This window comes from Thermobia domestica, chromosome 8 (genome assembly GCF_964235325.1).
Source record: "Thermobia domestica chromosome 8, izTheDome1.hap1.1, whole genome shotgun sequence".
Lineage (NCBI taxonomy): Eukaryota > Metazoa > Arthropoda > Insecta > Zygentoma > Lepismatidae > Thermobia > Thermobia domestica.
Window position 1 is genome coordinate 50792915 of NC_137461.1, and position 72089 is coordinate 50865003.

At 36.4% G+C, this 72089-nt stretch overlaps 1 long non-coding RNA gene across 1 annotated transcript; it reads left to right on the forward strand.

Annotated features, from left to right (window-relative positions):
• Positions 1-18138: 18138 nt before the first annotated feature.
• Positions 18139-41273, forward strand: LOC145692893 (uncharacterized). The gene is made up of 3 exons (XR_014132660.1): positions 18139-18388; positions 31623-31696; positions 36083-41273. It is a non-coding gene; the product is annotated as an uncharacterized LOC145692893 (long non-coding RNA).
• The last annotated feature ends 30816 nt before the right edge of the window (positions 41274-72089 follow it).

The following is a 72089-nucleotide window of genomic DNA, read 5'->3' on the forward strand; positions in this document are numbered from 1 at the left end:
GGGACTTCTAACCACCTTCGCTCGCTGACGCTCGCTCAGCTATGTTTTGTGACGTAAGTTTTTGGAGTATCATTTTCAATCTTATTTTAATGAAAAGATATATGAAAATTTTAAAAAATGAAAAAGTTTCCTGGGGCCGGGTTTGAACCCACGCAAAAAGCGACTTTTTTTTATTTGCCAGCTAAACAGCACATTTTTTAACTTGCTTATCTATTATATTACACTACTTAATTTCACTCGCTTTTTACTTGTTTAACTCGCTTTACCAGTAACCTAGAACGACAAGGACACGAACACAGAAACATCGAGGGCAGTGAAAATTCCAAAGACTCTTCTATCGGGAATCGAACCCGGGACCCCCTACAGCAAAGGCGCACGTGCTAGCCACTAGATCAGCGGGGAGGGCTCTCACTCGACTATGAGGGATGACAGCAGCAGGAGTTTGCTTTCTGCAATATATATATAAATATAGTCATGACTCTTAATGCCCTACCTGTATCGGCCAATATGATCAAAGGATACCAATCTCCTATGCTGAAACATTTGGGATCCGCAAATATGCTAGCTGCTGGTACGGAGGAGTTCCTAACAGTTCCATGTATGCCAAGTCACAGTCTCTGTCACGCCTGATTTAGTTCTTTACCATTTCACTTAGATCACCCATCTGCAATATTCGTAGGTTTCCTTAAGAAAATTTCCCTCTACTGACTCAAACTTTTTCCCTTTCCTTATCAAATTTTCCCAACTTTGTTCAGGGTTCAGTTCCTATGACAGAGTTATGTGATATTAAGAATAATTTAGCTATATGAGGATTAGGATTTAGATTTCTGGGCTTTCGGCATTTAGCCCCTCACGTTTGAGGGATGACGTCCCTCGGTCAGCACACTATCCAGGGAAAGGAAAGAAAGAAAGAATTGAAGAAGAAAGGAAACGGCCTGGGACTTATACGGTAGGTGTCTGCATTTGCCTGGTGTGAATGTAGAAATCCCAGGAAAAGCGTTGTACACTTTTTCGACCGAGTGGCCCCACCGGGAATCGTACCTGGGACCGTTAGCACCGAAGGCGAGAGCGTTAGTGACTACGCTACACGGGGCCACAATTTAGTTGTATTGAAGGAAGTACCAACCACATTGCTTCTATTGCCTTTAGTCTTTCCTTTATTTCTTTTTTTAAAAAAATACAAATACCACCCAACCAGAAATGGGAGCAAATTGTTACTTTGAACTAGGGATGGCCACAAAGTTCCGGTTCTCGGAGATCCGGTTTTCAGAACCGGTTCTGGAACCGGTTCCGGGCCTGGATCCGAAAACCCGGTTCCAGAACCGGATCTTAGGAACCGGTTCCAGATCTGGATCCGAAAACCCGGTTCCAGAACTGGATCTTAAGAACCGGTTCCAGATCTGGATCTGAAAACCCGGTTCCAGAACCGGATCTTAAGAACCGGTTCCAGATCTGGATCTGAAAACTCGGTTCCAGAACCGGATCTTAGGGACCGGTTCCAGACCTGGATCCGAAAACCCCCAAAGACCCGTAAAGGAGGCACAAAGTTCACCTTCAAAAATAATGCAAAGAAGACCATGCGCTTGTGCCTTCCCCGCCCAGACCCGCTTGTGCCCCCAGAAAAAAAAAATTGGTCTACCAGTGGGTGTTTAGCCAAATGAGTTGGCCAGTTTGCCTGTTTAGCCAATGAGTTTGCCAGTTACCCAGTTTATTTAGCCAAATGAGACAAGCTGCCGCCGCCTGGGGGCCTGCCTGTCGCTTCCACCATTTCATCTAGCGTACTGTTCACAGCTTGCCAGCAGCTCGCGTTTAGGTAGGGATGGTAAAGTTTCGGTTCCAGCGGAACCGGTTCCGCGAGGAACCCGTTCTGTTTTCAGAACCGGTTCCAGATCTGGATCCGAAGAACCGGTTCCAGACCTGGATCCGAAGAACCGGTTCTAGACCTGGATTCGAAGAACCGGTTCCAGACTGGATCCGAAAAACCGGTTCCGGAACCGGATCCGTTCAGACCCGAAAACCGGTTCCACCAAGAACCGGTTCTGGCCATCCCTACTTTGAACGCACTCACACACACACACACACACACGTACACAGAAACTATTGATATTGTATTGGTTTCTTTCTAAAGAGCAAAGAAAAAAACTAAGCATTTATATTGGTCAATCAGTCATTGCGACAATTTCCCTGAAATTTCATACTTTATCTAAAAACTACCTTTTTCCTTTTCTTGCTAAATTTACCTAGGGACGTTTCCTAGATTAAGTAAATTTCCTTCAAACTACGAACACTGCCCATCTGCAACGCCAGGCAAAGGAAACACACACCGGAGGCCAAAACTAGTGATACCAAGTCTATTATTTTCTATTCACACCTAGGAAAAAGGTTACTAAATTATATTTTTCTTGTTTTTCGAACACACACACACACACAAAAAGAAACATTTTGTGTTTAACTAGTAAAATATCACCCTACTCTACTTTGAGATCCGTTATCTCGATCAAATTTTTCACCATAGATGAGGTTCATGTCTGGGATGTTTTTTTATAATTTCATTTTGACGGAACAACGTACGGAAGGGGGAGGAGCGGGATATATACAAAAATCAATATATAAAAATAAAAGTGACTATGTTTGTGTTAATAACTCTTGAACCAACCCACCGATCTCGATCAAACTTTCAACATAGATATTGTTCGGACCAAGCATGGCTTTTCTCATATCTCTTTGACGCTGTAATTGCGGGGAGGAGGAAGGAAGAGATATTTAAAATTGTCAAAAACGACCCATATTAGTGTCGAATCTAAAGTTTTCGGTGTCGCTGAGAACAGTGACACTATCGATGCTGTTTAAATCCAAATTCAGTCCCGCAACTTGGGGGAGGAGGAGGAGATACTTAGAAATGATCGAAAATAACCAGTATTAGTGTCGAATACATAGTTTTCGTGGTCGCTGAGATGAACAGTGACACTTCCTATGCTGTGGCCTACAGTATCGCCTGAAACATGGCGGAGAGGCGATATATATATATATATATATATATATATATATATATATATATATATATATATATATATATATATATATAGAGAGAGAGAGAGAGAGAGAGAGAGAGAGAGAGAGAGATAAAAATCATTGAAAATGGGCGATATTAGTGCGAAATCCGTAGTTTTCGGGGACGCTGTGATGAATAGTGACACTTCTGATGTCGTTTAAATCCAAATTCAGCCCCCAACTTGGGGCAGAGGGGAGATAGATATAAAAAAAATGATCGAAAATGACCGTTATCAGATAGGGCTTTAGTACCGGTAATAGTAAAATGTGACTGACTAACGGAACATGTTACTATTTTTTTTTTTTTTTTTAATTTAACCCAGCGAAGCGGGTAGCTGTTACTAATATTAAGTACTTTTTACTTTTTCCCTTACTTTCATCCTTCCAAACCGGATCAATTTTTCTTTTTCAAATTTGGTGTTATTAAATTCATTAAACGGATAGTTTACTAATATTTCCGTAATTGTACCCGTATTCAAAATGTTCTAACAAGGTAGTTCCTTTAACTATATTAAACATTTTAGTTTAACAATTACCGTTGTTTCGAGTACACCCCATCCCAGGAAGATAATTTTACATTTAAGCTTTTAATTTAGTCTGTTGATTGGTGATGATAAGATTAATAACACTAGTTGTGAGATTTTCTAATTCTTTCTATACTACACTCTCTCGTCCGTCGATAAAACTTCTAGCGAAACACATCATTAAGTGGCGTCATTTAGGAAGGGAAGCAATTGTATCTCTGAGTGTGAGAAATGCATGCTTTTTAAATAAGTTCTATTCTAATGTACTCTTTAAAAATCTTGAAACTTTGATGTCAGTGGGCAATCTTGCTTTCCCCATTAGTAAAACTTGAAATGACGCTAGTATAATTATTTTACATCCTTTATACTGGAAACAAAGGCTGTCCTTTCACCTATCACATACTACTTTCCTGAGCTCCTCCGTGGCTAAGCGGTTAGCGTACGCGCCTTTGGCGTGGGAGACCCGGGCTCGATTCCCGGCGAGAGCTCATGAGGTTCGGATTCCACGTTAATCAGTAGGTCCACGTCTCATATAGCCTGGCTGCTGAACGGGACGTTAAACCCAAAAAACTCAATCAAATTACTTTCCTAGTATCCCTGAACGATCTCGAGAAGTACACATGTCAGAAGGTTGATTGGTTGAGTGTTTTTTTTCAATAGGAACATCAATATCAATGCTGACACAAAAGGACCAAGGACGGACACCAATTTTTCACAAATAAAATGACAAAGTAGCTAAATCCAAAGATCAAAATGAGACTTATCCACATTAACGTAAGATGGGAAAATTATTGGGAAAAAATAAGACAGACAGAGCATTACAATTACAACAGAGAGCATGATAAAACATAAATACTGAATAACATATAACAATAAACGAATCAAGTTGAGAACTTTCTCTAACTCCGTTGAAAATAACTAAAATAAAAATGAAATGAAATCTTTGAGTTTAATGTCCCACGATTATGGTGTTTAGATTAAGGGAGACGATAATTAAAGCAAATGCATGATGATGAAAGAATTGGTGGAATAGGAAAGTGGGAAGAAACGGAACCACTGCAAGAAAACCAACGGACATGGTGTTATCCACCACAAACTCACTTGTCCGGGAATCGAACCAAGGACGCTATGGACTAGAGGTAAACTCTCTACTAGTGAGCCATCGTGTCCCTCAATATCTAAAATAATACTAAAAATGAATCTCTTAAAAATCTGAAAATAAGAGACTCAGAGAATGTTTTAGTGGAATGAATAAAAGCAAAAATGCGGTAATCAAAGACCTTAATATATCCTGCAACCTAAAGCCTGTGACAAACATCTTGGCTTTTCAGCTAAACGAATAAAACACAAACTCTGGCGCGACGTTGCCAAGTAGTAAAGGGATGTTGCTATGGCTAGGAGACAAACTACAGCGCGATCAGGTGACAAGGAATAGATGTGGGTGTGTACAAAATAAACGTGGCAATACCGTTCGCCTCTCATTTGCTAGCAGCATTTAAAGGGAACTTGGAGCACCGCCTACAAATGCCAAGATGTTTGTCACGCCGTTTTAACTAAGGGGGTTAGGCAGTCCTAAACGTTTTCTGAGGTCACCCCGAAGTTGGGAATTGTTGTTTATAAAGCGTTTATTCTGGGGTTACCATGTGGTGTAGGGGTTCCAATGATACCAAACACCCTCTGGATACCAATAAATCAATATTGCAGGAATTGAGAAACGCTTAGCTTGAAACTCCTACGTGGAAATATTTTTATGTAGTCCATTGACCAAAATTCCCTTATACATTTACTCTGTCTCTCCGTGTCTTCGTGTGTCCGTCCATCTGGAAGACAAAAAGTCTCTAGAAGTAGGCCTACTTGATGGATTACAGTCAATTTTGGCCAGGATATAGGTCCAACGTAAAGAATTGATTTCATTGGAGGAGGTGTGATTCAAACCGGAGGTAGTAAAAATGAACCATTTGCGATTTACACGTTGATGAGTATAGAGCAAAAACGATAATAGATAGCCAGTGGCAGTTTCCTGCTTTCAATGAAGTGTCCTAAGAACGGATTCCACTTCCATAATTGGCTCTCTACTAAAACCCGGAGTGATACAATTCTAATACAACTTCCGGTTTCAATAATGGTCTTCATACAGCAAGAGCGATAAGAGAATCCGAGAATTGTTTTTTTTTCAGTTGAGTTGATTTTGAGTTTAACATCCCTGTCAGCAGCGAGGCTATATGAGACCTGGACTTACGGCAGTGGAATTCGAACCACGTGAGTTTCCGCCAGAAATCGAACCCGGGAAACCCACAACAAAGGAGCGTACGCTAACCACTTAGCCACGAAGGAGCTCTGAGAAATGTTTTTAACCCTTCCGATCCCAAGGTGTTTTCTATAACGTAGCATACCGGGAGAAATGTTTTTAAAGTCCATTTACTGTTGTAAGAATACCATTTTCTCTGTAAACCCTTTTTATAAACCGAAGAGACGAATGATTAAGACAAGTGAATAACGATGAAAGAATTGGTGGAATGAGAATATCTACAGAATGGAAGTACCCAGAGAAGACCCATGGGCACGATTTTGTCCCCTACAAACTTACTTGTCCGGGTATCGAATCAGGGACCCCATGAACGATACGCAAGTTCCCTACCACTTAGCCACCGTACTCCCCCTATTGCTGAAACGATGCATTAACATATGAATCGCTTGAATGTCAAGTGCTCAAAATTCAATATTAAAATTTTCCTGGAGGGAAATTTGAAGTTCAACATCTTATGAACAGTTTTATTTTATGTTGATAATTGAAACCATGAATATATAGTTTTCACTTTTATAATTCACAGTTAACAAGAAACTACTTTTTAAAATGGTACCCATCTATAGATGTCAATAAAGGCATTAGTTCATTTTTTATTTTTTTTTTACTTAGACCACTTGATATCCAAGCGGTCTATAAATAAAAGCACTTTTTTTTTTTTTTTTTACGAAAAGTAAACGGAAACATTGTCGCATATAAGCTTACATGCCATTTGTTTGTCCTTAATGTTCGATTACTCAAATTATATTAAGAGGGGCCGCGGTGGCTCAGTGGTAGAGAGTTCACCTCTGGTGCATGGGGTCCCGGGTTCAAACCCTGCTCCCGCCAAGTGAATTTTGTGGTGGACAAACACCATATGCGTGGGTTTTCTCGGGGATCTCCCGTTTCCTCCCACTTTTTTCATTCCACCATTTCATTTATTTCCCATAATCACCGTCTCCTTTAGCCTAACCGGCATAACTGTGGGACGTAAAACTCAAAGATTTCATTGCATTTTTCAAATGATATTAATGTTGTGATCTAAAGATTTCTGGAAGAAAGGACAACAATCCCTTTAATAGTAACGCACCTTCCGTCAGCTTTGTACAGGGATCCTTTATCAAATTTTCATTTTCTTAAGCTTCAGAACGTAATAAGTACTTCTTAGTAATGTACGAACACCGTAACTTGTTAAAATTATCAAGCGACATACTATTACTGATATACTGTACATGACAGTTGTCATACATGTGAGATCAGTGTGTCAAGATCTAATGACCCGGTCTTGCTCGAACTGTTTCTTGAAAATAATACAAACCCATAAAACGTTCAAGTTTCTCAACTGCAACGGTCCAATTCACTGTTTCTAGCACATCTCTAAGATTTGCATTTTTAGAAAATTTCTAGTATATAGAGTTCAGATATCATGTGGCAAAGATCATGACTGCTTTAAAAATACTTTAAAATATTTCTGAGAAAGCTGCAACTATTGTTGTCATTTCTAACTACGTGTGGTAAGAACATTTTATGTATTTGTTAATAGAAAGTGTTCTGGAAAATTGTCCGTACATAGTTTGCGTATTCCTGGAACTTAATTCTCGACGTAAAGGTACTGGTGTCACAATACAGATATATATATCAAGTACAAAATGTATTCTAAAAACAAACCAGATATAAGGAAATACGAAAGCCTATATGCTGGACACATTACCTAACTGAAAACCCAGTTGGTCGGCAGTAATCTTTTGTAAATTATAGCAAAATATGATTTTAATTGTTCTTCTTTAGCAACACTATGACATTCATAGTTGTCTTTAGTTTAAAATTGAATCAAGTGTCAGTTAGTTTTGTGTCATTGTGATTGAGCCACCATTCTAAACAGTCTTGAAATTATGTACTATTATTAAGTTTATAGTATTTAGTAATTATAGCAACCAGGGCCTAGAGTTGAACGGCATTCACCAGGTTATGGCATATGCTGATGATGTAAATTTAATAGGGGATGATAGGAGAACAGTAGAAATAAATGCAGAGATATTATTAAACGCTTGCAGGGACATGGGTTTAGAAGTAAATGCAGAGAAAACTAAATACATGGAAGTGCGTCGGGACCGTAATACGGCAAATTGTGGAGGCGTAAAAATATTAAATAATACTTTTGATAAAGTGGATACTTCTAACTATTTAGGATCAATAATAACAGATGAAAATCATATTCACGAAGAAATTAAATGTCGACTAAAAGCAGGGAATTCGTGTTACTATTCGGTTCAAAATCTCTTGTCGTCGCGAATCCTGTCGAAGAATTTGAAGCTTAAAATATATAAAACGATAATCATGCCTGTTGTTCTGTATGGTTGCGAAACATGGTCGCTTACTCTGAGGGAAGAACATAGACTGAAAGTATTTGAGAACAGGATCCTGAGAAGAATATTCGGACCAAAGAGGAACGAGAATGGGGAATGGCGGAAACTTCATAACGAGGAACTACATAGTTTATACGGTTTACCCAAAATTGTTAGGGTCGTCAAGTCTAGGAGGCTTAGGTGGGCAGGTCATGTAGCTAGAATGGAAGAAAGTAGAAACGCTTTCAAAGTCTTGACTGGTAGACCCATAGGAAAACGACCATTAGGAAGACCTAGGCGCAGATGGGAGGATAATATTAAGATGGATCTCGCAGAGATAGGAATACAAAGTAGAGACTGGATCCAATTAGCTAAGGATAGAAGTCAGTGGAGAGCTTTTGTGAACGCGGCACTGAACCTCCGGGTTCCATAGGCCATAGAGTTAGTTAGTTAGTTAGTTATAATATTATATTAAACTTCTAAGTTTAAATTTCTATATTTTATTTTATATTTTTATTGTATTTTTTATATTTTGTATTTCTATATTTTATTTTATATTTTATTGACCCACCCTATATTAATTTTAGCCTGACAAAGTACAAAACACCATTTCTTTTTCAAACTGACGAAAATATTTTACCATTTCCGGATCAAAGGATCCAATATATTTGAATCAAAAATTTTGTTGTAGGCTTTATATCTGGAGAACTACATATACTGTTACCAAGCGAAAACAATCACACAGAGAAAAATCCGTTCTCCGGACAGCGGTATATTGTGCAAATATACAGAATCCTCTTGCTTACTATAGAAATCAGTACGGAGCATACGTTATCCGTATGCTACATAGACACTGGCCTTGGATGTTACATCATGCCGTTGCAGGATGTCTGACATCTAACAGTTTTCCGTATATCACATGCATGTACTTATGTTACCTCCGTCAGCTATATGTTATATACGTCCATTTGTATGTGAGATCCTGACCGCCTACATTGTTTCATACAGAAAGTACGTATAGATGGAACACTTATACAGAAAGTATTATAAAACATGCGTTTTCAGTTATAGTCTGCTGTACGTTAAGTCCAAAAACTACAGGAATTACGCATGTAACCTATCTTTTTAAGTACGCCACCTACAATGTTTTTTTTTTTTTCTCAGTGCAGTTAACTCAGTATGATGTGCTTATTCCGTAGAAAATACGAAAACTTGATTTAGAGGCCATTCAAAAATGTTGTGGCCCCTGATCCAATTGGCCCAAAAAAGCCAATATATTTCAACGCAAATTTTCTTGTAGGCCTTATATCTGGAGAAGTACATATATTATAGCTAAATCTAAACTGTTACTTAACTCAGTATGGCCTGGTTACTACGTAGAAAATACGAAAACTCGATTTAGGGGCTTCATAAAAATTTTGTGGACCTTGCTCCAAAAACTAAATAATGGCCAAGATCGCAATATTTTAATCCATTTTGAGGTTTACTAAAATCTTGGTTTCAAAGTACCTTCAAAACAAATTATGTAAGTTAGTTTTAATTCGAAGACAAATCGGGAAACTGCAAAGCATATTTACAAGTACGATAATTGTTCAAACATTTCCAACTTTTTTGTTAACATATTTTAGAATTTATCTAACGCGTAGAGACAATAAAAAATACGATTCCATTCCATCTCGCCTAATCCCACATCGCCTAACGATTTATCAGCCACTGATGTCTCAAAGATAAAAATGTCTGACATTTTGGGCGAGATGAGAATTTCCATCTTGCCTAATCCCATATCGCCTAAAATAGCGGTAAGATGCAAGGAGGGAATTTATACTCTGAAGAGGGCATCCCACTATTAGCATTTTAACCAGATATTTCAGTCAACATTGGCAATCTCTGCTACAATATAAATATTCTATATAGTAAGTACTATACAACAAGAAAGCATAAGAGGAAGACCATTTAGTGAATTTAGTTCACCTTTGATTTGTTTTGGGAATACTGGAAGCTGATTGACAGACAGGAGCTAATCAGAAACATGACAGACATATACAGGGTGTTTCAAAACAACAATGACAACATTTTTTTGGGAGTTGATTCCTGACACCAAGTTAAAACAAAAATTAATAGACCAACTTGGGTGATCAGTCAAAAATCTGTCGGAAAATAAAAAAAAAAAACAGTCATAACTCGAGAAAAAAACGTCGGATCGAAGTCAGGGAAACGGAATGTCTATTATGTTTTGCCATACCTTCCATTACTGCACAATTCGATATGTTAAAGGGGCGGCGCAAGTGTCACACCAAAGAAATTGAATAATTCATGGGATATTTTATCAAACGTTGGCCGAGACAAATTAAATACGATATTTCAACTAACAAAAGTCTTAGAACGTAGTCCAAGTTACAAGAATATCATTAAAATTTCCAAAAAGGAAAGATACACATATTTGATTGATCTACTTTGTTGCAGGACAGAATTGGCTATGGAGGGAAAACTGAAATTATGTGAAGTCCATAACGTTTAATTATTATGCCTTCTAGGCTAATGAAGACAAAGAGATTACACATGGCTATGTGGGTAGCGTACGCGAATTTGGCATAGGAGACCTGGGTCCGATTCCCGATGGGAGCGCAAGCGGTTCGGATCTCACGTTAATTCTTTGATCCATGTCTCACTTGGCTTCCGAAGGGATACTAAACTCAAATTCGATCCAATAATAGAGACAGATAATAGATGGAAAGCTAATTATTGGGAAACAATTCGTGAAATGAGAATGTAGGAGAAAACAGGATAATCCCGAGAAAACTCACACGATGGTATCAAGCATGAACTTTTATAATCTGGGATCGAACGAGGTCCATCCAACACCAGAAGTAAGCGCTGTAACACTAAGCCACCATGCCCCTACTTTGGAGGAAGCACTGACAGATATAATATGTGTGATAAGCCAATGCGGAAGAAGTACAAACGGTCAGAATGTGGATTTCGTAGAGTTTCCTTCGCTCAGAAACGATAAGTATGTTTTTCTATGTCAGTAATTCTTAACTGGTTGCCCGCGTCTCTCAGGAATTGTGGGGGGCAAGGTGACTCAGTAGTAAACAGCTTGCCACTGGTACGTGGGGTCTCTGCTTAGATTTCCAGCCAAGTAACTTTGTGGAGGACACCATCATATCCTGTCTGTGGGTTTTCTTGGAATATATACTCCAATTTCCTTCCACATTCTCATTCCACCATATCTTTCAACATCATTCACTTTCCTGAATCATTGTCTCCCTTAGCCTACAGAGCATAACCGTGGATCCTTAAACTGAAATATTTCATTTCATTTCTCAGGTGTTGCTTACAGTTTGTCGATGAGTCACCGTTGAGATATATTGTTGGATTACGTATTATTATTACTATTATTTGTAAGGAAGAAGGAGTCTATGGGGGGCTCATAATTTTTGAAAGGCTGAGAACTACAGTTGTAGATTGATTGTAAAAAATGCTGAAGGTACGAACTAAATTCGATTTCTGAGTGTTTTAGTATTATTAGTCGTATTGTAGCCAAGAAATAGTTCAGACAATTTTTTATTATACACTGACTGAGTAAAGAGGCTCATAGCCAGGTAAAGAAAAAGTAATGGCAGGATAGTGCGTCGAAAAATAGCACAGGTTACTTCAATTCATATTTGATAAGGTGAATATGTGATGATATGTATTGCGCAACCTTCATATTAGGGTATTTCACATAACGATGAAATAGGCGCTTTAAGGTCATTCCGAGGCGACCTACATAGTTAACAGTGGTAAATTGCATCAATTGCTTCATTGAATCAGTAACTATTTCTTAACTTATAAAATATTCAGTGAAAAGAATTTTAAATTCCGATGAAATTGGTACAGAAATTTGGAAGATAGTGACAACGCCAGTTTTAATTAATTTGGTAGGGGTAAGCGGAGAGACAAAAAAAAAAAATGTGAGACAGAAGATTTTTGTATACGAAAAGGGTAATTTTATATTACTTCACCTATATCATAATACAATTTGTCTGCAGGGAACAGATGTCGTCATCGGGGACGGATGCTTGTCCTCCCATTCCCCTCTGGTGTTGTCACTGATTCTTAACTTTCACTTAATTCGGGGTATCGCAAACGTATTAGGGCATGAAAAGTGGAAGGGCACCAGGAACGAAACGTGTATATGAAACTTCTAGTAGGAGAACTTATAAGAGTAAAACTGAAAAGACAGTCAGGTAACATATGTAATTAACATTAGAAGTTCGTATGATTGTAAGTGCAGTAGTGAATTACTTCATGAAAGTAAACACACTAATGATATAGTCTAAAAAATGAAAGAGAAAGAGAAAAGAAAGACAAGAGAGAGATTAAAGTAATGGATCAGATATAAAGTACAGTACATTCTTAATAATTGCACTTACAAAAGCTGTGCTCTCTCATGCAAAATACGTACATATTTAGTATTTTTTTCAAAAAGGTAAGTCATGCACAAACAGGATATGTTTATCGGAAGAGCAGTTACCCCTCGGAAAATTTATTCAGCTCTGTGTCAAACTAGATTAATTAAACATGTGTATCTCTCACTTTCATAAATTCTAACAGCGTTTTCTAACTTGGACGATGTGGCACGAATTTTGTTCGTTGACGTAATATACACTCATGTTATAAATATGTTGTAGGAATATAATTTTGATAACGAATTCGCCCGGTATTTCTTATAATGTTAAGGTCTGTATAATCGGCAGACATATATGTAGCAAATTTCATGATAAAAGATCGGTAAATAAGAACAATGAAATGAAAATAAAACTTTCTTGTCCATTTAGCAACATTTTGTTTTACTCATTCTAGTTTTCGTAATTATAATTCTTTTCCTATGAAATTTACCTCAAATATATATTTCCCGATTATACACATAGTATCAGTATTAAAAGTACCCTGCAAAATCACTTATCAAATTATATTCTTACAAGAAGACAATTATAGATATGTGACAATCATTTTGGACATGAGTGTACTTGATTTTACCCAATTTTCCTCAGTCAAGTTTTGATAAAATCTACCAACAATCCTTCAGTTTATTTGGGGATCATCCTTTTCCCGCCCCTGCACCACATCGAATTGTGCATTAATGGAATATACGACTAAAAATAATGAACTTTTCCTTTTCCTAGACTTCGATCCGACATTTTGTTCTCGAGTCATGACTGTTTTATTATTATTATTATTATTATTTATTTATTTATTTATTTATTTATTTATTTATTTTTCTGACAGATTTTCTACTGGTCACAGCGCTGAAAAGAAGCATTTGTGCATCCAGGTTGGTCTATACTTTTTATCTTGTCTTAGTGTCAGGAATCAGCTCTTAAACTGTCGGTTTTGTTTTGAAATACCCCTTACACTTTTAATGAATAGTGCTGCTGATATATGAAAGTACCAGATACTGTTTGAGACTGTTCTAAACATAACTGTGACTTACTTCCAGAGTATACGCGATTGGAAGTTTACTAGGTTATTGATTTTCTTATGTATATACAAAAGATTATTTCTTTTCTGAAATGTGCGTATGACTTCACAATTTCTTAGTATTGGTGGTTAAAATGTTAATACAGGAATTTTCTCTTTACTGCAGAAATTCCCTCTTGCATCTTAGCACCATTTTAGACGAGACGGGGTTAGGCAAGATGGGAATTCCCATCTCACCTAAAATGGCGAACATTCTTACCTTGGAGACATCAATGGCTGATAAATCGTTAGGCAAGATGAGATTAGGCGAGATGGGAGGACACTAACAATGCAGAAAAAAATATGTGTAACATATCTTAAAACTTGAATGCATCTTTCACTGTATTATTATTATTACAGAATATTATCAGAGTGAAATTCCTCGTGGAGATGTTCCAAAAGTTGATTAGTATCGAAATTTTTCGAATCCATTCTCAACAGCATTAACGTCAAGAGGGCAGCATTTAAGGAAGCGCTTCGTTTGTGACAATAGAAATGTACCCGTGCTATGTAATGACTCAAATTTGAACACTGTGGTGTAAAACGGTTCTTAAAAATTATTATTATTGAGGCATTAAATAAGGCGAAGCTCTGTTGCAATTATTCCATTTATTTTATATCTTGTTGTCTTGACAGCCTCCTATCGACAATCATATTATTTAAAAACTATGACAACCTATAAATATCTTCTTTTTATCGATATTATATCTAACTAACTTCTTCTTCTTCTTCGAATAACATAGTTTAGTACATATATAAAAATACTTTACGCCAAAATTTACAAAATTTACAACTGATAACAATATACAAACGTACCGTTGTATATTATGGCGCCCGACGGACTTTTCTTTTTATTAATTTACCTAATAAAAAGAAAAAGAGCTCTGGATCGTTTACTTTTACATATTAATCATTTGTGTTTTCGGATGCACCTCGTATACTTGAAAATTACAATTCATATAATTATACATATAAATTATATTTAATTTCATAACAATATTATTACCATATTAAATATCATATTTATTTTAAACTTTAACATCATCTTCATTTATTTATACATTTCAACTACGATAAGGCACATTCGAAAATTTGATTTGCTAGTAGTTTGATTTTAAGTCCTTTTTCGGGTCCATTAAATCCTTGTTACAAATTATTAATTATTTATTTAGGCAACATGAAGAAGGTTTTGAAAAAGATGTATGCGACATTCATATAGTTATTCATTTTACGAAAAATGATCGGATATATTTATATTATTAGCATATAATTCGAATGTAACAAGAACACAAAAGTAAGAATTGTTTAAAATACAAATTCCTTATAAGAAAACATAAATTATTAACTTCAATATATCCTAGCATTACAAAGATGCTTTTAAATATACTTCAATAACATGGAACACGAATAATGTGATTGATAATATGTTCTGGTATCATAGGAAAACGCATGAATATTATGAAATACAAATATCAAAGAAAACACATAACATTAAAACATATGTGGCCATATTAAGAATCAATTTGATATATCCTTGCGGATGTCCCTACATTAGGTTAAATTACATGACCAATGAATTTGTTTAGGTTGCATGGAAAGTCATAAACCGGAATACAGCCTTGCGCGTTATTTACATCTACAGTTTGTGTTTCTTACTTTGAGAATTTTCGTCATCTATGGGATTTGTACGAAGTCCCCATCGAACGTGATTAGATCTAATGCTTACATGCTTCTTAGGTGAACGTAATCGTATTACACTAGGATTAGGTTGATTCACACAATCACATTTACTGTTACTACTAATGTTAGGTTCGGTTATCTTACCGGTAACACTAGGTTCAGTTCACATTCGTTTCAATGGTAGCGAGATGTGTATATACCTATTCTTTCTACAATATTCATGGTAATCTGTCCCGCCATGGTTTCTGTTTCTTCTGTAGTTAGGCTCGGTTACATTACCGGTACATATGGATTTAACATCACCTTTTACATTGGGATCACACTTTAGTCTCACATGGACACTTCGAACTTGGTTTCGAAGGTTAGTTTGATTCATGCTAGCACTGTATTGCACCATTGATGGATTTTCAAAACTTTGCAATATCATGCTTAGATTATTAAAGTCAATTCACTGCATCACGTTCTGTGAAAACATCATCGGATTGTTTACTAACATCATTCTAGTCTTTTCGTTGAATGAACAATTCAACAGACTCAATTCAATCGACCAATCAACACAAGCACTAATAGGAACACACGTTTTCTTTCTGCATTTTATTAATATTGCATACCGACATCACCATTACACGCAGCATCCATAAGACAATCAAAAGTATGCGACTAAAAGGAAAAGTTAGAATAGTCTGATTCAACCAATACGGCAGTATGCTTTTGTGGAAACTCCGTAAATTTCACTATTGTAGATTCAAAGATGGCTTGCTCCGTGGTTTCTATAATGTCTACAGAGTCCTGGACCTCAGGGAATCTCTGCACTATTTTTTCCATATCTTCATCATAATGTCCAAATTTGGCAGCAATTTGTTGGTTCATCTGATTTAATTGTTCCTGTATTTGGCCCCACTTGCCATCATTGCGTTGCTGCAATTGCTCTAGCTTTTCATCAAAATGTTGAGCTTGATCTCGAGCTTGATCTTTGATTTGTTGCGATATTTGTCTTAATAAGTCCATCATGTTGTCTGAAGAATTTGTTACTTGAGGACCAATCGTTTCACTATCTGAAGCACTCATAACGTTTCTATAGATAATCCGGCTACTTCTTAGAATGGTACAATTAATAATTGGCTCAATGTTGTTCGCTTCTACTTTACTTCAAAACGAAAGATACAACTACTTCACTCCCGGGTTTCGGCACCATATATAAAACGGTTCTTAAAAATTATTATTATTGAGCCATTAAATAAGGCGAAGCTCTGTTGCAATTATTCCTTTTATTTTATATCTTGTTGTCTTGACAACCTCCTATCGACAATCATATTATTTAAAAACTATGACAACCTATAAATATCTTCTTTTTATCGATATTATATCTAACTAACTTCTTCTTCTTCTTCTTCTTCTTCAAATAACATAGTTTAGTACATATTTAAAAATACTTTACGCTCAAATTTACAACTGATAACAATATACAAACGTACCGTTGTAGGTGCTCTTATATTGCATGTGGTAAAACCTATAGTTCGTTCTAATTTAAAATGTACATAAAATGGCGGACATTGATACAGTTCTTCCCATTGGATATTGATTCCACTACGGGAATAGCCCGTCGGTCATCTTGAGAGTGTTAAGGGTAAACTCTTTACCTCTCACAGCAGATTCATTTATTTCTCCTGGTCTTAAAAAATTGCTTGGAGTTGTTATTTGATTTCTGCTTTACTGTACGTACTCTACAACCTGGAATCCGAATCACATGGGTGGAGTCACACATATGGTTCGATTTGTTTCCTTATTGGTTCCAGCAACGACGTTAGACTATGAATCTTAGCTCCAAGCCTAAGGTTTAAAAGTTTTCAAACCAAAATTTTAAAATAGTAATCGAAAATATTTTAAGAAAAATTATAACACTTTCAAAAAGTTTAAACAAAGATTTGCAAGTGATCAACCAATCAGGTTGCATCAAGAATAACTTCCATTAATTCTCCGTAACTACAATGCTAAGTTAAAACTTTTCAAACTAATGAAAACTTACACAAAACTTTTTAAACCACTTCAGAAAATTTAAATAAAAATTTTCAAATAATCAGCTAATTAGATTATATCAAGAATAACTTTCCACTAATGGCTTTATACTATGAATTGTAACTACAACACTGTGGCGTAGTTCTATGCTCCTCATCTAAAAAATGGGGAGGGGGCGCGGTGGCTCAGTGGTAGAGCGTTCACCTCTGGTGCTTGGGGTCCCGGGTTCGATCCCAGCCCCCGCCAAGTGAACTTTGTGGTGGACAAACACCGTGCTCGTGGGTTTTCTCGAGGTTCTCCCGTTTCCTCCCACATTCTTCATTCCACCATTTCACTCATCTCTCTCATTATCACCGTCTCCTTTAGCCTAACCGGCATAACCGTGGGACGTAAAACTCAAAGATTTCATTTCATCTAAAATGTTTGGTGAGTATGAAGGGACCCTTGCCAAAATTTAGAAGGGGTTATCTTGTGTGCTTGGGCCAGAGATCATGTCCCCTGTACCTGAGGACTCAGAAGCCCCAAAATTAGCGCAACAGACTATCATCCTTGTTATAGAATTTATTATGCACATGCAACATTCTAGAAATATTTTCAAACGTTCACTGTACTTTTGCCAAAGTTCATCGCACTGATAGCAATAACAAAAAAAACTGGTTTCCGTTATTTAACCGATAACAGAAAGTGGAACACACATTAAAGAACCGTTTCATTCTAAGAAGCAAAACCATTTGAGTTCATGGACAGTCCAACGTTATAGAATACTATAGAGTCAAGAACATATTAAAGTGTAGTTCACAAGTAAACAGCATGAATATTTTTTGCAATATTAGTGAACATCCTTGACCGAACATCTTAGTTTCAATCCGTGTGTTGAACGTAATATATATCTAGCTCCTCAAGTGCATTTATAGGTATAAAAGTAAAATGTTCTTTTAAATGGTTTCTCAGCTTACGATCCATGATTTCATATCTTTGTAAAGCAGGTAAGTAGATCGTTCGGTTTCCATCAGCGATATTTTTAAATTTAAGGACCTACTTTTGTTTGCGCTGGTGGATGGGTGTAGTTGATAAATTGATTTAGTTTCCACGCTTTTTCGTTATTCAATTAAAAATATTTTCAGCTTTGTTTTATGTAGATTATATTGATCTAGCAAATACTGTTTCGTTATTAGTACATAAATAAGGATACATTAAAATGAAGGTTTACTCAAAGAAAATTCCAGAATAAAATTTTATACTTTCTTCAGATTTAGTCTTTCTATGTAGACTAATATATGTTAACAAATACCTTATTTTACAAAAGATTGTTTTATTTCATTTCGTATTTTATATCGTGAAACTTCTCAATTATATGAGCATTAATCAAATCATGGTTGCGTAATCAATAAGCCGATTATTACAAACCAAGGATCCCGGGTTCAATCCCGGATTCAGCAGAATTTAATTGCCTGCTGTACTCTGTTCGAAAGCTGCTCCGACATTTATCCCATCTTGTACAGGGTGTTCGAGAAGTTCCTTAACCCTAGGTTTAAGTGTCATAGAGAACACCGTAGTGTAATTTTAATTGTGTGTTGGTAATATAGCTTTCATGGTTATAAACAACACCATCTGGTATCCCTGGTTTCAAGCATAGGTATATCCCTGCATTAAATGTCACATGGTCCATTTCAGTTGTGAACCCATGATTGGTGTAAGTGGTTGCAGTTACTGAACGGTATACATTTGTAGTGGCGTGTTTTTGGTTACACGGAGGACTACACCCATGGCAAAGAAAGACACAGTTAGTGAATGAGTTTAGAGATCGCTTAGTCAATGACCCCTCGTAAGGAATCCTTTTGATTCGAGAAAACGTGAGTTTGTTTCAGAATTAAGTTTGTTTTTCACCGGCCTGGCTGGAAATATTGCTGTTATTTTGATCAAAGCCGGTGACCGGTACAGCCCTTTTACCAGGCTCTTTAAGACCGTTTTTTCTTTTTTTCAAATTTGTATCTAGTTCGCAGCAATTTCATCTAGTTCGAAATATAGATTTAAAAAGTAACTTTCATTCTGTACTTCCAAAACTGTCACATTTCACAATCTACCAACGATTAATATATTTTGTTCATCTGCTTACATAATTTTAAAGACACGACAGGGTCTGTTTCAGGGAAAATTCGAAATTTACTTGTAGATTTTTTTTACATTTATTGAGAGTGAAAAAGGACTTCGTAAAACGATTTCCTGTAGTTGAAATATAAGTTACAAGAATAAATTTCATTTTCCAAATCCAAAATTATCACGTAAAGTTTAATATACTTTTGTCCAATAGTGTCGATATTTTTAAAGAAGTGTCAGTTACTGGTAAATACAATAAAATGATCAATGCCGATTTCAGTTTCTCATTTATAGCACAATGTACAGTCACCCACATAAGTACCTGGACCCCAAGTAATGGAATTATAACAGTCAGGGGTCTAGGTACTTACGTGGGTGATTGTACAGTATCTATTAAGCTTATTAGTGAATGTACTAAGGATATGCAGAATGCAGGTGCTAACGCACTTCGTTCATAATAGTACATTTCCTTCCTTTGGGTTGGTCCGATCACAAATACTTCACACTTAGACCTATTTCATACGGAATTTTGAGGGGGTGCTGTTTTTTATTTATTTTCCACAGTTGGCAACTCTATTCAGAATGTGTCCAACAGGCCGCGTAATGTATCTGAGAAGAAGCGTCGGGAAACATATTCTGTTGTTTCTCGATCAATTGAGATGTTTCCAAATAAAGACTCGCTTCATAAATACCAGCCGAATTAAATCTACTACGTTCAACAAAGTTGTTTCCAACACTCGAACCTTAATGGAACAAGGACTTCTCTAATATACAGTGTAATGGGTAAATGAGGAAATCTGAGGATAAAGGTGGCCATAGTGTGATACTGATTGCACATCACTTTCACTATGTACCAAAATATTTTAAAAGAAAGTGTGGTTTTATACTGTAGCACGCACGCACGAGGCGCTACCGGCACAGATTACTAAAAAGGAAAATATCACAAGTACAGTGATGTTTTGGAATGCGAATTTAATCTGTTCCTAAACTCTGTACAAGTTCCAATATATATATATATATATATATATATATATATATATATATATATATATATATATATATATATATATATATATATATATATATATCTTTAAAACTGAATTAATCCGTTCCTCGGTACCACGATTTCGCATTTTAAACAAATTAACAGTCAATGCCTCGATTTTAGTTTAAAATATTAACAAATAATAATAATAATAATAATAATAATAATAATAATAATAATAATAATAATAATAATAATAATAATAATAATAATAATAATAATACTGACTGAAAAATCAACTTTTTAGTACCCACGGCGAACACATTAATATTTACAGGGTGGACCATTTTTCTTGATATACCCATGTAAATTTTAAACTAACATAAAAAATACTTAAATGTTGTACAATGTAAATATCGGAAGAGTCATATTTTCTGACATAGTCTGAGATATCACCAGGTTCCAAGTGTTGCCAACCTAACATATTATATATATATATATATATATATATATATATATATATGTGTGTGTGTGTGTGTGTGTGTGTGTGTGTGAGTGTCTAATGGCACTACCTCAGGTTATTGCATAATTCCAGTCAACAATATGAAATTTGTTATTTTGTCTTGCAAACCAAATACACTACAGTATCACAAACAATGAAATTTTGGTTGTCTCTATTCCAGTATCAACACAAGTGAGACAGACAGAAAATTCAATTCATAATTATTTTGGTGCCTAATACTACCATGATATGAAATATTTCGAATGATTGGTATTTTGAAAAACTGCGTAGATAAGCATATCATTCAACTATAACGGTAACCAAGAAAGTTCTCCCGTTTTTTCTTGACGTCTGTGTTAAAATGCCCCTCACACCGTGAGTTGAATGCGAAGGTCAGTTGTTGGTGTAGGTATATCCAACATACTGCTTGGTTGTAGCAGTTCAGTTTCACCGTGAACTTCCGTAAGAACAGAGTTAACATGGGACCTCCACAGAGCATCACAAGGGTGAGGATTCATGATTACGCGGACAGTGCAACAATGGTTTAAAAAGTTTAAGGACAGTGACGAAACATTCAAAGATGCATCACGTGTCGAAAGGCCAACACATGTGCTAAATGAAGATCTTCAGGCAGCAATTGAGGCGAACAATGGCCTGACATGTGACGAACTGGGACTACAATTCAGTGTGAGCGGAGAAACCATTCGGCAGCATCTCCATCAACTTGGGAAGCACTGCAAGTCGGGTCGATCAGTCCCACATGATTTGATTCCAGGCCAGAAGGCAACACGAGCAGGCGTCTGTGTTTCTTTGCTGCCTCATCTGAGGAAGGATCCATTTCTGGATAGGGTGTTGACATGTGATGAGAAGTGTATACGAAGTTCCACGGCGCCGTCATCATTGGTTAGCATCTCATGAACCGGTTTCAAAATAGCCGAAACCAGCACTGCACCAGAAGAAAGTCCTCCTATATGTTTGGTGGACTGCTCGCGGCATCGTGCATCGGGAACTGCTACCGGCACGTCATAGCATCAATGCAACAGTTTACTGTCAACAGTTGAGCGGTGTTAAAAGAAAACTAGGGTTCAATCGCAAAAGGGTCCTTTTGTTACAAAGCAACGTAAGCACCACGTGGCTAGGATGACCAGGGACACCATTCTACGCCTTGGATGGGAAACACTATTGCATCCGCCATACTCCATGAACATTGTACCATCCGATTATCACCTGTTCCATTCCTTGGACAATCACCTTAGAGGGCACCAGTTTGAATCCCTAGTAGAGGTGCAAAATCCACCTGATACCTTCTTCGCTTCAAGGCCCACCAAGTTCTACCGCAATGGAATCCATGGCCTTCCAGAACGTTGGTAGAGGGACATCGATGCTGACGGGGAGCATCTTTGATCTTCCAGGTACGTGTTTGGAGAAGGTGGATGAAAAAGCGACTGAACTTTCTTGGATAAATTTATACATAGGTATGGCTTTCAATAGATATGAAAATATTATTGCGATTACACTAATTCAATATTTCAGAAGATTCTGGAGATATCACAAATACTAGTAAAGTTTGCAACACTGTTGAGAATTATATAATTTGACGAACCTTTTGTAATTACACCTATCAAAAAGTGTAACGTTGTTTCTACTTGTTCAAAATATCACATAATAACTGTGGTATCCAACACTAGGGTACGTTGGACGTACGTTAGTTTGGTGTGTACAGTATAGAGGTTAAGTTTCACCCCCACGAGCGCTCTAGGTATGTGTGCAACAGCACCTCTTAAAGGATGGCCCCGATCGACGTGTGGAATTTGTGGAATGAGCAACAGGGGAAATACACCAAAAATTCCTGTTTCGCCTACGACGTTTTTCACAGATGTGATAAACTTATACGTTCGTATTGAGGTGAACAAACAGAATGTTCGCCACTGGTCGGACACCAATCCCCATTGACGTGAAGCATCTCCTGGAATTCGTAGAAAAATAATGATGTGAAGTGCTATGTGGGACATTTATGTCTTGGGTCCATTTCTTATCAATGGCTCCTTGACATCAATCGAGTATCGTAGAATGTTGGAAGAAAATATCTTGCCTTTTCTCTTATCTGAAGATTGGACATGCCCTGTCTAATATCAGCACGTTGGTGCCCCTCCTCATTATGAAAGTTGCGTTCGTGAATATTTGAATATGCAGTTTTCCAACTCGTGGATCAGTAGACGTGATGCTCTGAAGCTGCCACCACGTTCCTCTGACTTCTCGCTCCCTCTCTTTCACACACACACACATACACACACACACACACGCGGTAAGTTTGGCCCTCCATTGTACAACACGTGTTGCGGTTGCCGATCGTTTCTTTTTTTTTTTCAATGTGTCACGTGTACCTTCCTCTTCCGTCAGCAGTAACCAGTTCGTCTGTGAGTGTCGTGGTGTGAAAGTCGTGCGGTAAAATGGGCGACCTGACAGACTTCCAAAGAGGCATGATCGTTGGTGCCCGTCTGGTTGGAGCTTCAGTGGAACAGTGGCGTATATTGTGGGGGTATCGAAAGGTACTGTGTCCAATGTCACGAGGGCATACACAATTCATGATTTTCACACTTTTGCAAACATTTAATTTTTTTGTCAAACACCTATATATATTATAATATAACATCTGGGGACAATGTTCTCTACCCTTCCCCCAAATGACCCCGTTAATATTAATGCTTGACAATATTGCTACGTTCACAGATCTTTAAATAAAAACAAAACGATGATGAAATTTTTCACATAAGGTCTTAAAGAAACATAACATGTCATTTACTTATGTCAGTTTCCTGAAATCATGGTGTTTGAACAGAATTGTTATTTAAAAGAGTTAAACAATTACTATACGTACATTTAAGTTTTCTAAAGCTATTAGATTTTCGTCAGTTTTGTGCAGACATTTCGCTTGACCCTTTGGCAGTAATATTGTGAATTTGGCCATTATCTAGTTGCTCTAAACTAAGTGATTTTGCATGAACATGACATATAGATAGAAAAAAATAGAGATCATAGGAATATTATTACTGACTGAAATCCAAAGTGGTATCAATGTTCGCAATTTGAGGGAAATTTCTCAAATCTAGGGAAATTTCGTAGGTAAGTTTAGCAAAAAGGGAAAAAGGGAATTTTTCGATAAAACGATAACAATTCAGGGAAGTTCTGGTGGAGACTGATTAACCAATATAAATGCTTAAATTTTGCTTTGTTCTTCAGCAATAAACCAATACAATAGCATTTGTTTGTTTAAGTTTGTTTGTGTTGAAAGAAGCATAATATGTACACATTGTTGGCTGTATGTATTTGTGTGTATTTTTTGTTAAAAATAAAAATGTTTCAGGTTTTACCTTCAAGAAATGAGAGAGAATACCATGAAAACCCACGAACAGTGTGTTTATGCACAACAAAGTAGACTTGGTGCAAGTTGGGAAGGAACCAGGGACCTCACGCCCCAGAGGAGAACGCTTTATCACTCAACCACCGCGGCCCCTTGTTAAAAATAAGAGAAGGAAAAAGCAAAACATAAATAAGTAAAATAAATGGTGTTTCCTTTAATGTAGCTAAATTAATCTTATCACATAACTTGTCGCATAGGAATTCAACACACAACAAACTAGGGAAAATTTGGTAAGAAAAGGGAAACTTTGGGGTCAGTCGAGGGAAATTTTCTTAGGGAAACCTACCGGCAGTGATTATTATGAATATCTACACGTTACGTAAACAGATGGCAACAATGTAACAACTGATAAAATAACGCAAAATCATCAATTATACTTATTGAGAAGTAGATACCATACGACAATAAATAAAAGTCAAATTGGATTAATTAGTAATTTTTAAATGTTTTCAATAAAAATTGTTCTACACTTTTACTTTATTTTCGTAATCTTTCTAGATGAGAATAAATCTAAAAATTGATTCGTACAAATATCATAATATCATTAAGTGATCAAAATTGGTTGGATTTTGGTGTATGTATTAATGCTCTATTTTCTAAGTGTCGAAGTCAATTGTAGTAGCTCAAGATATCTGACAGTGTTAGACCAGTGGTTCCAAACTGAAACGTTATAAAATCCCATCTCGAGTGGCTAGAATTCCAATTTGCACTTGAATTTCCCACTCCATATTAATAACAACATTTTACAAACTTAGAAAATATAAACAATTAGCGCATATCAGCCATTTTCTTCCATGTATGAGTGAATTACTCAAACATTCGAATTTTCAGTTTATCAAACAGTTTATGAACAAGCATTTTCCTTAATTGAAACAGACAGTTGAAAATGCTGATGAAAATAAGTAAATTTTGTAGTGAGTTTAGAATTTTCCATCATGCTTTTGTTTTAACAAGAGAGACAATGACCAAAGCTTAAAACCCACTTTATTTTAAATTATAATTTGTAACTGTTTCGGATATCTAGCATATCCTTCTTCAGACACTATCGAAATAAAATCTAAAAATAAAAATAAAAATATGGAAAAGTTTATGCCATAAGCTTCTACTAAACGTAGTAAGACTAGTTAAACTTCATTCTTCAGTCACTTCGTATTGAGTTGGACGTTTCATATGTCTCGTTTTATTTTCTCCTGTTAATTCTGTTCTTTAATTTCATATCTCCTTTTTCTTTAAATATCAGACCACAATTAACGTTTCTTGGCATTGTTTCTTTGAAATTCACAAGTGACTGTGTAAATCACTTTAACACTAAGATGAATTTTATAGTAACGAAATTTGACAATTAGCATTAATTTCAAATTTATTGAAGACCGATTTGTCTACTCCTCGCTACACAATTTTGTTAGCATCATTAGAGTAGATGCATAAAAAATCCCACAAATCCTGCCAATTTTTACTAAAATTCCCTTTATTTCATTTCGAAAAACGTTTCTCGAACAATCCCACTATATGGGATTTTTCCCACGGGTTGGCATCACTGGTCGCGACACATTAGTGTCACACAGTCTCATAAGGTGTATCGCAGGATTTTAAAATTTAAAAAATCATTACACGTTAATTAATTAGTTAAAATCGATTTTGAGATAGACTGTGCCAGTCAGCGCCTCCAGCAACAACAACAATACCTACTAATACATGGAGTCACCACTTCATAGAAATTTAGACTTTTACACTACTATAATTTATGTTATTATTAATAAGAAATCAAATATGTGTGTCTCAGTCTCATGGGAGTCAGTCAAGTGTGTTATCAGTCGGAAAATAATGAGACCTACTGTCTTAGATGAAAGGCCTTACCTGATTAATTGTAATCGTAAATTATTAATAGATTAAGTTATACATAAGGCGTAAGCCTCACTACCATGTACAGCGTACAAAATTAAGGAATAAAACCACATCTCCGCCATGTGCAGATGCCCCTTGTTAGTTTGAAAGTTTAGATAACGTACTAGTTAATTGTGTAATTAGGGATGTTAGAAATGATTGCGTTTAGGATTTTGTAAATATTGAACTTGGTAGAGCATACAGTATAGGATTTGACTTGGGTTGCATATAAATCAAATTGCGTATATATAAAAGAAACATTGTGATGTTGAAGGGGGTGAGAAGGGAATACCTTTTATGATTGGTTAATTTATTTGCACTTACTTGTAATTTTTTTTTTACAATTTTTATTGGGTTGATGTTTATTTATTTATTTATTTATTTATTTTTGGTATATTGGACGTTCAAGTAGTTGTGAATTAAGTGTTAGTGAAACCTGGACAGGAAAACTAGCGTTGTGAAGATAGTGAATTTAATTAAAATTGAAATTGCTCTTTAGGGAACTATTTATTGTAGTTTATAGCTATGATGTTAGCTAAAGCAAAGTGCTCTCTAGGCTAGAACAAGGTAAACCTTTTGTAAACTTGAAATTTTAGCTTGCGTTTTTACATGTTAACTTGTCTCCAATTTGATTTGGACTACCCATTTTAAAAGTTTTTAAATTGTTTTTGTTTGATTTTTTTTAGTTAACATTTTGGGTTTTGACTATTATTTTTTAGTTTTGATGGAAAGTGTGTGCTTATAGATCAACTAAAGGTGAGGTAATAATAGGAGTGCTGACAGGACAGCAAGAAAACTACCTTGTAAAAAAAAAAAAAAAAAAAAAAAAAAATGAACTTCAGAAAAAAAAACGAAAAGTGGTTTAACATTATTAATAAATTATAATGCTTTATACTTCATTAAATTTTAAAATAAAATGTCCCAAAGTCCAAAATATAATGTTTCATTATGTGTCCAAATACACATATCTTTACAATAGTACAAACTAAACGCATCAAATCATTCAGTACGTTGGCTATGTTAGAGGTATGTGTGTGTCACAGTTAGGGGATACGTTTTCTATTTAACAGTGCTTTTCAGCAAAATGAGGGTTTCTTCGTATTGGCAACGAATGATACCATAAAAAATGTATTTTTTTAGGAATTTCTCGAAAGCTACGCATATTATTTGTTCAGGTTGATGTGTTCAATTGATTGATAGAAAACAGTGCTTAATTCGTAATCGATACTGGAGTTGAAGAGAAAGGAGAGTGAACATAGGGAGTTCCTTGCCTTGGATCATTGAAAGTACGACCCTCCTGCTGCCATACATCATTCTCCCTGCCGTTAGTGCATAAAAGGATTGCTGGTAGTCATTTTGTGCAATACTGTTCAAAAGATTTGTCTTATTCCTCTTGACGGCCATCACGTCATCAAAGTACACAACTTTTGTGTGCAGACTTCAGTTTAGGAAATAGAGAATAATCGCACGGAACCTGATCTGATGAATATGGAGGGTGGAAAAACACAGAGATCCCGTTTTGGGACCAAACGTCTTGCACGATCACTGGTTTGTGACTTGGGGCATTGTCATGGGGCAGACGTCACCGAAAATCACCCACATATTCGGGCCTCACACGTTTAACACATTGTAGTAACCGCTTGAATACCTTAAGATAATATGAGTCATTAACTTTCTGTACTATAGACACAAATTCTTTATGCAGAATGCCTATACTATCGTTGAAAACAATGAGGAAGAGCTTGATTTTGGATTTCGACTGGCGCGATGATTTTTTGGCTTGTTACGAGTTAGGAGAATTCCACTCTGCACTTTGAAGTTTTATTGACAGGTCATATTGAAAACCCCAGTCTCATCCCGAGTAACTATATTCAGGAAAACATCGAGTTCTTATTGAAGGTTGCAATCAATACCACCGATTGATATGATCGTTAACTGTCCCTGTCATTTTCTTGGTCACTTGATACCAAATGAGGCACGAAACGGCACGCACCTCCCCCGTGTTGAATGATATTCAAGAGCAAGATGGGATCCCTTTTGACGGTAGCAATCAGTTCTTCGCAGTGATCAACCCTGTCTCTTCGTTGGTCATTGTTATCAACTGAGGCTCGAAACGGGTACAGACTATTGAGATCTTGGGTTATTATTTGCCGCACATTTTCTTTAATCATGTGCAACTCCTCAGCAAGGATTGGCAGTGTCGCAATTTCAGTCCTCACTTTCTCCGACAATTCTTGTGTTCTCACTGTCCTTGCTGCACACGGATGTTCGTCGTCTTCAATTGACTCCTATCTCTTCCTGAAACGACTATGCCATTTAAATATATGCACATGGGTTAAAAAACAGACTCCATGTAGACCTACTTGTTGCAACATCTGATAGCTTTCTGTGGAAGTCTTACTCAGACGCGGGTAATAGCAGTCTAGTAGTAGTCTTTGCTGTTGATTCCATGTTCAACTCACCAGGTAGCTTAGCAACACCTATCTACACTCACAACACCAAGACATATAAACTCTCAGTCAAGATCAATGCACTTGATATCGGTTACGCACGGAACATTTCTCTTTTTTTGCACCATATTTTGCTTGCACAGCTGCGCCACCTGTTGAGAAAAAAAGCAATGAGTCTCGATTTCAAACTGGCACACTGTGTATCTTTTTTTTAATAATATTATAGTAATGTTTAAGATACTATCATAATTGGACTACAGTTCATTCAAGGATAGTATACTGCCATCTTGGGAGTGGTATAATGTCAAATTTGATTAGCGTATATTTCAGTATATGTTTTAACTTAAAAGGCGACCCAGGTATCGCATAGTTCTAATTTTTAAAGTGCACAAAATATTTTTCTCTTGACTTTATGGGAAAAGTTCGCGTGTGCACGGTGTCTATCGGTCAAGAAAGTCACGAATGTCACGAAAAAGTCACGGAATCTGAAAACAGTCATGAAAGTCAAAGAAAAAGTCACGAAATTTAGTTTTTGGGTCATGATTAATTTTTAACTGTGGAAATGTAAGTACAGATTGGAAAATTGTGTTCTATGAAACGTAAAAAATCACCACCAAAAATGTCTATGTTTGGCTTTAGACGCTACCAAATCGCAATCAATGTACGTTTCTATCGCATGGATGAATATTCGGTCTAATTTGCACCCAAATTCGCGCTTGAATATGTTAGGAAATTTTATGATTTGGTAAAGAAAAGGTCACGAAAAAGTCACGAAATTTCATTGTGGAATTTTAATAGACAGCCCGGTGTGGATTTATACTCACCAATATGATTTTGTTCAGCTTAATGTGAGTTATTGATTGGTGTATACGCCGTCTGTGGACTTTTTCCATTCTTTTTTGTTGATCACTAACACTGCAGAATTTTAATATTTAAAAAGCGTGATTTTCATGTATGTATCTAATGATATTAATCCAGTAAAATTAGCTCCAAATTTAGTAAATAGTAAAACTACAGTACAAATTAGCTCCAAATTTGTACAGTCACAAAGCACTAACTATAGAATCTTGTCACAACTAAAGATATTATAGAATCTATCCAGAATAGCCTATTGGTACACATTCCTCGATTTTTTAAAATTATTGAATCTGATTCTAATGTCACGGACGTATTATATCTTCCGTTATATAAAATCTAGTTACGATAGTTTCAAAGATACATTAATGATACATATTTCATTCGAAAGCTCTTAAAGTACCCAATAATGATTGCTTCAAGTTGTTTTTCGGTATTTGTAGCCTTACGAAAATATTTTAACTTAAACATGAAAATGGAATTAAGAATATTCCAATTTTTCACTTCATGGCGCCGTATTTCAAGATGGTGGCAACAGATAAAAGCTCTTTTATTTTAGAAAACACTTTCGAATGTGTTCTCTCATAAATGGCGGAAGAAAATAGTTTTTATCTTAAAATGACCTACAGTTATAATAGTTTGTAATTTGAGAGACACGTTCGGTTTGCAGCACTGTTGATGACGATATCTCCGTTCCTTCAAACGGGATTCTGATCATGTATCACCGAGAAGCAGACATTTCAAATAATGACTCGTCAGGAAAATTGGTCAACAGTAGGAATGCAGTCAGTGGTGTGGTTCTTGTGGGTCAAAAACATTACACCTGCCGTCATTCATAAGCAGATTGTAGAGGTGTATATAGAGAGATAAATTTGAAAGCAATATGTAGGGAAATGGTGTCGAGCTCTTAAAGAAAGGCGGATCAATATTGTTAATGACAACCCTGGACACAGCGGTAGACTCGGCACTTCAACTACTGACGTTACGCTTGGAACAACTAGAGCACGCCTTCTACAGCTCTGACCTAGCCCCAATGACTTTCACCTTTTCCCTGTTCTAAAGCAAAAATGGCTGGCTTTCATTATCTGGCATATTGATTATGTTAAAACTGCTGCATCACAGTGGCTACGAGAACTTGACTCTGATTTCTATGCAAATGACATAGAAAGCTTTATATGCCGTTGCGATAAGCCAATGAACAAAATCTGTGATTACATCGAAGGCTATTGTCTGGTGCCCTCTATCATCAGTTGTGTTGACCTTCCAGCTATGACTCACAGATAAGCATAATAGATTTTGTAGCTTTTCTCGGTCATCACTTGATCATATACGAGTATTGTGCTCATTTTGATCGTTTTGACACAGAGTACATAATATTTTACTGTAATTTATTGTGCTAATTTTAATCGTTTTGACATATAGTATATTTTATTTCTGTACTCTATGGTGCTGATTTTAACCGTTTGACACTGAGCACATAATATTTTCTTGTAATTTATTGTGCTAATTTTAATCGTTTTGAGATAGAGCACATCATATTTTGTTGTAGTCTATTGTGTTAATTTTAATCGTTTAGAGATAGAGCACATAATATTTTACTGTAATTTATTGTGCTGATTTTATTCGTGTTGACACAAAGCACATAATATTTTATTGTAACTTATTGTGCTCATTGTAATCGTTTTGACACAGATTACTTAATATTTTACTGTAATTTATCGCAACACTCTATATAAGGCTTCCATATTTCTCAGTAAAAAAATTCACGAAATTTCTTAGTTAGCTCTTGCTCCTTGCTAAAATATATATATATAAAAAATAAGTTAATTCTGGATTGTTCAATCTAAACCAGAACTTCCGGGATCCCTAAGTTGATAGGTCTTAATTTCGAAGTTGTGTTATTTATTTCCTTTCTCAAAATGGCAGATTGTTTCATATATTGAATATGTAGTACTCAGTACCTACAATCATACATATATATAATATAATGCTTTTCTAAACAACGTTATTTCTTATTCTATTTCAGGTAACTAATCAAGCTTACTAGAAATGTCAACTTTACGGTTCCTGGCCTTGGCTGCAGTATTTTGTGTTTCTGTTGTAAGTACTCTTCCTGCTTGATATATATTAGTGTTTACCTTTGTCCTACCGCCAACTGTAAGACGCACGATAGCTGAAAACTATTTAGATATATTTGTTTCAGAGACCATCCCATTAGATTAGTTATTTATTCAATTAGAATTCCCGAAAGTGCTGGCATCTTTAAATGTAAACACATCCGGTTAGGTGTTTCCAAAACTCTGTATACCCATGCTCTTGAAATTTGCTATCACATCATAGTGCCGCTATTTGGAAATGGAGAGTTTTACAAAGAAGAATGGATATGCATGCTGTGGGAGAGTGCGTGTTTCTTGTGAAAGAGTATTGGATAAGTGGTTCCTTAAAGATATGTCAGAATACGTGAATTTACAAAACACACATTTATAGAGTAGTGACAACAAGCATACAGTCGTTGAAGAAACCCTTCATTTACAGAAGGTAGGCGTGTTCCGTGCATTATCACAGAAGTCCATCATCGGGTCTACTACACCCGTGAAGTGTACCAGGTATTGTTTCACGAATTTGCGAACCAGTTGACGACGAGAAACTGACACGTAGCTGGTATCAGCAAGATGGAGCAACATGCTACACGTTTAAGGCGAATATGGCTGCGGTGGAATTATTTCCCTAACAGAGTGATTTGCAAAGGATTATGGCCCCCAGGTCACCTGACTTAACCCCTGACTTTTCTCTATGGGGTCACCTTAAAGGTAATGTGTACAAGAACAAACCACGCACCATCGACGAGTTAATTTCTCAACAATAAAGATTCATGTACAAATTTGGTTTCATATCCTCTTTTATTAAAATTTTTATAACACTTTTCCGAGGCCTCTTACGAGTCGGACACCCTGTAGAAAAGAAAAGAACAATGTTAGGTTTAATTTCAAAGAAAAAGAAACCGGTTGGAACTTTGGCCGAAAAGTTTCTAAATTCTGAGAACGCGTCAAGTTGCAGATCTTTGCTACGGCCCGAGACGAGGAACATTTTTGTTTGCAGCAAGTTATCTGCCAGTAATAATAGGATACGTATGTTCATGATAATTATTATATATAAAAGAATATTTTAATAAAATGCTACACTAGAGAACAAACTGATACTATAAAACGAAATATAATAACTGCAGCAAGGTGTTAATTCTTCAGTTTTCTACGTAGTCATATATTCTCTAGGTTCTCAACTTTGCTCGTTGGTATAAAGACTACGAACTGTTGGCCAATCGTTTCTTTGGATGCCGTTCAGTTACCTCTTCATGGTCATCTTTATGCCTTTGTTGCCTTCGAGGTGGAATGTCAACTCTAATGACAGGAAATAGTAATCTAGAGCCAAACTTGGCGAAGATGGTATGTAACAGTTACCTGTTTCTGTGCCAACTAAATTTCGAGAGAAGCATTGTCATAGAGAAGACTCCATTTGTCAAACCTGATAAATTGTGCGTAACACGTTTAATGGAGGAGTTGATTCACGACATCTAGATATAAACTTTCCATGATCATCTGGCATCCTGGAACAAGCTCATGAAACCCTTTACATGAAAAAATACAATCAATGTAGGCTTGGTGTCCACTTGCATCTCTCGGTATCTTCGAAAAGTCCCTGCCCTTTGCCCCGAAAATATGTAATGCTTAAAGCCAATAAGTATTCCATTGCAAGGATTTCCACTGACAATTTCCCTAATTTTACTCAAAATTTAATTGCAGAGGTCTGCAGTAGCTGAAAATACGACGAAATTACTGTAAAGCGTATATCATTATTAAACTCTTCCATTGCTCGTCTTCTGCCTTGGGTCTTGAAACTTCTGCTACTCACGTCGACAGACACGTGCGCTCGCGTCGCTGTTATCTTCCTACAATAAGTCGTTTCTTCTAATTGCTGAATATCAATCCGGGCTATTGTCCACTGTGTATATAATAATGGCTATAATATGATAAAATAATTGTAATTTTGTACATTAATTTTAACAGATTCTGGAAAGAAAGATTGAAATACTATAATAGGCCCATACTCACAACTCTTCTAACTTTTGAAATATTGATATGAAATACATTATATAAAAATCTTACTGTGCGATTTTGAATGTGAAATCGGGATTTAATTTGTAAAAGAAAATTCTTCATTCTTGAGAATGAGTAGACATTCTCTCTAACCACTGATATGAGGACATCATTGTACGTGTTTATATAGAATAGACAGTGTTTCCCACAACCAACCATGCTGTCTCTTCAGTTCCAAATTCTTTCATTAGTGTGGGGCCGCGGTGGCTCAGTGGTAGAGCGTTCACCTCTGGTGCATGGGGTCCCGGGTTCAAACCCTGCTCCCGCCAAGTGAACTTTGTGGTGGACATACACCGTGTGCGTGGGTTTTCTCGGGGTTCTCCCGTTTCCTCCCACTTTCTTCATTCCACCATTTCATTCATTTCTCATAATCACCGTCTCCTTTAGCCTAACCGGCATAAGCGTGGGACGTAAAACTCAAAGATTTCATTTAATTTTTCTTTCATTAGTGTGTACTTCTATTATATTTCAGATAGTCTGCAAATAGCATGTTAACATTACTGAGAAGAGACGAACCTTGATAAAAGTGATATTGAACGGTTACGTAGCTATACTTTGTTAAATGGATTGCAGTTCAGAAGTAAAAGTTGAGAAATATCATAAAAGTGATTGCTTAGTGGCTATAAAGGTTTCTTTATATCCTATTTCAAAGTGATTTAGCTTGAAAACGGTTGAATTAAACTCCCTTTAGTTCAAAAGAAAAGAGTACAATGTTTGATAAGTTGGCAGGAAGTATCACTGTGCACTACTGACGTACAAAAGTGACACCTTCCGCCGACCATCAGTCAACTAGCCAATTGCCAATCTTTATTGAATGTATGAGAAGAGTTCAACTGTAGACTTGATCCGCCTTATGCAGAGTCGTTTTCACATATGGTTAGTGTCATACTAAAAGCCTCACTACTGCAGGAAACATATGTTAGTCGAACTCTTTAGCATGTCACTAATCACACTTAAAAACGACTCTGTATACGGCCTGATGTGTGGTATACTAAGGCAGGGCTTATGTGAACTGAAAAATTAATCTATCACTATTATTTTCCACTTTGTGACATAAATTTGTTACGTTTCTTTAAAGTCAATACTGTCCTTTGAAATCATGATATTTCTGTATGTGTATGGCACTGTATTTGACGCTAGAGAGGAGCAAAGGAGCGGGTGCCCCGGTAGCCTCAATCATCCCCAGTCGTTGTATTGTTATCTAGGCGAATAATATAAAACTAGTATTTTCGTTATACCAAAAAATAGCTGCCCTTCAAAATGTCTCTACCGACCGCTTACTCTACCAACAAATCTGAGCTGGCGTCGATACTGGTGTATATAAACTTCTTATGTGTATACACCTGAACACTTTCTCTTTCGAAATGTAGGAATTTCATTCAAATGTGACTAACCATTCTCAAGCTGCAACATTTTCAAAAAGAATGAAGACTTCAGAGACACTCATTATATAGGCCTATTATCTTATTAAACTACTTTGGCAAATTTCGCAAAGTAAATCAGTGTCCATAGGGTGAGAATGTCGTAGCTGTAAAATGTCAATTTGATCATTTTACAAAACAATTTGATCATTTATCACTTTTCGTTATTTTAATGCGTATGGCACTAATTGTTGTACAGAAATAATTACTTAAATACATAGAAATTCAAATTATTGTCAATATAATATTTGATATTTTAAAACCTATTTTGGGTCAACAGCGGATCAACAAAAAGTTATTTGGAGAGGGCGGATCACGTCCTGGATGATTATAGTGAGCTTGAAATATGCAATTTCACATCAAATCAGAATAACGCGATGCAATATTTTATATGAAAATCTTTAAAACATAACTTTTAGAGAAAGCAGTAACCCTGCCGCCCTGAATTCACTTGGGTGTTTATTTAAAACAGTCTTATTCTAGCGGAGCGATTAGAATAACGCTCATACGGTTGCTAACACTAAATTTATTGAAATAAATATAGCAATGGGTTTATTAAGCTGTTAATGGTTTATAAACGTTATAGTGAAGGGTCAGTACGTTTGATCACTCCGCAGTTTGTTAGGTGGCTAGGTATTATCACGAGAATGTGAATCCTTTCAAGCTCGAATTAAATTGCGTTTGTTAATCTGCCCTACTTTAATAGATTACTAAATAAGAATGTTTAACATCCGGAAAAGTCTTAAATAGTAATACTGCCAAGTTCTGATTTTCGCATAGAATGTTACTTGTTCTTTTAAATAGTATGCAACTATGCAAAAGACGAGTAAAGTGACATCTTTTTTAGTTAAGATAAAATAATAAGAAATAGTTTGTATTTCTGTGTTTATTTCTTTGGATACAATTTCTAGGCATGGGCAGCACCTTATCCCGCTCCTGGATTTTGGGACTTCTTTTCCTTTGGAAGCAGTGGTGGTGGAAGTGATAATATCGCAGGAGTAAGCAGCAAGAATACAAACGTCAATAACGTTGATAAAACGCCTGAGTCAGCTGAATCCCTCAACTTTAATAAGTTCTCAATGGGAAGCAGCGAGGAGTCGGATGAAGGGTGTGATTCAGCATGCGAATCAGACGAAGGGTGCTGTAAATAGCACCTTTGCATGTTTTATATAATATATTCGTCTTTTTTCTTTAAGTGAAGTGCTGTGTAAATATGTTTATTGTTTACAAAGTATGTTCCCTAATGGGGATATTAAAAGTGCCAATGACAGTGTAAAACAACTTGACAAGACCTGTATCAAAGATGTCATAATGGAACAAAGTGAGTTTCTGATGTTCCTATTTAATGAATTGAGACTCTTTTTGTATTAAAAAAGTGCTATTTATTATATGTTTCTTTATTGTTATGGTTATAAGCCTCAATATTGTAATATAAGCCTTTGAATGTTATTTTTAAAGTTTGCGCCTTTAGTAGATCTATATTTCATCTTAAATTTTTTAACAAATTGTCAGCATACAAAGCAGTTTCCAAACTTTTTAGCTTATACTTGGTCAGCTCCTGAAACCTTTCAAACTGCATTTATCATTATATCAACGATTTTCGATAAGGATTAACAATAATTGTTTCCGAAAAGGGTGATCTTTGTAAAAAGTGTGTCCATTAATTACTAGTAGTTTTCTTTTGACGACCGTTCCATATCTCCCTCATCAAACCACAGCCAAACCAGATACTGCAGCAGTAGACGCTTGCGCTTTCTTTCTCTCTATCTTAAGCAGGAGTAAAAGTGAGGGGGAACGCGGGTGGATGCTGTCCCCGCTTCCAAAAAATATCCGTGGCATCCCATCACTTTCTAAAAAAAAAAAAAAAAAAAAAAAATACAATGGGCAAAGATAGGCACGGAGGACGGCATGACGTCATGCGTACCCCTACCTTTTCAGAACCTCTTTTACCCCTGATCTTAGTCAAATCCGTATGTCCCTGAAACGGGAAGAAAGATAATATTTAATCATATTAATGACATTTCTCTACCCGGTGTGTGAGAAATATACAACAGCTCTAAACTTAGCTTATAATTATTTGTAAAAGTAACAATTGCTTCTCACTCAGTTGTGGGAAGCGTCAAAAAAATTCAAAATATGCATTCAGCCTTTATTTACAACTAAGTATTTCCAGAATCAACGTACAAACAATAAGCATAAAAATGGAACTTTTCTCTGCTCAAACACGAAGACCAATTTTATTTCTATTATCATGTAAAGAATATATCAGTATCCATTCTGTCCTCTAGGGACAATATCAGTAAGCTAACCCTTTGTAATGGCGACTTCATTCAAATCTTTGCTACTTATGTTCTATTGACAGAATTCCACCCAGAAACTATTGCGCAAAAAGAAAATCCATGAATATTCTACCATATTCTACAACTAACTTTTGTTATACTATTATTTGTCAAAGAATAACATAAGCATGTCTTTCTGAGCATGTCAGCAAGTTCAGAATTTACTACACTACGATATATTTGATTGAATCAACAACTTATATATGCTGTTGGTAAAATAGCATGAATACTCATTAATGCCACGCTATCGTCACGAGAGCGTCATTTTAGGAGGAGAGGGAGGGAGGTAAAAACTGGGAGGCAGCCAGAACCCCTTCTTTGATAGGTATATATAATTGAAATTAATATAAACTTTAAAAAATATATAAATAATAGCTTAAATTATTTTTGTCACCGAAAACAATTGAAGCCTAGGCCCCCCGGCCCGGGCTAAATCCGCCACATAATAAAAAACATGAAACGTATATCGGTGCACAATTTTGCTTCCACCCCGGATAAAATATGAAATGTCACCAGTGCAGAGCCACTTCCTATTACAAGGCTCAAGTGAACGTATTTGATATGTAGATATTCATGCAGGGGTGTACACAAGGGTGGAGTTCGGGGTATCAACTTCCCTTGAGCAATAAATTATGCCGAAATTAACATTGACTATATTGAGATATAACATCTGAAATAACATGCACTTGGAAGATTGAACTCCCTCCTGATGAAACTCTGTGCACACTACTGTGTGTAAAACGTTAACAGCTATTTTACGTTATGTGAAACGGGTGTTATTTTTGTTAAATGTTTGTGTTCTTGTGTCAATTCAACTCTATCTTGCTTAAAATATTGATAAACAATGTTAAGTATAGAAATGGAAGAACGTATCGAGAAAATTTGCGAATCTTAATCTGTATAATGTGACAAAAATTAGAAGCTTATTCTTTTCTTGGTTAACACACTAACCGTCTTATCACTTTAATTTAACTCACGGCAGTTCTAAACCTGGAGCCTTGTGAACCAAATATAACCCAGACACATCATTCATTATCTTGGCAGCCGCATACTACAAAGAAAATTCATGCTATCATGTTATAAATATTTATGTGGTCCAGGGGCGCCCGAAGAAACTTTTCTAGGGGTCCCATCTCCCTGTGGTTACTTATTACGTTTGGTATTTTTATTTGTATTACGAAAATCTTAAGAAATTTAATACATTTTCGTGAGCCGGGAGGAGGGGCGGGCTCCCCTACAGCCCCCCTTTCGAGCGCTCATGACGTGAATTAATGTATAGCTCCTAGGCGAAACCTTGCAATAGGTTTATGAAAATTGTAATTATTCATTTGTTTTATTCCTGTCGAAGTTCTTAATCTATGTTCGTAATAGAATACCGTGACCCTGGGGAAAATATTTTATTTCTTTTAGTGTGACAGTACAATAATACAATAATGCTTTATAAATAGTACAATAATAATATGTTTGGTACTCTTTACCCATTCTTCAGGGACTCCTACATTGAAGGGAAAGTTGACATTTGAAGACCGAGTGGAGAGAAAATTAATTGAATACAATAATAATAATAATAATAATAATAATAATAATAATAATAATAATAATAATAATAATAATAATAATAATAATTAAGGACATACCCGTGGGTGCCGATTTCTCTGTAAATTTGGGGGGGCCCATTCAGAAGCAGAAGGCATATATGAGGATTTTAATATAAATTACATTCAAATTATACCAAATATTGTATATTCATAAATAAAATAAAGGGGTCCACATGAGCTTTGGGGGCGAGTCCCTTCGGCTCCCCAGAATCGGCGCCCTTGGACATACCCTTAATTTGGGAAGAGGGTAATGCAAGAGCAGAAGTAGACCTATGTTAAAAGTAGGTAATGCTTTTATTATTAGAGAAACAATTAAAATGAATAAGAATTGTATCGTGTATAACGGAAGGGAGCTAATTGTATAAAGCATTTGCATTAAAATTTGTTAACAAATTAAGAACAACATATTTTTTCTATACGTAGTTAATTGCTTATTTACAGAACAAATAAAATACTAGATTTAAGTAAGGTCTAACCGTTACTATTAAGTTACGGAAAAGATATCTTAAAGCAAATGTCTTAAAACCTCATCCCTGGGATAGGGTAAACCGTCGCAAGACTGGCAAAATAAAGCTTGATTACCTAAACTTCATCATAACATAATATTTAATTTATTTTATTTTTTTAAAAAAATGGTTTGGTTGGTTGAAAATTAGCATTCCGTTTCAGCAGTACGCTTCCTACGAGGCGTAGACCTGCAATTTAAGGCGGAATCCGAGGCATCGCAATAGGTAGATTCCAATGTTAATGCTTCGCCCCAGGAATCGAATCAAGGACAATGATGCATACTCAATAACTACCTAACCAGCATGGAGAATGTTTATAACACTGTTTAACTTATTAATTAATTTGTGATCTTTATATAATTGCTGTGTGTCGTGGCAAGAAAACTGTTTGCATCCAACGCAATGATATGGCACAAGTTGAAAATAGAATTCAAGTGTATTTCAGCATTATGAACCCGTGGCGTAAAGATTGATAATGCATTGTTCTACTTGTTTAAGCCTCTACATTTCGATACATTCGTATTATTTATACTCACCCTCCCGTCGTAACACGAGAACGATTTTAGAAAATAAATATGGTATATGACAAGGTGTTCTTTATTTGATTATTATCTCTGAACGTATGGTTTGTAACATGAATACTCTACCATCTTTTGTCAATTAGATATAATAAGAGTTGAATCTAATATACATAGTTTGTGTTATTTTTATATCTGTAATTCAAAACTACATTTGTTCGCAAGTGTTAATGAAAATTTCTCGCTGGAAGGTACGAAAACGTGGATGCTCATTGCCAGTGGCTTATTTAGGGGGGGGGGGGGTCCGGGCTTAAGCCCCCCCTAAATCTTAATTACTATAGTAAAGTATATGAAATACCTTGCTGAATTTTCACATTTTCAGGCTAAGCTCCCCCGAAAGTTAGCAAAGCCCTCCCCGAAACAAAATCGTAAATAAGCCACTGCTCACTGCTTACCGGCCTCAGTTCATGATACACTCTCCAAAATCCATTTTAATGTCTATATCAATTGTGCCTATACAAAATAATGAATATATTACCTAATATTAAATGCAATGTCTTCTTTTCCAAGTTTAATTGATTTGTATTTATTTATTTATTGCTTTCTATCAAAACATCAAAACCGGGTTTAGTTTAGAGTTACCCCTCCGCTTTTTATAAAAATCAGGAAAATTTACAGGAAAAATGTGGTAAGAAATGAAAATTTGAAGTTTTTATCTGATGTTTAGGAATGTAAGTTCAGCAGGAGAGTTATGTTTAATACGAGAAAAGATATGTGCAAGTTAGTACTACTTGCCGGATGCGGAAACATTGCGGAATGTTTCAGCAGCATGGTAGTTGTAAAATATGGCGAACAGGTGTAACGGATGCGCAAAAATAATGAAGAAATTTTTTTAATTCTTGTGAAGCACACGAATTACTGAATTTAAGTGAAATGTAACAATTTTTAATACTTAAAGCTCTGTTTTATGTATGTTGCAAAGTCCAAGGGCACTTTCAGACTGGAGGGGCAACTCTAAACTTAAGCCTCAAAATCAATGTAATCTAATTTATTTTGTAAAACATAATTGTAATACAAAACATAATTGTAAAACGTAATTGTAATATAATGTATTTTTCATTGTAAATAAATAGACAACAAAAAGCAGCCGATTTTAACTGTTTATTTAAATTTTCAACGAACTTAGAAAGTTCGTTACTGAATTCTCTATGACTGTGTGTGTGTGTATCCAGGGCCGGATTTAGGGGGGTGCACGTGCACCCCCCTTCGTTGTAAACATATACTATCTAAAACGAGAAACTACTGTGAAAATAGCAAAACTTTCCGAAACTTTCTGTCATCATCTTTCCGTTTGGGGCTTAAAAGAAAACAGAGCTTTGCAAAAGCAATAGTTTAAGTCGAATTCCTAAAGTTTGAAGAAAATGGATTCACCAAGCAAAACAATGTAACATTTCTCAAGTAAAGGAGAAAACAGAACCCAGGAGGAGAGAACATATTTTCCTGCATAGCACTTGCGACCCTCTTTAAAATACCCCCCCCTCCCCTTCCATCCGTTCTATGCATCAGCGTTGTCAGGGATAAAGAATATTGTCACTGTCACTTTGAAAACTTTCATTGTGATTGTTTCTTTTGGGAAATATTGGTGCACCCCCCTCAGACAATACTGGGTCCGGCTCTGTGTGTATCTATCTGTTACTAGCTTTTGTTTATTTTTGAGCCATCCATTCGATAGTGCAACAAAAACTGAGAAAGTGATGGAATTTTTCGCGTCACTCTTACTGTTCCCGAGTTATTGGCCAAAAAATGTCCCATTTCGAGAACCGTAAGTTATAGAGCAATGATATTGGTATTCATCAATACCTAAGAGGATGATGAACAGATTGGTACAAAATAGTACCCGATGACCACTGTCTCACTGAATATTGGTCTGGCCAGTGGTCACCAGTTAATATTGGTACCAAAATGATTACCAATCCCGAGACATTGGTCAAAAAATAGTTCCGATTTCGAGAGATATAAGGAGCCGTTTCTTGGGAACCATAAGTCATAGAGGGATCATATTGGTATTCATTAATACCTAAGAGGATGGTGAATATTTTGGAACCAAATAGTAATCGGTGGTCACTGGCTAACTGGCCACCGTTCCTCAGATATTGGCCAAAAAAGTTTGAATTTCAGGAGATTTAACGAGCCATATGTCGGGAACCGTAAGTCATTGAGGGATGATATTTTGCGAGAAACAAAACAAGGTGCAGATACAAAGATTTACTTTTACATGTAGGTAAAATCACAGTTATCCTTCCCACTCCATCTTTCCATTCTTTTTAAGTTCGTTCTTGCAGTACTCTTGAAGCATTCCTAACTGGTTTTTAAACTAGTTTTGTTCAATTCTCTTAAGTCTAGTCCGATTAAAATATTGGACCAACCTACGTCAGCTTCAAGAGAGAGAGAAATGAAATCTACAGCAAACAATTACTGAAGATAGTCTCCGATTACAGTTATAGGAACTTTTTCAAGCGCTCATCCAATGACTGAATTCCAAGGCAAAGGAAATTTGAAGTCTGTGGCCTGAATATATACATACATATATATTCAACAGCTCAGTTATCAAGGAAGTTTCTCTCTGACAAATATTAACCTAGATGTTGGAATTGGTGATATTGTCAGTGGGAGATACGTCAGGAAAACAATGTGCATAAAGAATTTCATATTGCAACTCATTGGATGTATGTACTGTTTCCTGAGCGTCTCGTGAGTGTGTTTTTCCGTGCGACTTCAAGATAGGCCGGTAGCGAGCACCAAAATGTAGGGAGGGGGAGCGGTAGAATTTAGTGGACGATCCAACCATATTATAGTTAATTTGCAAGCCTACTGTGAAAATTTTAGGGGAGTTGTGCCCCTTAGACCCCCCGTGGATACGGTCCTGCATCATCAAGACATAATGTATGGTAACTGCAGTTGGATGTTTGTTGCCAAGTTCGAGCTACAATCAATGGAGTTCAGCACTATAAGAATCCGCAGTGATGCCTCGACGCAGGGATAAAAGTGGATCTGAAAAGGTAGAGGACGGTAGGTAGCGACATGACGTAGAGACGTCCCCCTGCTATCTTTGATCATTGTCATTTTTTAGAAACTGGGGGACGCCGTACATATTTTCTGGAGGTGGGGGCGGCGTACCCGTGCGTTCCCCCGTACTTTTACCCCTGTCTCGACGGAGAAAGACACTATCCACCTCCATAGATCATCATACTAGCAGCAACATCGACAAATGGAGGGACAGTTTTGGAATTTATTCTAAATGCTGATCATGACGCTCTGTGGTGGCCTTTTTTATGAGTGTCGTATCAGATAATTTTATTATTATTATTATTATTATTATTATTATTATTATTATTATTATTATTATTATTATTATTATTATTATTATTATTATTATTATTATTATTACTATAAGTAACAGTCCAATGAACGAAAGTTTCCTCGTTCTTCCGTACACTAAAAGAATGGTACACCTTCAGGTCGGTCCGACCTTACATACGTATAACTTTTTCATTTTACCGATTGCGCAAGGACGCCGAATGAAAGTGTATACCTTGTAATAGTACCGACACCTTTCAGAGAGCCCACTTCCTCCATGGTCTTCCTGAGGAGGTCATCAAAATATACTGTAAGTCGGCGGCCGCAGATCTCATTTTTCAATATTGTGACACTGTCACAAAATTTCACAAACCAACAGCGTTCATTCACGACTCTTGGCCTAACTGCATTGACAACCACTGGCGTCTTTGGCGAGGTGGGACATGTGCTCCCCAAAATTTTTGCTTTAAGAGGAAAACGAAGAAGTCTTATTATCCAGTAGAACGCAGAAGGACAATTCGATCAGGGAATAGATTAATGTAATAAGGAAGTAGAAGGAGTAATATGTTTGTTTTTCAGATGATATGACTGTCTTTAGGAAATCGGAATGAAAAAAATAAACATTATGTCAAAGGAGAGAAAGAAAAACGTAAAATAATTTGAAATTAAAATAAATATGAAAAAGATTAAAGCAATGGTGGCTGGGACGATTGAGGCTGTGACAATTGTGGAAATCCGAGCAAGGTAAGTAGAATAGGAGGCTAGTTTCCCATACTTACGTAGTTAGTATTATTAACGAAAGTATGAAATGTAAATGATAAATAAATCGCAACGTGTGAAAATGTGAAATACCTTTATAATGATTGTGATGATGATGATGATGATAATGGGAATCATACTATGTGGGTCATTGAATGAAAAGTTTCAAGAAGGTTTGAATGCAGCAGAAAGATGACCATCACGGAAAGATTTCAAAAATATATAGCGTTTGAGTTCTCCGAAGTTTGTACGTTAAGAATGAAAAAAACTTAGTTGCTTGGAACAATAAACCGATAAAGCATATAAGGAATAATAAGGGTGAACTGATTTTTAAAATGTTAGGACGTTACCGGAATTGAAATTGTACTTTGGATGAGATGGTAGGACACATGATAGAAGGCAAACGAGGAAGGTAGGGAAATAAAGTACATCGGTTGCTAATGGTATGACTCCTACATCAAGATAAATAAAGTTTCCTAAATCGTAATATGCAGAAACGTCTTTAGCAATGACCTATCTACCAGTGATAGAAGAATACATTATGATTAATTACGCTGTTAGAGATATAAGCTCAAAACTAACTAACTAACTCTATGGCCTATGAAACCCGGAGGTTCAATGCCGCGTTTACAAAAGCTCTCCACTGACTTCTATCCTTAGCTAACTGCATCCAGTTTCTACTTGGTATTCCAATCTCTGCGAGATCCATCTTAATATTGTCCTCCCATCTGCGCCTAGGTCTTCCTAATGGTCGTTTTCCGATTGGTCTTCCAGTCAAGACTTTGAAAGCGTTTCTACTTTCTTCCATTCTAGCTACATGATCCGCCCACCTAAGCCTTCTAGACTTAACGACCCTAACAATGTTGGGTAGACCATATAAACATCTAGCTTAAATATTTTACCTAACAATTTTGACATAAAGTTAGTTGAGGATCCTTTTTTTAGTGTCCCGCTAAATTTTTGTTCGCCACAAATGAGTATGTAGATAGCTGTTCTTTTTTCAACTACCCAAGTAACCAAATTAATGTTGGCTAACAATTGAGCTTTGATAGAATTACCATTTCCCGACAGTTGCCAATACGATAATTATGTACACTTTGCCGCAGCAGTTTTCAACCAACCAAATTTAACCAGTAACGAAGTTGACAACAGTTTTTAACTTAACCACCACCCAAAATAAATGTTGATTATACGGTGAACATTGGTTGGTTGAACTCCATTAAATTATAGCAACCGTAAATCGCAGTTGAATTAAATGCGAAAATGAGTTAGTTCAAAATTGGTTGGTTGAACTCCATTAAATTATGACAACCATAAATCGTAGTTGAATTAAATGCGAAAATTCATTTGTTGACATCAACTGGTTTGACTACTATAAAATGCTTGTGTCCCGAAGTTATTTTAGTTACGAAAAATCAACAAACCACGAAACAACATTCAGCCAGCTATTATGGGAACTTGGAAGGATGTGCAGAAAATGTCAGTTTGAACTCATAAAACAAAATACCTCTTAATAATGTATCCTCTATGCTTCACTTTCGTACTACCCTGTTAAACAACACACCATCTCCTGACTGACTGAGTGTCTGTTTTCTTAAAATGTACGAGTTGCTGATGTCATGCTCGTAATTGGTCCATCCATACCAAGAGAATTATTGCATACTAGGTAATTGTTTCTCAATAGACATACAATCGTACATGCAAGTCGAACCAACCTAATATACCTTCTCATGATAAGTAAATGTTGGAAACCATATAATCTAGCAAATTAGATGATAAGTAATAGAGAATGTCGGAAATGAAATGAAATCTTTGAATTTTATGCCGGTTATGCCGGTTAGGCTAAAGGAGACGGTGATGATAAGTGATGAATGATATGGTGGAATGAAAAAAGTGGGAGGAAACGGGAGAACCCCGAGAAAACCCACGCACACGGTGTTTGTCCACCACAAAGTTCACTTGGCGGGGGCTGGAATCGAACCCGGGACCCCAAGCACCAGAGGTGAACGCTCTACCACTGAACCACCGCGGTCCCAGAGAATGATGAAAAAAACTATTTTTATTATTATCATTGTTAACACTAACTTCACAAATAATATTAGAGCTTTTTAGATCAACTCCTTGATCTTCCAAAAATGTCTTGAAATTTCGCTTAAACGCTGCTTTTTTTAAACAATTTCTTTTTCTTGTTCATCTCAATCATACGTTGGTGGGCAACATGGAAATTTTAAAAGCTTTTCTCTCCCTTAGGAGAGCTGTTTTATACTTTGTTAAGGTCTCTTCTTCGTAACTGCAACTATAAAACAAAAAATAGATATTCTATCCTTGGTCTTTCTCTTCCTGGTTTTTCTTCTGCCTTTCCCTCTATCAGCCTATAGTGATCCAATCGGAGTGCCAAATAAGATGGCCAAAACGCGTTGTTTCTTCTTTTCCCTATTATCTTCATGTAGTGTCGTCCTTCAACAGCCTCCTTTACTATGTCTTCATTCCTTTTCCTTTTCGGTCCATGATATCCGCAGCATTCTGCGCCAACACTATATTTCAAATGCTTCCAGTTTGGATATTTAAGCTTTTCTCAATGTCCACGTCTCTGATCCGTAAAGCACCACACTCCATACAAGAGTCTTAATAAATTGTTTTCGAACGTCCAACGATACATTTCTTGATGTTAGCAGTCCTCTTTTCCTATTGAATGCTTGTTTAGCCTCTGCTATTCTGGAACGTACGTCATTTTCACTTTTTCCGTTCGAGGATATGAGAATTCTTAAATAGGGGAACATGTTAACGTCTTTGGCTTTCTCTCCATCTTGCCATACGTTTGTCACTTCTTCTCCTGCTCTTGCGCACTTAAGTATCACTCTGTTTTTTTCTTATTTATCTTCACTTTGCATTTTTGTTAATTTTTTTTTGCTTGTATGCACATGTAATCATGTTCAGTGTTCAAAATGCTTAAGTTAGTTCTGATTAAGTATTATTTAGATCTTTAGGTGCTATGGACCTTATAAATTAGCTGATACGTTTATCACATAATCGCGTATAAATAGGCAAAAGTTGCAAATTTTCTTTCGATCCTTCGCTGTTTTCTTTCTATGTCTATTTATGTACTTTCATTTACTTACTTCTTCTTCTTCTTCTTTTTCTCTCTCTCTCTCTCTATGCGTTGATGTCATCGCGCAGGACGTGCTGGTTACAGATTCGGAATGAAAAGAGATTATGAAACAGGATGGGGTGGTGTTTCTGGATAAATCTATCAACCAGAGTGTTTTTTTTTTCTACGCTCAGTTAGACTGTGACATTTGCTCAAGGTGCACGTGAAAACTTGTGAGGTGCATCTCTTTAGTGTATTCTCAAGCGATGAACATGTCAATTTATTTCGTATGTTGTTATTAAGACGATTCTGCGAATGTCTAATGCAAAGGTCCATTGCCGTGTAAACATATGCGGAAGAGTGAAAACATAGCATATTTGGTCTATACGCCCTTGTTGGTCCAAGTCCCTACACATAAAGCTATAATGTCGAAAAGAGAGGTTTCCACGCTACATCTGAATTCTTCTCAAGTTTGTTTTGTTTCACAAACGTATGCTCCAATATTTTCTCCACGGATTGATATTGCTTATAACAGTCCTTAATCTTTCGGTTAATAGTATGTCTTATCATTACATTTTCACTGAAGTACGTATCCTAAAGAGGGAGGGTACTCAAATATTATTCATAAACCTATTTTTCCCCTATGAACAACGGACATTTAAGGTAGTGTAAATAAAATGAAATAAATTAAAATCTGCATACCAACAATAAAAATCTTTAAGTTTCACGTCCCACGGTAATGCCGGTTAGGCTAAAGAAGACGGTGATGATAAATTAATGAAATGGTGGGAAGAAGAAAGTGAGAGGAAACGAGAGGACCCAGAGAAAACCCACGGACTCGGTGTTTGTCTACCACAAAGTTCACTTGGCGGGAGCTAAGAGCGAACCATTGAGCCACAGCATCCCCTACACACCAACAACATAAAATCCTATGTTGTAATTAATGAAGAGTCTTTCACTAGTCTTCTTCCTACAAATCGCTTTTTGGTCATTTCTGTATATAAAATGCATACGTTAACGTAAAAAATGTATTTTGTCTTTTGCAAATGGCTTTAGATGCAAATATTGCTTTATAGGATGTTCAACACAACAAAGAGCGACAATTTGCCATTAACAAAGTATAGTCATGTAAAGGACCTCTTTAATTTTGATAGCTTAGGGCCTCATCCAACTGCGAGTAATGAAAAGAGAAAGTGAAACCTAACTTATTTTATGTTATGTGAATGAAATAAATCACAAACCCATAACTACATTTAAGACTATAGCCAGCAACTGTCTTGAAGTCAGTGCATACTAATATCCTAATTGGTTAGTATGATCCTAATTTTAAAATAGAATTTAGTGTTGCAAATTTTGGGGGAAAATCGCTAAATCTAAGAGATTTAGCTTCCAGGACAGCAACTAAAACGTGAATGTTGCGATTCGTGACGTTTTTTGTGATTTTTAAATCACGATTTATCGACTTATTCTGATGTCTTGGGATTTTAACTTGTCCTGTCGTAATCAAGCACTTTCAATTCGAAGGGGTTTATATTTGGTCAAATATACAACTTTGTTCCCCTCTATTTTGTTTTCTGCTACTCCTTGTCCTCTAATGAAGAATAATTCAAACATTCTCTCTCGCAGAACATCCATTGATTGATTGATTGATCGATTGGGAGCTAATGGGTACGTCTATAACAATAACAAAAAATGTAGCAAAAATAAAAATTGTAGAATAAAGATAAAATACAAGCAGCAAAAGAAGCAAAACACACTAAAAAACTCAGAGGACGTGAGCTAGCTCAGATGCAATAATAAACTGAAGTACCCGGTTGACAATACTAGAATCATCCACCAAAGCATGGGTTAGTGTACATGGAAGTCTATGACGCTGTTTGAGAACTGAGTATTCAGGACATTCAACGAGAATGCGCTTAATACTCAAGGGGACAACACACTCCTCAGAATACGGACGGTTCACTTGACGTAACAAATAGCTATGCGTGAGGTAAGAGTGGACTATACGGAACCCTGTCAAGAGCATTTTATCTCGATGATTAGGCCTTGAAGACGTCTGCCAGTCCCCAAGAAATGGCTTTACAGCATGAAGCTTATTTTATGTATCCTGATCCCAAACTGCTTGCCAGTGACTGCGCATCAACCTGGAAAAATGGCTGCAAAGATCGGAGCAAGGAAGGACATGCTCTAGTGCAACTCCGGTTAATGCTTCGTTCTTGGCGGCTGTGTCAGCACGCTCGTTTCCCCGGATGCCGACATGACCCGGCACCCAGCAGACAACGACGACAACGACAACACAACCCTGTTGCTGTAGTTGATGGCACCTCAAGAAAATGTCTAGAACGAGGCCGTGCTTACTGAAGACATTCTGTAGGTTCACAACCACGGTCTGAGAATCGGTGCACACCAGCAGTCAACGTAACGAAAGCATGAAAGCATCTTCTAAGGAAAGCTTAATAGTAGTCAGTTCAGCAGTAAATACAGAACACAAGCATTGCGGTTGGAACTCTGAGCTGTCTTGGTCTGAAACAAAGGCACAGTTAACAGAATTCCTTCTTTAGAACCGTACACATAAAACTCGGGGTACTGTTCGAGTAATGCTGCGAACTCCTGCTGGTAGACGAAGGAGCTGGTATCTTGCTTCAAATAGGAACACAAGGGTAAATCTATTAGTGGGGGTCGAAGCATCTATGGTGGGACAGCACAAAACTGGACTAGCGAGAGAGAAGGCCAAACGAAATCGGCATTGAGAGTACTCTCACACTCAGGGCGTACAATAGGCGTGTAGCACGAGAACATGCAGCATAGCGCTCGTAAATCCGACCACCACGGAGACAGGGTCTACATGGATGGCCAGGGATACAGAGCACATGTGCAGAATAAGTTAACAAAAGTCTCTCATGACGAAATCTTAACGAAGGTTCGTTAGCCTGAACATAAAGGCTGGAAACAGGACTAGTACGAAAAGCGCTAGTAGCTAGTCGAATACCCAGGGGATGAACAGTGCCTAGTTGCCGCAGCAGAGAAAAGCGATCAGAAGAATACACAATACAGCCATAGTCTAACTTGGACCGGACTAGACTACGGTATAAACGAAGCAGAACAGTTCGATCAGCACACGATGTGCGGTGGGATAAGGCACGAAGGAGATTCAGAGCGCGGAGACAAGAATACTTAAGGGAGCGAATGTGTGGTGCCCACGACAATCGACGGTCAAACAGTAGACCCAAGAAACGGACAGTATCAACGAATGCCAAACGAATGTCATCGAGATACAAGTCCGGATCATACAACGAGATACTTTGTATCGATTGATAATTACCTGTATTTTTGGGCAGAAAGTGCTTCTACATAAGCACTGTACCTGATATAATGTTAATTTAAAAATAACAAAAGAAGAATGTTTTAATATATGTAAGAAATATACATTATTGTATAATTGGTTGCTAGGTAGTTGTTTATAGAGACATAATTAACATGTTTGATTGCAAAACAGTTTGTGTGAATATACGTTAAAAGAGAATCAATGAATAAATTATTTACTACTCATCATCGACTTGTAATTTCAGTATAAAAGGTGAGAATACTAGTGGATATAATTACGGAAGATATTTTAAGGTGTGAACAATTACGGCCACTAAAGATTTACTTATGTTATTAGCCGAACCAGGGTTGGCGACCACCTTTGGTGAGTCGTTGTAAAATTTTGGTTTACCTCACCCGGGAGCTTTGTAAATTCATATCCTGAAGTACAAAGTAAGGGATGAATTTACTTCAGTACTAAGGTTCATGTCTACGAACTTAACTATACTTAGAAGTGGTAAAATAATCACAAGAAAAATTATGCTCGGTGAGGCAATGGAGAAAGTAACTGGTGACAGTGGTAACGACGAACAAAATACAGCTCCTGTTGTACCTGAAGTGTTGTCATTTGAAGTCAAAATCTTAATGGCTTTACAGCGACAAGAACAAAAGTTAGCCCGGATGTCGGAAGAATTAAAGCATACGGTTCAGCAGAAATCCGAGGAATCCAGTAAACAGTACGAGGAATTAACTAGACGGTTGGAGCAAATAGACCAAAATTCAGAAGATACGAAACAATCTGTGATCCAGGCGGTGAAAGACCTTACATTACAATTTGATGAAAAGTTAAAAAGAGTATCAGAAGATTGCCAGGATAATTACAACCATGTAATCCAAGAAGTCAATTGTGTAAAAAAGGATTTGGAAGTAATAGAATCTTCTGTACGGCAACAAAAGATTCAGGTTACGGATAATTCTAACCAAATACGTGCAAATACTCAGTTGATATCTACATTACAAGAGGATATTAGGATGTTACAAATTAAGGACAACGCATACCACAACAACATGGTTAATGATCATTTGGAGTTCCCTTGTTCACAAGAGATGACCTCGCATTCACCCGTAACAGATCAACGTGGACCTCATATTATCTCATCTTCAAGTAATCCATCCGATGAGGACATTATTTTGGAAGGAATTCATTCAAGGAATAAAGATGGGCGGAAAAGAGATGGTGGAACCGCAGATAATGCAGTAGGTAAAAATTGTCACTTAACACGAACACGAAATGGTGAAAGGAAGGTAAAGTTAAGTGTAAAGATGAGTGAAATACGTGCTATGAGTAAGTTTAGTGGTAAATGTAATGAAAATGCTACCTCTTTCTTAGAAAAATTTCAAGATGAGTGCAATATAATGTGTATAGATAAATCGCAATATATGAAACTAATCCCTCATTTATTACTCCCACCATGTTCTTTATGGTTTAAAGCAGTACGAGATCACATCAATACATATGAGGAATTCAAAGCAGCGCTGATTGCAAATTACGAAAACGACTTTTTGCTTGCAAACAGAGATGCCACGATTAGAAACCAACCTTTTAATCCTCGTTTGCACAAATCTGTTGTCGATTTTGTCGTAAATACATATAACGAATTAAAAGTCGTAAATCCGTTGCAATCGGAATCCAGAGTAATTGCATCAATTCGAAATTTGCTACCGTTTAAACTACAACAGATCCTGTTTTCTACCCAGTGTATGAGTCTTAATCACCTATTAACGCTTGTCCAATGTTATGAAACTCAATACCACGCTCAGAATCATCAAGCAGGATTAGGCAAAATTAAAAACAATTCAGATCACCTTGTACCTGTTCGGAATCTAAATATCCGTAATGCAGACAATACGGAATATAACCTAAGTCGAGCAAATTTCAACAATCAGAACGGACAAAATAGGCGAAGATATGTTGGGAATCCACCTAACCTAATTAATCGTGGCAATCCGTATGTTAGACCATATAACCAAAATAGATTTAAAAATAGACGAAATACATGGCGAAATTCCAGGAATACAGTAAACTATATGGATACACGTAATCGTAATTCAAGAGATGGCATTTCGCATCCAAATCAAGATAATGACACAATTCCTGTACAGAACAATAATACGGGACATAATAATGATTGTGCGGTACAGTGTACTTTATTGCAACCATACACGAGTATGAATTTAAACTAACTGCAGCTGATGTGGTAGGGGTTAAACCCATATCAGCTATAGATTCTCATGAACATTTATCTTCAAATTTATGCGATAATGTCAAACTCACATCAGCTATTGATTCTTATGAACATTTATCTTCAAATTTACATGTTCATGTCAATTGGACTTCGTAATATAGACGAGTTGAAGGTTTGGAGGCCTACCCAGTATACAAGAGAAAAATGGATGCGTTTAGTGAAAAGACTTGTTGCACCTGACATTCTTGCTCAAATTAATAAGAATGAAGGAGACTAAAAGAAAAAAAATATATAAAAGGGTGTTTTCTGTTTGTGTAAAAATAGATTTATTTTCTTCCTTTTGCTCGTTCGAACGTAGGTTACGTTTAATTTTTGATTTTTACTCAATTTAATTTTCTTTAATTCTCGTTAACCAATGATAGTTTTCAAATGATTTTTTTAAATTTTGTCCTGTTAATGAGAAGAATTATAATTCGATCCATAATTGATTAATCACAAAGGTTATTTCCATTATATTGATCTGTGTTGAAACTTTGTTGTCAAAGATTATGTTAAATATAAGATTCATTCTATTAAGCTAATTATTCGACGACTGTCTTTATGAGCTACCTTATATGTTATTCGAATAAGATCCTTTTGTATCATGACACCTTATTGATATAATGTATATTTTAAAATATCATCTAACATAATTACTATATAATGCGCCCTGGAAAGATCAAACATCTTTTTCTTAATATGATCGTTTTTAATAATGATTGAAACTATTGATCATTGTGATTTATGTTTTAAAATGTAATTGACTTTTACAATTTTTGACTTCGCACCCTTCAGTGATTAGATTAATAAGCGACGACGTTTCTATAATAAAAGATAAATATTAATGAAATAAAAGATTTATTATAAATGTATTTCTATAAAGGAAGCTTAATAAAGTTATATACGAGGGTCGATCAAAATGTAAAAGGACGTAATTAATAGAATATCATTATTATAAACGGACCAGTGGTTCTTAAATATAAAAGCCAAGCTCGCTTGTAACTTTTATATTCAGTCCCGTCGTCGGGCGACATTTTATACAACGAGATACTTTGTATCGATTGATAATTACCTGTATTTTTGGGCAGAAAGTGCTTCTACATAAGCACTATACCTGATATAATGTTAATTTAAAAATAACAAAAGAAGAATGTTTTTAATATATGTAAGAAATATACATTATTGTATAATTGGTTGCTAGGTAGTTGTTTATAGAGACATAATTAACATGTTTGATTGCAAAACAGTTTGTGTGAATATACGTTAAAAGAGAATCAATGAATAAATTATTTACTACTCATCATCGACTTGTAATTTCAGTATAAAAGGTGAGAATACTAGTGGATATAGTTACGGAAGATATTTTAAGGTGTGAACAATTACGACCACTAAAGATTTACTTATGTTATTAGCCGAACCAGAGTTGGCGACCACCTTTGGTGAGTCGTTGTAATCAATAATGCAAGAGCGTTGGTGGCAGAAGTGGACACATTGAGACGTCTCTGTGGAAAATCGAAATCCTGTCTCATGCGACCAGCGAATAAGACGATTGGGAGTCAGGTGAAGCTCTCGAGTAATGCCGCGAAGGTGAACATGACAAAATATGAGGTCATCAACATAAAGCAGACCACACACAGGAGCTTGGATCTGCAAAAGAACGTTGTGGACGGCAACAGCAAATAGAATGACGCTAAGGACACTGCCTTGTGGAACAACATTTTCTTGGACAAAGGCTCTGAAAGGGTAGATCCCACACACACTCTAAAATGGCAATCACAGAGAAAGTTCACAATGAATTGAGCCATATGCCAACGAAGACACCAGTCATGCAATTGTTTTATGATGCCGTAACGCCATGTCGTATCATACGCCTTCTGTAAGTAAAAAAAAATATAGCTACAAGATGTTCTCCGCTGAGAAAGGCATCTTGAATTTGACCCTCAAGATAAGCGAGATTGTCGGTAGTGGATCGGAAACAACGAAATCCACTTTGAAACTTGCTTAAAACTCAATTCGATTCCATATACCAAAAGTTTGGGCTTTTTACTAGAGGGCCAGCCCGGACTCGTTTTAAGTGCTTTTGTACCCATAAACAAGTGTTTTATTTTAAATATTATGAAAAGAAAATGTGGCGTGAAAGTTACATCGGGGTGTTAACAAGGAGAACTAACGCTACCCTCTCGTAATCCTCTTGGCACGCCCGCACCGTAGGATCAGCATGGGCCCTACACCGTCAAGGATAATGGGTGTATTATCTGTCAGAAAAGTAAATGTACATCTATTTTTCGAGTTTGGCATTCCTGCGCTCCATCCGTGGAGAGTATGAGAATTAAATCAATCAAATGTTTACTGAGGGGCAAGAAGAAAAGTCTAATCTAAATAAGACATGGCAGAGGGGCACAACTTGTGAATACGAATAGTGCATAGTCTAAATAAAGGACGACACCCAAAGCAAAAGCCAGAAACAGCTGCTAAACGAAAAAAAAGTAAACATAAAACACAATTACAACAAATACGCCGAAAACTAAACGTTTACCATGCTATGATCTTTGTGTAGTGGTTAACGTGCTGGCTTACAAATGCAAAGGACGCCAGTTCGAATCCCCGGCAAGGACATTTTTAAAAATTTTTGTTCATAATACATACAGCTCATGAGAGATGGTTAAAGAGGTCGTATTTAGTCTTTCGTAGCAATTATTATTGGTAATGTTTAGTACTGATAATACTTTTTGTCTTTGCGTAATGGTTTTATACTTGTCTTCATTTCGAAAGAGAAGAATATCCGAACAAATGCCACCAAAATTCCTTTTATTTTGAATGTAAACGCCATTTGCAATTAGTAAGGAATAAAAATAGAACGTTCCGACGTAGCTGCAAAAAGTAAAAAAATATGGAAGTGGAGGGGTTCGAACTCATACTCATGGTTATTAAAAATACAATCTCTACATGCCTTAGACCTCTCGACCATGTTTCTACGTTAACAAATAACTGGCTTGTGTTTAGGTTACGCTGGTCAATACGTTTTGCAAAGAGGCCCGGTTTACCTCTGACGCAGCACAGGTGCGAGAAGGGAGCTCTCTTTCCCTCTGTGTGTCTATTTATCTATCTATCTGTATATCTATCTGTAGCTCCCCTCCGGTTTTGTTTGCAGGAGGGGAGATATTTTCCTATCGGAACAAGATGATTGTTAGTGATGATATGAAATAACACATTGAAAGTGAAGTAACTTGTGAAATGTTATTTGAAAGAATAATATAATAAATGTGCTTTCCCCTAACACAGAGAACTGTAAATCATGTATTTCGAGTTCGATGGCGAGAAGTGTTATTTGATTTGCTTTTTAGTAACACATTGTATTGCAAATAAAGGTAGGCAACATTAGTGTTAAATAAAACAATAATAATAATAATAATAATAATAATAATAATAATAATAATAATAATAATAATAATAATAATAATAATAATAATAATAATAATAATAATAGGTATTGAGGGTGGCTGTAATCAGAATCTTATGTTGTTTAGGCGAGGAAATGCTATGTCAGGTGCTCCTAGTATTAAAGGCACTAATCAATTATTTGTGGCAAGGCAATATATTCCTCAATTCTTCAAACGTAATGATTGTAACGCCATATCTCCCTTACAAACAAAATATTAGAAATTTTTATCGAGAGAAAGGGAAATTGTATAGTGATGGGAGCAACGTTCAACAATATGTACTCACAGAACTCAGAAAAATAAGCGATTTCAATGCAAAATGAACGAAGAGTCATGTCATGGGGAGTCATGGGGCCTTGGCAGAGCCCTCTTTAGGCAAAATGTCGATAACATATGTCGAGAAAACAGGAGATGATAGTGGGATGGGACCAACGTTGGACACCGTGGACCCATAAGGCGCATCGAGAAAATTAGAAGGGAGGGGGGAAGGGGGCGCTAGACAGCCTTACTTATTTCCACATAATATAAAATTATATTGTCGAAATACACACACAAGTTAGCTAGTAATATTTCATATTATTATTATTATTATTATTATTATTATTATTATTATTATTATTAACAACGTCTTTTCATTACGTGTGCATGTTTGACATGAACCAAAGAGAAGATCCATCATTCGTAGAAAGAATAAGAATAGCCAGTTACTTTAACTGTGAAGGACGGCGAAAAATACGAAAATAGTGACTACCTGTAGCGAAAAGAAACAATACTTTCTTTCACATGGATAAAAAATCAAGCCGAGATAGATTCGAACTCGCATGGTCGGCGCGAAAAGCCAGTGCTTTGTCCACTTCTTTTTTTAACTGACTCACCGAACGTGTCTCAGTAACTTACGTATTGCTAATTTTACTTGCTTCACTCGTTTAACTTTGTTTTTTCTAATAACTTATAACGAAGAGACACGAACACAGAAACATCGAGGACAGTTAAAAATCATAAATGCTCCCCCGCCGGGGAACGAACCCGGGACACCATACACCAAAGGCGCACGTGCTAGCCACTAGACCAGCGGGTAGGACACCGCTCACACCCTGTGTCGTTAGGGATTTCTACCACTGTATTGCCAGCTATCACTTCTGTGGGCTGTATACTATGATCACATGTTCTGGAAGAGTTAAACCTACATTCTATGTAATACATGAGGTATTTAGACCTACATGCTCTTCATATAATGTAATAAAAGGGTCATAAGAAAAAGAATAAGAAAAAGAACATTGCTTGGACAAAACGGAAACTATTGGCATAAGAAATATTTATCTACGAGGCATGCGCAGTAGTATAATTCAGAATAGTTACTGTTTAGTTCAGTAAACGAAGAAAGGGGTATACAAAAGCAAATGTGTCGCGATCAACGAGATCGGCCAGAGTTGACAGAAGCGAAAGCAGATGTGTAGTAATACAACAACTTGGTTAAATTCATAATTGGTTCTTTATCCTGTAGTAGATCGTATCACAACTTTACGGGAGAGCAGAGAAAGACTTACTAACGTTATCATATAATAAGCGTTAGTAACAAGATCATATAGACACAAATGGATGAAATTGTGAGTACTACAACTTGGATTTAACGAATGCCGTTTAGATATTCAGTGGTTTGCAGGGTTGTATAAGACACAAAAAGATAAGGCACAATACAATTCTTCATACCTCAGCTTCCAGTAGCTAGATACATGCAATTTCTTGTTAGATACTGAAACTCCTGTCGGATTTTAATACATGACGTATTGCAGGATACAAAATGCTTTGCATTACTTGTTTGTTTGTAGACAGCTACTTGCTTATTGTTCTGAAAGGTTGTGTATAAACTAGGGATGGCCAATTCCGGAATTTTTACTTTCCGGACTCCCGAAAGTTAAACAGGACAAATTCCGGAATTCGGAAAATTCCTAATTTGACGAAAGCTAATTGACTGTCGATCTCGGTCGTCGAGAAGTCTTCAGAAGGCAAGGACATAGGTCACGTTCTGGGTTTATAGTTCCGAAGGGGCAAGTATTCGGGCTCGAGCCAAAAATTGCTAAAAGTTATAGGCTTCAGCCAAACATGTTCAAAACAGCTGGGACCGGGTTTAGGCTTCTCAACGGCTCAAGCGGCTCGGCTTATAGCTCATTCACTACCGAACCAAACCGAGAAGTGAGCCGAGCCAACAGTTTACCCAACCGAGCCTATTTGAGCCATCGGCTTAGTTGAGATGAGTCGAACCGTGCCGTTGGACTAGTTTCAACTTAGCTGGCTCGAACCGGTTCCCATGAGGTGACCCATCGCAACCGAGAAAGCTCGAGCCATCGGCTCAATTGAGCCGAGTCGATGGCTCATCCCAACCGAGCCGACTCGAGCTGTTCGCTCAGTTGATACGAACCGAGCCGGTTGATATCACTACCCGAGTTGGTCTTCTGCTTGGGCTCAAGAATTCGACCGTGCAGGTCTCAGCCTTGATTTTAAGAACTACAGTATATACTTCTATTGGTGATTGCGACATTTGAGGCTGTCTCGTAATAATTTAAAATAAACTCTTGTCCTCTCCTTATCTGGACGAGACGAGATACACTAAAATTGCCCTACGAGATGCACTAAAATTACGGGACGAGGTGAACCCCTGTTGTGAACAACACTAAAAGTATTCCACATTAATGCTTACATTTCTCGTGGCTTTTGCTTCCCAGTCTAATCAGGCCATTATTTCAAAACGAGTTAAAACGAGCTGAACGAGCGAGCGAGCCATTATCAAACTCGACTCAACTCGAAACTCGACCTCGAAAACAGCGACTTGGCTCGGAACTCAACTCAAGAAAATTACCTTTGACTTGACTCGAATTGAACTCGAGTCGAGTCGAATTTTGGCTCGACTCGTGCTCATCCCTATTCGTATTTGTATTCTATGTTTCCACTTCAATAATTTCTACTCTTTTTTTCTCCGTTTATCTGCTGTTTCTGGATTTCTCTGTCGGTGTTGTCCTTTATTTAGACCATGCACTATTCTTATTCCCAACTTGTGACCCGCTTCAATGTCTTATTCAGTTTAGGCTTTGCTCCTTACCTTGACTACACATGTGATTGATTTAATTCTCACTTTCCGCGCAGGGCCGATGAAAAATTATTATTATTATTATTATTATTATTATTATTATTATTATACTATTGAACTTGCACGGCGAAATTACTGTATGATACAATATCATTTCTGTAATTTTACTCCATTGTATGATATTTAGTTTATTAATGGCACTAAATTTTCTCCAGATCATCGAATAAATTAACTTCGGCATGCACTTTGGTGGAAATATCATTACAGGAACATTACCGGTTCGTTCCAAACATAAGGGCTGAACTTAGCAATATTTATCTTATGATGTTGCATGAGAAGATAATGTAGGGTTGAAGTGCTGGATTTGTGAGTAATACAGCTAATCAATATAGCTTCAAATCCTTTTCAAGTTATTTTATTTTCAAAGCAATCCTGAAGAATCAAAGAGTGACTTGTCATACCAAATGAGCAATCCTTAAGAAAGTGGACGCAAACACTTGTATCATGATAGAGACGATTTACGCATGTTAATTGGGAAAGGTTAAGGATATTACTAGGACATTCCAAACACTTCGTTCATCTACAGTATGCACTTTTTAATTTATCGTTCTAGGGAAAAACCACAACACAATTTGTTATTGTTAAACTAACTTTGGCTAGCGCAATCGGTGGAATGTGATGGTCTTCTTTAATAGGCACATTTTTGAAGACGTTTGCCTATTGTAGAGACTCACATGTATGAAATTCGGAAAAATTTCGTTTTATCGATCACCGCCCTCTGATTCATACCCCTGATTAGATATACTTGCTTCCTCATTTTCATTGTATCACTTCTCTAATAAATGTCAGTGGAATTTTTACCAAGTTTTCACTTAACATCTCAAACGGGTAATACGCTCTCTTTTACCACCTCTCACGTGCTGTATGCATTATTAAAAAATCATTCTACTTGTAGTGGATTCGAACTTACGTCCTTTGTATTTTCAATCTAGCTTCTTAGCCACTACATTCCTGCGTTCTAACCATCTAGAATATGAGAATTAAATCAATACAGAGAAAGCGGAGAAAAAGAAAGTAGAAATTGTCGAAGTGGGAACATAAAATACAAATGCGAACATATATTCCAACAACTAAACGTTTAACAAGCAACGATCTTCTTGTAATGGCTAAGGCGTTAGATTACAAATCCTATGTACGGCGGATCAAATTGCTCCAAGGAGTATATATTTTTTTTAGATGTTAAAAATAATGCATAGACCACATGAGATGTGGTGAAAGAGAACGTATTATCCGTTTAATACGTTAAGTGAAAAAGTTAAAAATTTCGGTGAAATTTATTAGAGAAGTAAAACAATGAAAACGAGGAAGCAGGTATATTTAATCAGGGATATGTGCGAGAGGGTGGTAATCTCAAAAACTGCAAATTTTCCCAAATTTCGCACATGAGAGTCTCTACAATAGGCAAATTTCTTCAGAAATGTGCCTATTGCAGATACCATCTTGCCAGAAATGCCGTAAAATTTCTATGCAATTTTGTCCCTTTGTCTATCATCGCCTCTGAAACGGAAAGAGAGAGAGAAAGAGAGAGATGTTCCCGGAACTTAGAGTGAGGTGCTTCCATTCAAATCAACGAGTTGAGAAATAGACGCTTACATAATGAGAATGCGGCATACAAACAACTATAAATCATCAAAGTGATAATTGCAAGCAATATTTACCAAAAGTTCCGGAACCGTGACGGTCAGTGAAACATGATCCGATGTCGGACGTCGAGAAATAATTGGATAATGAAATGAACACAGAAATTTAGAAAAGAAATTATTATGATGCACTAAACACAACATGATTGCCTGTTTCTTCTCCTCATGTTAAATTGTCTCATTTTAGCGATGCGAGACGAAGCCTGTGTCTCGTCTCGTGGCTATCCCAGTGTCATCTCGTGTTTCCGAAACGAGGCAAATTGTTATCTCGTCTCGTTTTCTCTAATTTTCTTTCTTAAACCTCATAATAATAGAAGTAAAATTGGAAGCCACGCGGCTTTGAAATGTAACGAAGTTTACAAGTTAGAATTGATAATCGGACAAGAGAGGGCTATGGAATGCTTTCGAGATATTTAAAACATGATGAGTCCAGACAAGGACATGTCACATCTCGTGTCGGAAAACGAGACGAGACAGACGCTTTGTCTCGTCTCGTCTCAGATTTAACAAAGCCTATATTGTCTCTCCCATGCTGAATTGGAAACCTCTCACCAGAATTGAAGTGGGTCTTGTGTCAGGTGAGACATGTGAGTCAAGATGTGCAAGTCGGTTAGTGGGTCGTGGGTCAACAGCATGTGACCCACCGCAATCCACCACCCACCGTGACCCACCATATACCAGCGATCCACCATAACCTACAGAGTCACTACCACCTTTCGACACACTCTGCTTAGTGCATTGTAGCATTCTCTGAACAGTGATGAGTATGTCTATATTTTACTTGTAGGGTCTCTTTTTTTCTTTTTTGGCATTTGTTTCTATTTACTTACCTGAGATGACTATATCTTACAAGGAAAAACCAGACTTTGTTAAATGAACTTTCGCGAGGTAGTAGTGCATATTTAAATTGTTAATATTACAAACTGGGAGAGCGCAATAACCAGAAATAGCCTAGAAAATGCGTCTTAAAGTTTCGACCCGCCGTATATATGATACGACGCCTAGAATTCCCAAGTGACGGTGTGGCAGGGTGTGAAGCATTCACGATTCACGCGTAAAGAATCGCGAGTTCGATTCACGTTCGAGTCAACTTGTTTTTGCTTTTACCAATAAAGTAGTCATTTATAACTACAAGTAAAATATTAATTCACCATATGTTTATAATGCATGAAACAATAGGAATTTTTAAATCAGTTGTAAAACTTTTCAATGTTTCATGTGAACTAGATACAAATATAACCTATTTCGTAAAGTCGTTAAATCAAAAATTTTCTTGACGATTCGTGTCTATATCTATGGAGAGAGTGCGAATTGCAAAGGGGACTATTCGGAAATTCCCTTTGGCTATAGCGTACATCCAGTATTCCCTAGCGGATTTCCTCCTCATCCCCCTTGCAATTCGCACAATGTCTACAGATATAGACACGAAACTTCGGACACAACGACTGTGGTAACCATAATACAGCTAGTGATATCAATGTATTTATGAAATAGGTTATATTTTGTATCTAGTTCACATGAAACATTCAAAAGTTTTACAACTGATTTGAAAATTCCTATGGTTTATAATATATGAACATATAGTAAATTAATATTTTACTTGTAGTTATAAATGACTACTTTATTGATAAAAAGCAAAAACAAGTTGACTCCAGCGGGAATCGAACGCAGCAGTTGCGGAATCGAACGCAAAGTCTGCGAGTCCAGCGGGAATCGAACGCTGGACCCTTTACACGAGAGACGTGAATGCTCCACACTCTGCCACACAGCTACTTGATAATTTTAGGCTTCGTACCATATATACGGCGAGTCGAAACTTTAAGACGCTTTTTCTAAGCTATTTCTGGCTATTGCGCTCTCCCAGTTTAAATGTGCACTAATATGTCGCGAAAGATGCCCCCTAAGTTCATTTAACAAAGTCTGCCTTGTCCTTGTTAGATATACTCATCTCGGGTAAGTAAATAGAAACAAATGCAAAAGAAGAAGAAGAAGAAAATGGAGATCCTAAAAGTAAAATTAGACAAATTCACCAATCTTCAGAGGGTGCTATATACAATGCACTAAGCAGAGTGTGTCGGTGGGTCGTAGTGGGTATGTAGGTTATGGTGGGTCGCTGGTTTATGGTGGGTCACGGCGGATGGTGTGTTGCAGTGGATCACGCCCTGTTGACCCACGGCCCATGATCTACTTCATCTCTGGTGAGAGGCTAACAATCCAGCATGGGCGAGAAAATATATGCTTTGTTAAATCCGAGACGTGACGAGTCAAAGCGTCTGTCTCGTCTCGTTTTCCGACACGAGACGTGGCATGTCCTTGTCTGGACTCGTCGAGTTTTAATTGTCTTGAAAACGTTCCCTTGACCTCTCTTGTCCGATCATCAATTCTAACTTGTAAACTTCGTTACATTTCAAAGCCGCGTGGCTTCCAATTTTACTTCTATTATTATGAGGTTTTCGAAAGAAAATTAGATGAAAGGAGACGAGATAACAATTTGTCTCATTTCGTAAGCACGAGATGACACCGGGATAGATACGAAACCAGTGGCGGATCTAGAAAGTAAAAACTGGGGGCTGCCTGAATTTAGACTATGATAAGTATATCATGACGTTACTATAAATTTTCAAAACTATATAAATAATAGCTTAAATTATTTTCGTCAATCTGAAAGTGGGGGGCCTAGGCCCCCGCTCCTGAACTAGATCCCCCACTGCACAAGACGAAACACAGGCTTTTTCTCGCCTCTCTAAAACGAGACATTTTCAGACGAAACAGGCAACCATGTTGTGTCTAGCGCATAATAACCAATCCTTTTATAAAATTCTGTTTTCATCTCATTATCAAGTTATTTTTCGAAATCTAACCTCGGATCATCTTCTTTTCATTGACTGTCATTATTTCCTTCACTGACTTGTGTTCATAATTGTAATTTTAAAAAAATCATTCTATTTTCTACGGTTTTCATTTCACGTCAGTCTACGGTTTTCATTCTACCACTTGTGAATTGGTATTAACATATGATAGGTTATAATGGTGTTGTGAATGTTTGTTATGTGTCTAATAGTTTGAAACTAGTGTATATTTAGACAATCGATATTATGTGGGGTTAATTGCATTCAACTATTACTACTTAACTGTCTATGTATGGTATATCTATAAGTGTAATGTTCTACGTTTTCCTTCGTAGAACAAGGTTGTTTGAAGGCAATGGATTAAGTGTAATGGAACTGTATAATAGTCTAGGCATGATGGGGAAATGGAAGTTAAAATTACAGCATGAAGTGTGGAAAGTGGGATCTTTCTTTTTTTCTCTTAAAATGTCTGTAATGCATTGCTTCTTCCGTTCACTGTATCGCTATTTGTCCTCGCTGCTTCCTTCAGGCGTTATTCAGCGTGCTTCGGTTGCTATCCTCTGCATGACTCACTATGTAACACAGTGTTGCAATAACTTCGCTTTGCCGTTGTCAAATATAGTGCTTTTGCTGTCTTGAATATCAATAAAACTGGTTGTGGAAAAAAAAAACTGAATACGAATCTGCTAAAAGTCTACTTATATAGTTTAATATTGTAGTCTCAATATGGTCCCTCAACCCAAAACTTGTGATTGTTTTCACAGGATACATTTGGGGAGAAGGGGAGATGTATAAGTCACAATATTTTGGTATTCGGGATATTAGTGATATATTGTTCGGATCTTGGAACCTTAGGTGATAACGCTTGCAATTATTACTTTGCTGTTTTATGGCTGTTTGTATTCGGCATTCGTATTACGTAAGCGTCTATTTGTCATCTCGTTGATTTGAATGGAAGCAGCGCACTCTCAGTTCCGGGAGTATCTCTCTCTCTCTCTCTCTCTCTCTCTCTCTCTCTCTCTCTCTGCAAGAAGAAGAAATTTGCCTATCGTAGAGACTGACATGGGCGAAATTCGGGAAAATTTCCAGTTTTTCCGGTCACCACCCTCTTATACAACCCCTGATTAAATATACTTGCTTCCTCATTTTCATTGTCTCACTTCTCTAATAAATTTCACCGAAATTTTTAACTCGTTTTCACTTAACATATTAAACGGGTGATACTCTATCTTTTACCATATTTCATGTGCTATAGGCATTATTTAAAAAAAATACTTGGAGCAGATTCGAAAAGCCGTTCTTCGGATTTGTAGTCTAGCGTCTTAACCACTACACCAAGATCATTGCTTATTAAACGCTTAGTTGTTGGCATATTTGTTGTATTTGTATTTTATGTTCCCACTTCGACAATTTTTACTCTTTTTTTTCGTTTAGCAGCTGTTTCTGGCTTTGTCTTTCGGTGTCGCCCTTTATTTACACTATGCACTATTCGTATTCACAGCTTGTGCCACTCTGCAATGTCTTATTCAGATTAGACTTTTTTCTTGTCTCTCAGTAAACATTTGATTGATTTAATTCTCATACTCTCCATGGATGGAGCGCAGGAATGCCAGACTCAAAAAACAGGTGTACATTTACTTTTCTGACAGATAATACAATAAAACCAATCGCGTCGTTAAAAACGCGCTACCCCGGAAAAGGAAGAAGCAAAACTAAAGAAAGAACGTGGAAAAACGAAAAGACAGACCCCTACGAGCCCAGAAGAAAATAAAACAAAAATGTGTGGATTTATTTTATTTTCATTTTCTTGCACTTTTTTTTTTGGTGATTTTAATTTTATATGTTTTTCGTTTTTCGTTTTTTTCAGACTGAGCACACTGGATGCACACAACAGTAGGGTGGGTGCACGTCCTCCCCAAAATGGGGAAAACGTCCACTAGACCTTCCTCTTCCTGACTCACCAACCACCCGCGAGTCCGGTAGCGGTATTCGCGGCTGAGAGGGCATGCAGTAAAGTGAATATGAGGGGTGATTTATGAATGAGTAATGAAGCCGCTTTCTCAGCTCCCCCCTCCCCGACGATGACGGTCGCTACATGGAGGGGGAACTTCCAAGGGCGCCCATCAGGGGGAAAGGTGGGGCGCTTGCCCCCTAATAGGTAATCGTACTTGGGAATATCGAAAGCCCAATATAATTTTTACATTAGTTATAGCAAAATTTGAAACTATATTTGAAACCTCGCTTATATTTGCCCCCCTTGGAAACCACAACATGGGCGCTCTTGTTAACTTCCTTTGAGAAACATAAGTAATACATAATTTCCGATAGCCAGCTAACGAACTGTAAAAGTGCGAGTTAAAATGAAATGAGTGTTAAGATAATAAAATACTAATGAAAAATGTGAAACTGTACGTATATAGGTGAAGTTTCGTAATTTAGCCAAGCAAATATTAAAATCACGGTACTACCTCCAAATACGAGCAAAAGTACAGAAAGTCAAAAATAATGAAAAATGATCCTTTAGTTTAACAAAGACGTGATTGCGCCCTGTCAACAAAGACGTGAATAGAGCTTTTGTATTGTTCTGTATGGCAGTGCTAGTTCTAACAATAGCTTTGGTTTTGTTGAAAACACGATAAGATAAACTACATGTTAAACCTCACAATAGTGAATATAGACATGAGATTTCACGAATATTTTAGCTACTTTTCATCACTCATTTAGCGACTTCTTGTATCAACATTTTGGCAACACTGTAGAATTTCCAAATTCTCCTTAAATTTACCTGAATAAAATAAAAGCTCTACTTCATGTTCACATCACACGTTTGTTACTAATACCTTAAATTTAATAAGAAAATTAAACCTCATATCCAATTCCTGTACGACAAATCTTCAATTATGTTTTGGAAAGTTTGTACCTAAACTGAAAAAGAAACTCAATCCTATTACGGTGATTCAACATTATTTTGATTCTTAGTTTGGACAAAATGGTTCCTGTATGGCATGCTATACGTAGGTTTGTGAAATGTCTTTTTTTCTAACTTTCAGTCAAATTATGTGAGAGCAATTTCGCATTTACGTACAAAGTGAATGCAATATAAAAGATCACTATAACTTGTAACGGACCAAAATTTCCGTTACAGAAGTTTTGACATTCTAATAAATAATCTTTGTTATCTCTTAAAATTTACTAATTCTGTGAAGAGAAAGAGAATTTGAATATTATTTGTTTAGTTCCAAAGATTATTTATATCCAGAAAGGCTATAAATCTATACTATTTTAGGGGAGATTTTGATTATTTTAACATTTGAAAATTATATCTACTATTGAATCTTTTTGCTTAAAATTACACTAGTCAACAAGGTTTTTGCCACATGAAAGAAGAATGCTGATCTTTAAGGAACTTTGGCCGCTGAATTCGAATCTGCAATCCGTTGTTCTCTATCACGCACAGTTTTCCCGTGACAGAGGGATTTTCGGAACATTTCCCCCAAAATTTCCCTTTTTCTTCATTTTTGTACCTAGCTCAGGTACCCTTAGGCATATAAACATACAAATTATATTCTAGGTTAGCTTGATTTATAGTTAGTAAACCCTGTAAGTTTCATCTCAGTCGCATCATTCTTCATTGAGAAATAACTATATTTCTATAAATATATGCTATGTGTACTGTCCATTTTATCATATACAATAGGTGCAGAAAAATCACATGTAACTTCCACGGGAATTACAATATAAGCAAGGTTTATACTTCATTGGATTTGTAATGAAACATACTTTACAATGATGTATATACCATGTCCGCCATTTTTATAAGAGGGAAATTCTAGAGGGATTTTTCGGGAAATTCCTTTAAAAGTAGATTTTTTGTCTCATGTCACTGTTCATATAGTGATACAGAAACTTGAATTGCGCCAGATTAATCCTATTGAAAAACTCATCTTTAACTCCAAAAGCATACAACAAAATTCTTAGTTTCCACGCCTTTTAAACGTTATTCAATATAGTAAACAAAAAATTAATACTGACCTACAAAAACAAATTTCAATAACTCACAATGGATCAAATGCACAACTGCTTTACAAAGTATGAAAAATAAAACATTTGTACTTACAATTAATTCTTCCTTTTGTAGTGCCAGTCATTTTCTCTAACTAAAAACCAGCAGTAGTCGCCCATCATATGAGGATCCCATTTACCTTGATAACGTTATTCAATTTTTTGAATGTCCTGATGGAGTCGTTCCCCTTTTTCATCACTTACAGCTTCTAAATTCTCAGGGAAAAATTCCAAGTGGGAATGAAGAAAGTGAATTTTCAGGGACATTCTACATCCTAACCTTTAATAGCTATCCAAAAGCTCTTGAACCAATTGACGGTAATTTTCTGCCTTATGATTTCCCAAAAATCCATACACCACTTTACTGAAAGCTCTCCAGGCGGATAGTTCATCATTATTTAACTTTGTCTCAAAGATGTTGTCCTTTAATAGTTTCCGAATTTGGGGCGCGACGAATATTCCCTCTTTTACTTTTGCGTCACTAAGTTTTGGAAACAGACTTCTAAGGTACGCAAAACCTTCTCCATTCTTGTCCATGGCCTTAACAAAGTGTTTCATTAAGTCTAATTTTATATGTAAAGGCGGCAGCAGAATTTTTTCTGAATTAACTAACGGAGAATACTTAACATTGTGTTTCCCTGGTATATATGTTTCTATTGGGGACCATTCTTTTTGAAGGTAGTGTAATTCAGTTGGCCTACTGTTCCACAAGCAAAGAAAACAACAGCATTTTGTAAATCCTCCCTGAAGCCCCAGTAATATAGCAATGATCTTTAAATCACCACAAATTTGCCAACAGTACTTGTTATAATGTATCACAGCTAACAACACAGACAAACTTTCATAAGTTTCCTTCATCTCTACGGAATATGCCATTGGAATTGATGGTTTAGTGTTCCCATTATGTAGCAAAACAGCCTTAAGGCTTGTTTTAGAGGAGTCGATAAACAACCTCCATTCTTCAGGGATGTGTTGGAAACCTAGTGCATCCATTAAACCATCTATATTTGTACATGCACAGAGGGAATTTTTGCATTATATAGTAACCTGAAAATTGTTCATGTTGGTTTCTGAAAATTGAAATTCTGGTGGTAGGAGCCAGTAAATTCCATTCTTGAAGTCTCGATCCGAGCAACTTAGCTTGTTTCTTACTCAGGTTTAGATCCCTCACTAAGTCATTCAGTCTGGACTGGTTAACAAGAAGAGGTGTGTTTTTGGTTGGGCTATAGTTTGGATCAAAGGAAGTTGATAGTTCGGGCAACTCATCTACTTGCTCTTCTGCTGGAGAAGATTCTTCTGACTATACGTATGGATCAGGGATTGGGAGTTCAGATCCATGTGGTATGGGTTTTAAAGCGGATGGAACATTTGGGTACTCAATATTAGATTTTGTTCGTTTAGAATGACCCCAAATTTTTGTTAGACAGATATAACAGTCGAGTTTTATCGCCACTTTTCCACTTAATAAGAGTAGAATAGCATGTTACACAGCACACATGGGGAGCCCACACTTTGTCCTGATCACCCACATGACACCTAAAATAGCTATAATAAGCTTGTTTTAACGTTTCTGTTAATGCACAGCGCTGACTTTTCACAGTATATTTTCCATACACGTAACAGAAAGTGCTCGGTGAGTTTATACACGCACGCCGCGATCTCTTCATAGTGGAGAAAGAAAACAAACACGCACACGCACTTACGACCACTTGTCACAGGTAAATCCAAATTAAAACTAAACCTACAATATGCATGCAGTTATACAACACTTGCTTATCTATTTGCCATGGACCTGACAATTTATCAGTAGAGTCCGATTTTGCGCAGCTTTATTTCATCAGATAAACACGTATTGTTGTACAGCTGTATCAATGCAATCACTTGCCAGGTGGTAGAAAACCACAGACCTCTTACTCCATGTCGTATACTCTCATTTTTCGTATTTGTGCCTGTATGGGTAAATGAAATTGTGTTTTTTTTTTTCGGTGCAGAGAACGCAACATTACGTCTTAAAATAAGTAGTACAAACAACATACATACCGCTATATTTATTTCTCTAGAAATAATAATGCGATTGTTCTGAAACTTGCGAGGTTTCTTAAGTATAAATCAAAGTTTTATATGATGTCATTTTTGTATTTATATTTCAAAGGGCCAGTGGTACGAAAATTTGGAAAAAAGGTATATTTTGAGGGAATTTCTCAGCCCCCTCCCCTTGTCAAGCAAAAAAACTGTGGGTGATGGAGAAAAACGAATTGCACTTTCGAATTCAGCGACCAAAATTCCTTTAGGGTCAGATGTTTTCTTTTATGTGGCAAAAACCTTGTTTACTAGTTAGCTATTAATTTATTGAATTGATATAAATCTATATTCTGGCGCAATTCCCGCTTCTGTATCACTATATGAACAGTGACATGAGACAAAAAAAATACTTTTTTATGGAATTTCCCGAAAAATGACTCTAGAATTTCCCTCTTATAAAAATGGCGGACATGGTGTATACATCATTGTAAAGTATGTTTCATTACAAATCCAATGAAGTATAAACCTTGCTTATATTGTAATTCCCGTGGAAGTTACATGTGATTTTTCTGCACCTATTGTATATGATAAAATGGACAGTACACATAGCATATATTTATAGAAATATAGTTATTTCTCAATGAAGAATGATGCGACTGAGATGAAACTTACAGAGTTTACTAAGTATAAATCAAGCTAACCTAGAATATAATTTGTATGTTTATATGCGTAAGGGTACCCGAGCTAGAGGTACAAAAATGAAGAAAAAGGGAAATTTTGGGGGAAATTTCCCGAAAATCCCTCTGTCACGGGAAAACTGTGCGTGATAGAAAAAAACGGATTGCAGATTCGAGTTAAGCGGCCAAAGTTCCTTTAAGATCAGGTGTTTTCTCTCATGTGGCAGAAAAAAGTTAAAATTTGTTGAGTAGTGTTATTAATATATATATATATAGTTGATTATCGTAACATTGTATAATATAATTATGTTCCTAACTATTGTAAACATATGTATGATGTTATGCTTAAGCAGTAACTTGTCAGATGAAAAGAAAGAGATATATAGATACTGTTTGTTGTTGATTCAAGATGAAGAAAATATGGAAGTTTGTAAATCTTGTTAGTTAGTTATCGATGACTTGTTTTGAGATTATTGTGATATGGATCTGAAAATGCATATGAGCGAGTAAGTTAATTACTGGTCCCCTCAACTGTTTCCCTGTTGTCTCACCTTATTATGTAATCATCATCTCCTTCTCCTGATATATATATATATATATATATATATATATATATATATATATATATATATATATATATATATATATATATATATATATATGCAGGCGTTTCATCTCTGGAACGAGCTTAATAAAATGCATATCAGGAAATTAAGCGTTGATGTCGAAGCTGTTATTCTTTTGATTATTATAATCCAGAAGTAGTGTATGTATTTATATGTTTTATAACATGTACTGAATGATTGGATGATGTATATATGTTTGAGAGTCGACTAGTGATACAACATATGGATTCTCCGTATAAAATGATATATTAAGTTCGAGCCGATGAGATGCCGAACTAAATAGAATGAAAGGTGTTGAATCCAATGTACGAGTATTTCAATAATCACTCTATTGACCTTGTCACTACGCTCACCTTCCGTACATGTGAAAAGTTATTATACGACTACACACTTCCTGACCGATTTATTTTATGCTGACGTCGACCTGCTTTGTCTAACGAAAACGCCTTGTACTACGAATATAGTATATCGTCACTACAGTTAGGGATTCCACTCTAAGACGAACTTGGTGAAGCGATATCCTGAACCTTTTTACTAGATGTAACAAGTTCTCTACATATGTTGAAGTGAGAGAAAAGAGAATTTTGAGAATAGTTATAAACTACCATCTCTTGTTGATACATTGAAACCATTGATCACTTTGTTTCAAATGGAACTTTTATATACGTAAGTATATGTTGATATTAAATGCAATTATTGTTAAG